Source organism: Lytechinus variegatus, chromosome 2 (assembly GCF_018143015.1).
Source record: "Lytechinus variegatus isolate NC3 chromosome 2, Lvar_3.0, whole genome shotgun sequence".
Taxonomy (NCBI): Eukaryota; Metazoa; Echinodermata; class Echinoidea; order Temnopleuroida; family Toxopneustidae; genus Lytechinus; species Lytechinus variegatus.
The window spans coordinates 49,700,870-49,763,819 of record NC_054741.1 but is presented as its reverse complement, the minus strand read 5'-3'; the positions used below and the strand labels follow the sequence as shown (position 1 = coordinate 49,763,819).

General features: G+C 34.7%; 5 protein-coding genes across 7 annotated transcripts in view; 2 read left to right on the top strand and 3 right to left on the bottom strand.

Moving 5' to 3' along the window:
- Positions 1 to 3,439: 3,439 nt before the first annotated feature.
- On the bottom strand, positions 3,440 to 25,473 carry LOC121408266 (MTOR-associated protein MEAK7-like). The gene is made up of 9 exons (XM_041599670.1): positions 25,344 to 25,473; positions 22,680 to 22,908; positions 19,514 to 19,735; positions 16,239 to 16,371; positions 14,143 to 14,264; positions 6,604 to 6,952; positions 5,026 to 5,144; positions 4,284 to 4,466; positions 3,440 to 3,691 (listed from the first exon to the last, which is right to left on the bottom strand). Exons 2-9 carry the CDS (start codon positions 22,875 to 22,877, stop codon positions 3,515 to 3,517), a joined length of 1,503 nt encoding a protein of 500 aa, XP_041455604.1. The 5' UTR covers positions 22,878 to 22,908; positions 25,344 to 25,473; the 3' UTR covers positions 3,440 to 3,514.
- Positions 25,474 to 25,518: 45 nt separating this feature from the next.
- Positions 25,519 to 32,016, top strand: LOC121408265 (acyl-coenzyme A thioesterase 8-like). The gene is made up of 6 exons (XM_041599669.1): positions 25,519 to 25,737; positions 26,623 to 26,765; positions 28,160 to 28,385; positions 29,037 to 29,215; positions 29,703 to 29,894; positions 31,874 to 32,016. The coding sequence occupies exons 1-6, from the start codon at positions 25,526 to 25,528 to the stop codon at positions 31,969 to 31,971; spliced, it is 1,050 nt and encodes a 349-aa protein (XP_041455603.1). The 5' UTR covers positions 25,519 to 25,525; the 3' UTR covers positions 31,972 to 32,016.
- A 13,561-nt stretch (positions 32,017 to 45,577) lies between these two features.
- LOC121408264 (scavenger receptor cysteine-rich type 1 protein M160-like) lies at positions 45,578 to 48,736 on the bottom strand. The gene is made up of 3 exons (XM_041599668.1): positions 48,578 to 48,736; positions 47,037 to 47,184; positions 45,578 to 46,141 (listed from the first exon to the last, which is right to left on the bottom strand). Exons 1-3 carry the CDS (start codon positions 48,731 to 48,733, stop codon positions 45,582 to 45,584), a joined length of 864 nt encoding a protein of 287 aa, XP_041455602.1. The 5' UTR covers positions 48,734 to 48,736; the 3' UTR covers positions 45,578 to 45,581.
- Positions 48,737 to 50,325: 1,589 nt separating this feature from the next.
- Positions 50,326 to 51,780, top strand: LOC121408262 (acyl-coenzyme A diphosphatase FITM2-like). Of its 2 annotated transcripts, none has more exons than XM_041599666.1 (2): positions 50,326 to 51,247; positions 51,297 to 51,780. In XM_041599666.1, exon 1 carries the CDS (start codon positions 50,351 to 50,353, stop codon positions 51,230 to 51,232), a length of 882 nt encoding a protein of 293 aa, XP_041455600.1. In that variant the 5' UTR covers positions 50,326 to 50,350; the 3' UTR covers positions 51,233 to 51,247; positions 51,297 to 51,780. The 2 variants fall into 2 exon arrangements, with proteins under 2 accessions (XP_041455600.1, XP_041455601.1); XM_041599667.1 differs by having other exon boundaries at positions 50,326 to 51,251; positions 51,301 to 51,780.
- A 3,921-nt stretch (positions 51,781 to 55,701) lies between these two features.
- The window catches only part of LOC121408261 (cytochrome b5-like), a 12,691-nt gene continuing 5,442 nt past the window's right edge, over positions 55,702 to 62,950 (bottom strand). Inside the window, exons 3-7 of one of the 2 annotated variants that reach the window (XM_041599665.1) lie at positions 61,237 to 61,328; positions 60,036 to 60,062; positions 59,692 to 59,732; positions 58,730 to 58,800; positions 57,678 to 57,758 (exon numbers count right to left, since the gene is read on the bottom strand). In XM_041599665.1, coding sequence (XP_041455599.1) covers positions 58,767 to 58,800; positions 59,692 to 59,732; positions 60,036 to 60,062; positions 61,237 to 61,328 — 194 coding nt within the window. In that variant the 3' untranslated portion in view covers positions 57,678 to 57,758; positions 58,730 to 58,766. Of the gene's footprint in view, positions 57,759 to 58,729; positions 58,801 to 59,691; positions 59,733 to 60,035; positions 60,063 to 61,236; positions 61,329 to 62,950 lie in introns of both variants that reach the window. The other variant, XM_041599664.1, reaches the window with a different exon arrangement.

The following is a 62,950-nucleotide window of genomic DNA, read 5'->3' as shown; positions in this document are numbered from 1 at the left end:
CTGGAAGAACTCAATTGGTAAAATGTACCCACATTAGAAACTATCAAAGTTCTCTTTCTTTTGTCAAAATAAGGCCAGATGATCTATGTTTACGAGGAGCAATTAATTTTCTTGCAAAGGCACTGTTCATACTATGATATACAGTGTTGATCACGAGGTAGTGAACCCCACCAGAAAATGAACGTATATAAAGAATGCATGTTCTGCCAGGTTTTAGATATTGATATGTGAAGTCAGGTAAAAGTTTGCTTTTCTGGGCTCGCCAAACATTGAAGTGTTGTCTATATTTGACACTCAGCATGAAGTAGTGCATTTTGTGGTGGAGTTCATTAACTTAAGCCAGGGTGCTACATAAGCTCTTGCCTGATTGCTCGGGGCAAGTAAAAGTTAGAATTGGGCAAGTGTTATGAAGTAAAGACCAAAACCACTGGCCCGCATTGGGCAAGCAAAATTCTCACAGTAGAATGACCAAAATTAGGGTCGAAATGATATGATATTAACCCTAATTTTGGTCATGGCAATAACAAGGTAGAACAGTTAATGTCAAAAGAGAGAAAAAGGTCAATGGTTAATAAAACTGCAATACTTTCTTTTGAAGGGGTAAAACTTTTTTTCAATGATTTTTTTTCGGGTAAGTGAAATAGATTGTTGGGCAAGTATATTTGAACTATTTAAAAATTTACTTGCCTGACTGGGCAAGTGCTTTTAAAAAGTTATGTAGCACCCTGCTTGAGCACAACTTTATAGAATATTCACTATACCATCCTATTTGGCAAACCTAGAAAGCCTATAATATAGATATTTATCAACATTCATTTTAATTCAATCATCAAACAAACTTCAATAATCAGAAAAGATGAAAAAGGATTCAACTGATTGAAGAAGACCAAAAATCAGTAATAAAATATCTTACGAAATTCATGAGTTGATTCAATGTAACTAATGATAATGAGTACATCAAGTAGAAATACAGATAAAATACAATACACAGATAACATAACAATACCTTCAAACCCATGATTTAAAATGTAAAATAGTACATGGAGTAGACATAGGGCAACATTAACATCATCAACCCCCCGATAATCCAATTGAATGTATGTAGTAAACTATATATTTCTGAAGTAATAAATGATGTCTCTGAAAGTAAATCAACACAATATATACACAGTATATGCTGGTAAAGGTATACTACATCAATAGTATTGGAAACCAAAGAAAATTATAAAGTGAGAAGAAAACAGTAAAAACTGCAAAATTATAGAGGAATGTTTTAAAACACAAATAGAACCAATTAAAAATAGAGAAAAGAAAGATAAATTAAACTTGGAATATCACTAGACCGTCATTTAAGATCATAGTTTAAGATGCAATATTAAATAACTTCAGTTGGAAATACATGCCTAGAAATTAATATTATATCGAAATATATATGACTATCCTTTATATTTTGTGTGCATGTTGATATCTTTTATTAACCTTTTCTATGTCTATCATAGAAGTGCCTATATTATTTGGTTCAAGTGGTGTAATAATAGCAGTAGAGTAGTTTCATATTAAACTGAAGTTGCATCATGAGGTAAATCAAACATTATTGTTATCATAACAGTGATTACAACTTTTACAGACTCATATCTTTCATATTGTTTTTCCACTTAAGTTTATCCTGCACATCTGTTTATCTTGAGTTGGATTCCACTTCATATTATAAAGTAATACTAATAATAAAAGAAACAGATTAATGAACATTTTGTGATATCGTATGTGAGTCGCTCCCAACCGTGTAGCCAGGATGAGAAATTTGGAAGTGACGATGCAAAGTGTGCTTCCAAGCAAGGTGGAAACAGGGAGAGCTTTGATGTTACATGAATTTGTATTAAGCAAAGGAGCAACTCTAGTACCTTACTTGACTCTAATCAACATTGATTTTTCTGTGATTGGGAAATTTTATTAAGAGCTCTCTAGACATATAAACCACTATCAGGGGTGTGAGTGATCACAAATAAAAAGATCTGAAAAAAAGCTGAAGAGTATTGAAAAAGTCTGAAATAGAAAGAGCTCCCATACTTTTTGTACAGAGGAAAGCCAAATATAAACTGAAATTCAGCTGAAAATAAAAAAAAAAAAAATCTGAAATCAGATAAAAATCTGAACTCTCACACCTCTGCAGTATGAGCACACAGGAGAGGACTTCCCCTTCCAGCATGAAGGGAGGAAGCATTGACACTTCATCAAGAATCACAAAAAGGGATGACTTGCCACTTTCCCTGGCTCAAATAAAATCCTTTCTGTATGATTATACAAAATATTGAAATCTTTTCAGTACTCTTTGTTCAGCCTGAGTTGATACGATCCAACACCACTTCATCAAGACCTGCTGGGTGTTGCATAAAGCTGCTCGTTAAGTGTTACGCACAACTTTACGAACAACTGGAACATGTTCTTTGGTCCTAAATGGATGACATAGGGATGAATCATCTAGCACAAGAAGGGGTCACCAGTCGAGTATAAAGTCATTTGTATCTTACAAACAGCTTTATGAAACCCTCACCAGGTGGGTGTTTCATAAAACTGCTTGTAGGTTACGAGCAACTCTACACCAAGGACTGGTGATCTTTTCTTGCAGTCAATTTTGGGCACCAAATTTTCATTAGCGTTGATTTAGTGCTTAACCCTACTTCTCCCGGGGTATTTTGATTCTTGTCATTCCCGGGGGGGGGGGGGGCCATTATGGCCCCCCCTAAAGATCTCGGCCGCCGATTGCGCGAGCGACGCAAAAATTTGCACGCTTGTAGTGTGCGATGTCATCTACAAGGCTGTATGGTAAAATTTTCCAAAATAATGAGATTTTATTTTATATGAATTAATTATGCTAATTTATGCATAAATCATACATTTTGCTCTAATTCACTATATAAAGCTCCTAGAATGCTAATTTTTGGTAAAAATTTTCTTTGTAGCTTTCTTAACAATCGTAATTCAAAAAAACTTTGGTTTGGAAATAAATTTCTTATGTATTTTATTGTTTTATGAATTTCTTATGTATTTCTTTGTTTTTTTACTTTTTGTTTTTTATTGTTTTTTCAATGGAAATCGTTCCAGACATAATTCTGATCATAAACAAGGCAAAATTAATTAAGTTTAATCAGTAAAAGTAGAAATAATGATACATTTATGAATTTTGGCTAAATACGCAATTTGCATTGGATTTGTACATGAAATCACGTTTATGAGCAATTTTGGGTCTGACATGCACTTGCATAATGTTGCGTAATGTCGTAACCGCGTACCCGGGCGTCACAACTTTGGTCTCAAAATTTGCGCGAGACTTGAATGTAAAAAGTCAGTGAGCTGCGAGGTGAAAAAATTTTGCGCAGCAGATATATCGCGAAAATTGTTGAGGGGGGCCATTATGGCCCCCCCCCCGGGAGAATTAGGGTTAAGAAAGGATCACCAGTCATTCGTAACTTACAAACAGCTTTATGAAACACTCACCAGCATTATCATGGATCCTTCATGATATCGGGTGTGGTACATGAAGTTCATGAACCTCAGGTATGTCTGCCGTAGCATCCTCATCGACCTCTCGTAATCCTTCGCTCTTTCTTGATTTCCCAACCAGCTCAAGGAGTGCAGTGGCCTCTGGATCTTTGTCGAGGATACTCTTACGACCTTCATCATCCTCATCATCCTACAAAAAAAACCCACATAGAATGTCATCCAACGAAGTCACGAGGGAATGAACTCTACTCGAAATCAATAACATGTAATTTCCCTTGTGTAGCTACTTCGATTATAAAAAAATGGTTTATTGGGTCAATGCAAACATGATAACACAGAAATTTTGATTCCACTGGCGAGTTTCAAAACATTCTTCAGAACGTAAACAAGAAGATTAAATACTAGAAGCCACTAATATAACTCAAACATCAAATAGAAATAGCAACATGGTGAAAAAGCACACAGGAGGAAATTGATTTTCCAATTGCAAAGGGCCTCCCATCCCCAGTGAAGTAAAAAATATTGCAAAAAATGAAGAAAAAAAAAATATAGCCTGTGATTGTCATATAAAACTGCTACATAATTATTGGGCCCTCCATAACATCTCATTATCATTACCCTCCTCCATTTTTTGTGTTGAATACCCGGTACCTAGCTAGAAGGCAGAATGTCCTATTTTGACAACACTTTGGTATGAAATGGCTAAGATTCAAACCTTTTACACATTGAGTTAAACACTAAACAAGGCCAATAATGAAAAGACCTATAAAAATTGGTCTTACCTCTGGCTTCTTCTTTGGTAGTGGTCCAACTGCCCAGACTTCTATACAATCAATGACGAAGTTCTCTGAACCAGACAGTTGGGGACTGTCGTAGGTAGTACACTTAGGTTTGGCCTTACTGTGGCCTTTGCCATAATCCTGGTCTATCCATAATCCAAAGTACTCAAACTGCCCTCCCATGCCCTGGAAAAAAAATACCAAAATGATACATCAATAATGATCAAATATAAAAAACGTTTACAAAATAGAATCAGTAATTTGATGTTTGAGCTGATTTAACTATTCTTAGCTGATTTTAAGACTCTCATGCTCCACAAATGAGACACAAATTTGAGGAACATCAACAAAATGACTACATGTACTTTGCTATTGAAATATGACTATGCATAAATTCAGCTTATAAAGATTATAGTCACCAGAAACAGGAATCCAATGAATTCACATTAGTTAACATGAGAGCATTTGAGTCATGTATACAGTTTCTATTAAAGTGATTATAGCTCATCACATATGGTGCATAATGCCAAAATGGCAATGAATTATAAGAAAATTGAAATTAGATTGAAAATGAAGGAGAAAAACAATGATGACAGAGTTCTATATTTATGTTGCATCTAAAAGTCTGTTAGATATACATTCTTTATTTCATTTGTTTTCAAATTATTGTCTAGTAATTCATTTGGAAATACAAAAATATGATAAATGGAGTCAGTAGTTAAACTGTTTGTCTATAGCAACTTACCAGACCATTAGGCATAGTCTGCTGATCAATGTTAAGATACATGTAATGATCATTGTGTCCTGTTGTCTCATACACACCAAGGTCAGAGGTCAAACTGAACAGGAAGCAGTGGGTATTTCCTAGGGTCAAAAGGAGCAAAGGGGATGTGTTGATTTCATTAAAGAGAAGTATGGATGGAAATGGAAAGAGATAATGGGTCAGATCCATAAAAAAGAAGCTATTGCTAGAGAGTAATTGCTTCAAGCACAAGCAGTTGCTAGCTTAGCAAAAGATCATGCCTTAGCGATTGCTTTATTTTGTATGCAAAACCATTTGCTTGTGCCTAAAACCTTTTCATAACTTCTGACAGCAATTGCTAGCAGTGCAAAATACCGCTTCTATGTAACATATTTTTCTTGGACGTGGTGTCCAACTATTTCTTGAACTTGTTTCTCATTAATAAATCTATATAGTTTGCATTCGGCTTACACTTACTAAGAAGAAAACATGTTCATGTAGGCTACTGTACACCTTGGAGTTCTCTCACAGGTGCACTGATTATAAATTGATTATAAAACGTGAACGCCCTGATGAAGTAAACCCTCAAGCTGCTCTGATGGAGCTTGAAAAAAAAATCAAGCAAATGCTTAAACGCACAAGCAAATGCTTAGACGCACAAGGAAAATGTTCGCTCTATGCATACGCTTTTTAGCAGTGGCTTTATCGTCAAGCAAAAGCCTAGCAAAAGCAATTGCTACTTTTCATGCACCTAACCCAATAACACATTGAAAATTGCTTTAAGATATTTCAAATTGGAAGAACTGATCAAAGGGAAACAACTTCATAAAATGAGCAGGTAGGTGTTTCATAAAGATGTTTGTAAAGTTTAAGTGCTAAGTCAACTATATCATTCTGTACAAGTAAGGATCACTGGTCTTGCTTAGAGCCATTTGTAACTTACACTGTACAGACAGCTTTTATGACACACCCATCATATCATTTTCATATGGCAAATTCACACATATACCAATCAAACAAAAAAATAAAATCAGTTTGCATAATGTTTTACCATCTAAGTTACTTGTACAGATCATTCATACACAATTATGCAAATTCAAATTCAACAAATGACGATAATTAATAATCAATTAATTTCTATAGCGCTTTCATAAACTTATTGTTGTTTTGATGTGGTTTATGTTGTTGCCATAGATAAACAGTAGAAGGCGAAATGAAAAAAAAATGTCAGTGTAATTGATTCATTGTTTTATCCATTAAACCCAATGACTGTGGTAATCTGTAAAATATTTCAAAACATTATTCCCATATAATCTATCAAGCTAGATATTTTTATTATTGCCATAGATAAACAGTAGAAGGCGAAAAAAAATGTCATTGTAATTGATTCATTATGGTGGTTTTATCCATTATTTCCAATTACTGTTATAATCAGTAAAGTATTTCAAAACATTATTCCCATATACATATAATATATTAAGCTAGATATTTTTATTTATTATGATTATTGTCGTTAAAGGAAGAAACATTTGTTTGAGAACTCCAAGAATGGGAAAGACCTATGATCATGTAAGAAGGTACCTATGAAATTTGGTCCAATCTGCCAGCTTTCTGACCCAAATCCACCAAAGACCCTGCCATCGGTATCCCTAACAATTATAACCGAAGGTCCTTTGTTCTGGATGTGAGCGAGGAATGTTGAGAAGCTCGATCCATGGATAGATGACGAATAGAGGAACCTCCATTCCCGTCTTAACTCATGGGGTAGGTGATAGTTGATGGTTAATAGACTGGGAAGGTCAAGTAAGGTCCTGAACTTTGACCACGGTGCATCCTTGCACAGAGGCAGCGTTGGTACGTGGTGGATGATGTCATCGGTGATGGTTTCAGCCTCGTCTACGTAAGCTGCAGCCGAAGACATGCTATCTTCCTATGGAACATTTGAAGAATGCACTTATATAAAATGACAGTAACATACAAACTCTTGGCACATACATAATTTTATTGAAAAAAAGATATTGGACAGATTTCTTTAATAGTAAATTCAATAAAACTTTTCCTGTACACCTTGGTAATAACTTAACAATTGATAGGAAATGACTTTGTTCATTTATTCATTTATTTACTTACCACAATCAAGTAAAATTACAAGTAATGTACAATCAAGATAAAAAATAATCATAATAGAAAAATATAAAGAAACTATACAAGATAAAAAATATAGAAAGTAAAGCATATAGTCAGGCAGCATATGTCATCTACTTCGACAAATTGGCTAAGTCTGATTTTTCACTTTTATGTGATTGGTGACATCACAAGGAACAACTTTCAACTTGGTGACAAATTTCTAATGGTCATCTTGACCATGTGAGGGGTCAAAATGTGGTCAAATGGGGTCAATTTTTGAAATTGCCCCGATCGTGTCGAGTCATACATCAAATTGTTTGTTTTGTTATACTGAACAAAAAAGTGTACATAGATATGTACTCTTGACCTCCTGTTAAAAAGTTATGACCGGAAAGGTCGAAAGGTCAACGAACTTTCGGTAAATGGCAAATTACACTGAAATTAATAAGAAAGCTCCTTTTCCGTGTTTTTATGCATGTGTGTACTTTTTTTTATTTTCGATTTGATAAGTCCATCGTCAAAGGTCCTTATCCGGAAGATATGAATGGTCAAGACAAGGTCAGGGAAAAGTCAAAAGGTCAACAAACTTTCATTGGTAGCCAAAATACACTAAAAGCGGTTAGAATCTAAGAAGTAATTGGTTCTTTATTTTGAAAAGACTCTCTATCTAAGAAGACATCCATTAGAAAAAGGGGTCAAATGTGCTCACTTGAGAACAAAATAGAGATAGACGTTGCATACATTCAGTAGTATTGCAGGAATACTTTGAAATGACTTGGGCCTAATGCCCTTAAAATCGTATCTTCTTCATGATGTTATAAGTGCATCCAGCTCTTTCAGAGTTTCTTGATTTAGGAATTCAATTCAAGTTCAATTCATTTTCCATTTACTAGTCTTTGATATGGATAGAAACATTTCATCCATTTGCTTTGTACAGAATATTTTAATCAGTATTGTAATGTATTGGGGTATAAATATGTAATACTATGTTAAAAGAATAAACACATCGATTGATCAGTGCTTCTAGCTCCTAAAAAAGATGCCTAATATCTTATTTGGATTAACTTGCGAATAAGATAATGAGGTTAGGATTGAGGATGATATGATAGGTAGGGCTCCAATTGCTCCTTAATTAATTACAATGTGTGACGTTATTTCTGACAATTAAGAGGCAACTTCGTACAGGCATGCACATTGTGATCAGTCATGTGTGTCCATCATGCTAATGTGATATATTCTGACCATTACTCGATCTCTGGAGCCAAGAAGGACTACACATTTCTGATTTTGTGCTGCCATTGTGACTGCTTGTTCTATTTTTCCCCGGATTTGATCAAGTGTGTTTTTTCCCAGAGCATACAACATGAGACTAAACTTAATACCAGTTCTCACAGCTGCCCCAGAAATTGTGAAGACTTGAATTTTTACTGAAAAATAAATATAAATTGACCAAAAGTATGCACGAAATCCTTAAATTCCACGTTGCAAAATGCAAAAGGGCCCCCAATGATAAGCTCAGAACAGCACATGCACCAGAAATGTATAGCCCTTCTTGGCTTCAGAGATCGAGTAATGGTCAGGATATCACATCCGCATATAAATGGACACCCATGACTACAATGAGCATACCTGCACGATCGATGTTACCTCTTTGCCAGAAATAATATAACCGTCACACATTAGAACTAATTGAGGAGCAATTGGAACCCAACTTATCATCCTCAATCCTAACCTCATTATCTTATTCGCAAGTTAATGAAAATGAAATGTTAGGCATCTTTCTTAGGAGCTGGGAGCACTGATCAATCGATTTTTTTTGTGTGTGTTAACATAGTATTTATACCCCAATACATTACAATAATTTAAGGTAATTAAGATATTCTGTACAAAGCAAATGAAGAAAATACTTCTTTACATATAAGACTATTGAAAATGAATTTAACTTGAATTGAATTCCTAAATAAATAAATTTTTAAAAAATCAGAAAGAGCTGGTTGCACTTATTACACCATGATGATGATAAGATTTTAAGGGCATAATGGTGTCAAGTCGTTTCAGAGTATTAATGCAATACCATGATACCACACTGAATGTATTCAACGTCTATCTCTGTTTATCTGTTTTTTCCCCAAACAACCACATTTGACCCCTTTATATATAATGTCTTCTTAGATAGAGACTTTTCAAAACAAAGCACCCACGAAAAATAAGACTTCTAAAATTCTAACCACTTTTAGTGTATTTTGACTTCTAATGAAAGTTTGTTGACCTTTTGACCTTTCCCTGACCTTGTCTTGACCCTTTATATCTTCTGGATAAGAACCTCTGACGATGGACTTATCAAACTCGAAAATAAAAAAAGTACACACATGCATAAGAACACGGAAAGGAGCTTTCTTAACAATTTCAGTGTAATTTGCCATTGCCGAAAGTTCGTTGACCTTTTGACCTTTCCGGTCATAACTTTTTAACGGAAGGTCAAGAGTATATGGTTGTGTACACTTTATTGTTTAGTATAACAAGACAAACAATTTGATGTATGACTCGACACAATCGGGGCAATTTCAAAAATTTACCCCTATTGACCACATTTTGACCCCTCACATGGTCAAGATGACCATTAGAAATTTGTCACCAAGTTGAAAGTTGTTCCTTGTGATGTCACCAATCACATAAAAGTGAAAAATCAGACTTAGCCAAATTTTCGAAGTAGCCGGCAAATCATGACATATGCTGCCTGACTAATACAAAATATGGATGAGATACCTTAAGTAACAAATATTTATCCACGTTACCCCTTCAAATTCAAAATATAATTATACACCATATAACATGCTAAAATTAAGTATAAATTCCTAATGAAACGAATTCGTTTTAAAAAAATCTAAAGCTGGAATAGTAAAGGATTATTCTTTCTCAAGATGAATAATTGCAATCTGTGGCATAGACACATATTTATCTAAATTGTCCTGCTCGTGAAGAAAAAGGGCACCCTGTAGGATGGTTCCTATACTGTTGTATTTTGACAAAAGGAAGCAAGTTACAAAAGCATCAATTTTTTTAAATGAGCAATGTCTGTTCGTCATTAAAATAGTTGTCAATGCAATTTAACAGCATATTATTTTCAATATCTTTTCATAGAACAATTATTTCTTCCCCAAATTTTGCCTGAACATGCAACATACAAAGGGCTTTCAGAAACAATAATTCAAATTTGACTGATGTGTCACTTGCTTCCTTTTGCTTCAGTTGGGCAGTATACTGACCACTGGAATCAAAGCTGGGCTAACAATACTCACTGATATTTAGAAGTGCAAAGAAATCTAAATATATATACACTATATAACAACAGTTCTTTAATATAACTTCCTATAAGGAATCTAATAGTGGCTTACATACTCTTAAAGGGATGGTCCGGGCTGAAAATATTTGAATCTTAATACATAGAGTAGAATTCACTGAGCAAAATGCCGAAAATTTCATCAAAATCGGATAACAAATAAAATAAAATTTCATCAAAAATCGGATAACAAATAATAAAGTTATTGAAGTTTAAAGTTTAGCAATATTTTGTGAAAACAGTCGTCATTAGGTTGGCTGATGATGTCACATCTCCACTTTCCGTTTTCTTATGTTATTTACATAAAATCATAATTTTTTCATTATTTCATACTTGGGTGAATGATATGTCTCCCTAATAATGAAATAGGTTGCAGCAATAAATATCTAATGCACTAAATCAGTTGTCAATCCGATATGTCTAGTTCTTGGAGGAAAAAAATTTAATAAACCTAAATTCATATAAGTGGGGATGTGACATCATCAGCACACTTAATGAATATGCATGATGACTGTTTTCACAAAATATTGCTTAACTTTAACATTCAATGATGTAGGATGTTACATCAGTGAGAAATTTAATTACATGAGAAGAATGGATCTGGAAACCAAAGAACTTGAGGTTATGTGGCTGGAGATTAAAAGAAAAAATAGCAGTTCGATTTTTGTTGGTATTTTATACAGGAGGCCTTCCTCACCAAGTACCTATTTTACCACCCTTGAAGCAAATGTTGAAAAAGTAATTTCATTATCAAATAATATCATTTTGATGGGTGATTTCAATTGCAACATGAGTAATAATAATGCGTTGTCTAAAATAATTAAGGATATTTGTCATACTTATCAGCTTAACCAGTTAATTAATGACCCCACAAGAGTTACACCTCACAGTAGCACAATCATCGACTTAATACTTACCTCAAATTCAATTGAAAGTGTAAAGTCGGGTGTAATCTCTATTGGTTTTAGTGACCACTGTTTGACTTTTGTAGTAGTGAAAGGCAAGCACACAATGTTTCATTCTAAAATAAGTAAATTTAGGTCTTTTCGCAACTTTGATGAAAATAGATTTCGAGATGACTTGAAAAATCAAAACTGGAATGATTTCAATAACGAAAACGTTCAAGTTGACGAAATGTGGTCTCATTTCAAATTTTTGTTTACTACTTTAAGTGATAAACATGCACCTTTTATTTCTGTCAGAAGAAAAAGAAATGGAATACCTTGGATTACAAATGAATACATAAATTTGGCACGTGACCGTGATTTCTTTAAGAAAAAGTTCCATAAAACGAAAAGTGATTACTATTGGAAAAAGTTTAAGTACTATCGAAACAGAGCAAATAATTTGAACAAATTTCTTAAAAAAGAATATTACCTGAATAAGTTTTCAGAATGTGGAAATGATTTGAATAAAAATTGGAAAGTTCTCAAAGGGCTTTTACCATCAAAGAAACAGGAAATAAACAACACAATCCTGATTGATGAAGAAATGATATCTGACAAAGTAAAGGTGGCAGGTTTATTGAATGAAGCTTTTAATAAAGTAGGCTCAAACCTACAAACAAGTTCCAGTTCCAACACAGTAGACGGTGCTTTTAACGATTTACAAACGTTAACTCAAACTAATTATTCTTTTGAATTTCAAGATTTAAATCTCAATTTGTCAAAAACGAACTACGCAATATTGATTGTAAAAAGGCTGTAGGAATGGACGGTCTACATCCTAAGTTACTAAAAGTATCTGCTGATATAATTGCGGAACCACTTTCTAAATTGTTTAACTTATCACTAAAAACTTCTCAATTTCCATCTGATTTCAAAGTCGCAAAAATCACGCCAATTCACAAGGGTGGCTCGCTCAGTGTTGACAATTTCAGGCCCATTTCAATACTGCCCTCTATGTCAAAAATCCTTGAAAAAGCAGTACACAAACAATTGTATTCGTATCTTAACCAAAATAATTTATTGTCGGAACGTCAATCTGGATTCAGACCACTCCATTCCACAGCCACGTGCCTTACAGAAATTACTGACTACCTGTTTGAAAATATGAATCATGGTCAGATTACGGGAGCTATATTTTATGATCTAAAAAAAGCATTTGACGTAATTCCACACGAAATAATACTTGATAAACTAATTTTCTATGGTATGAATAATAAGGTACGTGAATGGTTTAAATCGTACTTGGTCGGAAGACAACAATGTGTTAATATAGATGATTATTGTAGTGAGTTTTTAACTGTGAAATCAGGGGTGCCCCAGGGGTCAATCCTTGGCCCCTTGATCTTTTGTCTATATATTAACGATATTAACAACTTAAGAATTCATAAAAATTCCAAAATTTCACTCTATGCAGATGATACCGTTATTTTTAACAATTCTCATAACTTTTCTGAAGTTCAATTGAATTTACAAAATGACTTTGATTTAATATGCAAGTGGTTTGATATTAATAAGATGTATATTCATCCACAGAAAACCATGGTCATGCCTTTTGGCACTAAAAGAAAGCTAGATAATCACCAATTCAAGATCAAATTGTACGATAACCACTTGCAATGTGTTGATAAAATGAAATATCTTGGTATTATACTTGACTCGCAACTGACCTGGTCTGACCATGTAAGATATATATGTAATAAAATATCACGTACAATTGGATGTATTCGCCGCATAAAGCAATTAATACCCTATAAAATTCTTGTAACCTTATATTTTGCTTTAATTTTACCACATATTGATTATTGTTGCACTGCATGGGGAAGTTGTTCAAAAACAAATCTTTCCAAACTACAAAAATTACAAAATAGATATGCCAGATTAATATTAAATAAGGATTATAATACACCGCAGTGTACACTTCTTACAACCCTAAATTGGCAATCCGTTGAACAAAGACTAAAATATCACTACTGTTTATTAGTATTTAAAATAATTAATGTAAACGCCCCTAACTATTTAAAATCGCTTATTACTTATCGCACCTTTAAATATTGTACCCGCTATGCACTAAATTCTCTCCTCGACATTCCATTCCCCAAAACTGAATTCAAAAGAAAGTCATTCTCTTATAAAGCAAGCTCCCTATTTAATAAACTCCCATTTTCAGTTCAATCCACCAATTCTATAAATTCTTTTAAACGAGGTTACCTATTGGCCAAACATTTATTATAACAAAGTATCTTCTAGTATTCTTTCTTTTTTGTTTATTTGTTTTCTTTTTGTTTATTTCATAGATTATAACTTTTTATGTTAATTTTCACTTGTATTTATTTATATATATTATCATGTTTATGTTCTATTTTATGTTTGTAAAGGCGGAGGGCTTCGTTGTAAAGCAGTTTTATAACTGAACCGAACTACCCTCCACCTCATTTTATCATTTGTTATAAATAAAACATGAATAAATAAATAAATAAATAAATAAATAAATAACTTTGTTATTTGTTATCAGATTTTGATGAAATTTTTCAGCATTTTGCTCAGTGAATTCTACTCTATTTATTTACCTATAAATACTTTCAGTCCGGACCATCCCTTTAAGCGAAAGAACAAATTAAGAGCGATAACGATAATGATAGAAGAGAGAGAGGGGGGGGGGAGGTTTAGCAATAGAGCATTGGAGGGATAAAGAGAAAATCATCTTACCCTTAGCATCGTGTTTCCAGGATGAAAACAGACTTGGAAGACATCAGTGAAGAGGGAATAAAACACTCTAGTCTTTTCTAACCATGACTGTACCTGATCAACACTCAAGTAGCCTCCCTCAGCTGTGAGAAACGATTATGTAGGTTTGCATTGTGCAGGGTGCTACATAAGCACTTGCCCGGGGCAAGTAAAAGTTAGAGTCGGGCAAGTGTTTTGAAGTAAAGACCGAAACTACTTACCCGAATTAGAAGGTAAAATTCTCACAGCAAAATGACAAAAATTACGGTCTTATATGATATATGGACCCTAATTTTTTTAAAAAAGAAATGCAATAACAAGGTAGATCAGTTCATGTCAAAAGAGAAAAATAGGTCTATGGTTTATAAAACCACAGTACATGTACTTTCATTTGAAGAGGTAAAACTTTTTTTCAAGATATTTTAGGGCAAGCGAATTAGATTTTAAAAATCAACTTGCCCAACTGGGCAAGTGCTTCTAAAAAGTTATGTAGCACCCTGCATGGTTGAATTTGTAACATGGAGAAGGTTTACGGTTCACCGTGAATGATTTTAAGAAGGGAAGGAAATACAGGCAGAAAGATTGAAATGGAAAGATGAGATAGGATGAAAAGAGAAAATTAGAGGTATTCTTTTCTTGTGAGTGAGTGAAGTCCTGAACAGGACTGCAAACAAGATGAAATGAGCTGAATATGGCTTGAATAGCGATGGTCTCTTCACTTCATCCTGCTACTACTCAAACCATCACTACTCAAGCCATATTCAGCTCATCTCATCTGGTTAACAGTCCTTTTTAGGACTTCACTCACTTTGCGAGAAAAGAATACTTCTAATTTCCTCTTTTCATCCTATCTTGTCTTCCATTTCAATCTTTCTGCCTGTATTTCCTACACTTATTCATATTACACATGGTGAACCGTAACCCTTCTCCACGTTAAAATTGATACTGTTGTGGTCAAAAGATAGTGAACCCCATCACAAAATGCACTCCTTCATGCCGAGTGTTGAATGTAGACAACAGCACCACAGAGAAACAAACTTTATTGAATTTGAATGCAATATTTTATCAATCCTCTTCACAATTAAATATCTAAAATGTGGCAGATCATGAACACTTTAAGTATGTTCAATTTCTGATAGGGTTCACTATTAGACATTTGAGCGCCACTGTAGGCCGACACTTCTAATAAAATAAAATATCTCACTCGCTCAGCAACAGAGAAACTGATACATTCACTATTTCTTCGCGATTATTTTGGTGATGGCCTCCTATACAACATACCATGGGGAGCATTTCATCAACAATTTTGTCTGACAAAATTTGTTAGATCTGACAACTTTCCTTGACTTTTATTAGCTGAGAGGCACTGCACTGTCGGTTGAAACAGGACTTGCAAAAAAAAACGTCCAACTAGTCCTCTCATCAAACGCTCCCCAGATTCTAGAATTGGGAAGCTGAAGATGTTATAAAATGCAGCTGCGTGCACTGTAACTTTATCCAGCAAGCAGTCGCATCACTCCTTTCTTGTAAAGGCTAATCTGGTTGCATCCGAGACTTCTATTACATGATACAAAGGGCCATTCCATACATGCCGTACAGGATATTGATAACAATTTAAAGTCTTTTAGTTGAATGCTTTCAGAGCAATAAAACTTTCTTTTTCATCAATGATAAAGTTAAAGCAGGTAGTGATGGGAAAAACTGATAACCAACACAAAATGTTTGAGTACGGGTGAATCAAAGGTAAAAATCTTGTGTGTCGTACAAGACTCAGAAATGTCCCATACGACACGCAACATTTTCACCCCTAATTCATCATTGTTAGTTATCATCTTTTTACATGACTACCCAGTAGTACTTTAATATTACCACAAAACAAATTGAAGTTCCTTGTTTGTTTGGACAGCAGGTTGAAAAGTCTTGTGAAAATGGCTGATTGTTCTAGCATGGAATCACCCATAACAGATTCTAAACAAGTCATTAAATTAATTAGTTAAACAAAATAAATGAGAATGATTGGTGTTTGAAGTTGCATGTATTTTCACAAATGATATATTTAATTTTGCAGATCCCCTTACCTTCATCCATGCCCTGTAAAGTAAACTGCACAAATCTTTGTTTGGAGTCAGCATCAGCCTCAATCTTCCAACCTCCCATCTTATCCGCTGCCTTCAGTGCTTTCTCATAAGATGATAAGATATCTGTGATGAACTGAAATAAAAAAGAAAAATACAAAATACAAAATATTCTCTTTGGAACAGGTTTTAATCATTCAATAAAAGTCTTTTTCTTCTTTGCCATTTATTGAATTAACCATTAAAGATTTCAACTAATTCTGAAGATACTGGTATTGCAATTTGTGATAAAGTCTTATATTTTTATTAATATGCAACTACAAACAGTAGGACAACAATCATCTGCTTAAATGGGTACTCCAGGCTGAAAATATTTATATCTAAATAAAAAGAGTAAATTTACAGAGCAAAGAGCTGAAAATTACATAAAAATCTGATAATAAATTCATGACAAAGTTATTGAATTTCAAAGTCTAGCAATATTTTGTGAAAACAGATTTATGCATGCTGTCATGAATATTCATTAGGTTGGCTGATGATGTCACACCCCCACTTTCCCTTTTCTTTTGTTATTACATGAAATCACAATTGTTTCATTTTGTGTAAATGATATGTCTCCCTTAAAATGAAATAGGTTGCAGCAATGAATATCCAATGCACTAAGTCAGTTGTCAATCCATTTTTTTTTGGTTCTTGGCAGAACAAAATTGAAAAGACGAATTTCATATAATAAAATACAAAAGAACAAGTGGGAATATGACATCAGCTTGCTCATTGAATATTCATGAAGACATGCCTAGAACTGTTTCACTGGAATCATGCAAATCTGTAGAATGCCTTAGCTTTGTATTTCTTGTCCAATTTTGATCAAATTTTCAGTATATTGTTTGTCTGATTTTTCTTTATCTGTTCAAATCATATTATTTTCAGCCTTAAGTACCCCTTTAATATGAAATTCATCTCTCCAATCATCTGACTTTATGGGCTGCATTTTTTTTTTGGTCTCCTTTATGTTTTCACATAATCAAAGGCATTCTCTATCTTTCCATGGATATGGACAAGCCTACAAACCATCGCTACTCAAGCCATATTCAACTCATCTCATCTGGTTTACAGTCCTTTTCAGGACTTCACTCACTTTCAAGAAAAGAATACCTCTAATTTCCTCTTTTCACCCTTTCTCGTCTTTCTGCCTGCATTCCCTTTTCCTTCTTCATATTACACATGGTGAATCTTAAACCTTCTCCATGTTATAAATTCCACCATGCAAACCCACAAAGATCAAGCCTACATAGTTTTCCTTTGTTGTCTACCTCGATGAAAAGCTTCAAAATGTAATCATGGATCCCCCCCAAAAAAATGAATAAATAAATACAACAAAAATAATAATGAAAATAAAAGATTATCATCAGGGTGTGCATTTTGTGACAGAAAAAATGTATTTATTTAGAACTAAATAAATTGCAAAGTGCTCTAACAAAAATTATTAGACAGATAAAATTAGGTTAAAGGAAAAGTAAAAACAAGGAAACTGAAAACAAGAACAATACAATACACACTCAATAATTCATAATACATGCATTATAGTAAGATGTGTTCTCTGAACAGATTTGAAAGATTCAAGAGATATTAAGGAAAGGTTATTCCTAAGAGTAGAGCGTTGACAATAATAGCAAAGTGATTATGGCAAGTAAAAATACAGATAAAGATAACCTGAACATTGCATTGAATTGGAACTGTATACAAAGTTTGCTGATCACCATAATCCGGCCTATACAATACCGGCTGGGGCAGCAAATCAGGATGCATTGAGGAGTAAAATTTGAAGAGGCACAAGCTTTGGATACTGTGCATATTACTTTGGAAATAAATCAATTTTCAAATAGGGATTATATTGGGAATATATTTTCCATATGATCAGATAGGCAGATGCAAAGGAAATTTGATGAAAATAATGTTGATTATATATATAGAGATCCATACACGTGTAGAAATCTGAGATTGCGAGACATTATTGGAAACAATATTCTGACAAGGGCAAGACAATATCTGATTATTAAAGTGACAAGAATCAATAAAAACTGTAACAAAACACACATATAAATCATATATTACAGGTACAAACAAAAAATTTGTGAAAAATGGACAAAACAAATCACTTGAATATACAGTGCGTATCAAAAAAAAGTTTACACTTAGAAAAAATCCTGTTAAATTATACATTTATAATATCCTGAGGATTTTTCCACATTTTAGCATTGGTACTGATCCATTTAAGCAAATGACGATGTAACTGTCAAAAAATATTTCCGCTTGAGTGAGCACCACTTACTTTTGAAAAGTTAGTGAAAAATGATTTGCGCAGAACTTTGAAATAGTTATGCAAATAAAAGTAGACCTTAATCATAAAGAACACGTTGAATTAAGCTAGTAATATTTATTTGAAGATATCTTTTAGGTTTTTAACTTGTTTCCTTGCCCAAAACACTTTGAAGGGTGCATTGCGCCCCATCCCACTCCCCCACACACGAAGGCCATCTTGACGATATTTGCTTTACACTGAGCTGTGAAATGGTTTAGGCTTTATTTTCATTTTGTTAATCATTGTCAGGCTTGGAAAAAGTGTGGAGAAACAAGTATTAAATGAAAAATGAAATGTAAACCCACTTTAAATGATAAAATCTTAGTGAAAAATGCTGGAGATGTCTGATATAAAATTTTGTTCAGATTTAGATACAGTAAATGTCCTCTGATCCAGCTGGCACAAAAAGGGATAATGTTGTGCTTACTAAGTGTTGAAATTTCAATTTGGGTGGCAAAATTGTTACAAAATGCTTGAATGTATCATTTTATTTTAATTGACTAAAAGTGCAAGGAAAATGTATGAGAAATGTTTGACAGGGTAAGTTTGACTTCGCCCTTCTCCCTTGACACAGCATGAAAACGAGCATTTCTGCGCAAACAGATTTCTGCGAGCTTTACAAAAATAGACAGTGCTCACTCAAGTGTAACATTCTGTCAAAACTTTTAATTTCATTGGACAGATGAGGCCCAAACCCAGGATTATATGTGAAAAAATTACCCACATGTTGTATATTTTTTAATTTCCAGGTTTTTTTCAAAGTGTAAACTTTTTTTTGATACGCACTGTATAAGAAAGGGAACCATTCCCAAACATAATTAAAATACACACATCTGGACTTTGGTAATCATAAATCCATAAAGAGCAAAATTTAATATGACCTGAGGTCAAAACAAATACTGTAATATTTACTGACCTTTGAGAGATGTTCTTTTGTTATCCTGTCAGCCGTATTGGCTGCTAGTCTGCACACCATCAGACTTGTTTCTTCCATAGTTCCCTTAAGTAGCTTGGCGAGGGCGATCACGAAAGCTTCTTGAGAGATGGATTTTATTGAAGAGATGACCCCTTGGACTTGAAGCATCTCATTGTATAGACGCTCAGTAGTCGACTCGGATAGGATCTCACCTAAACAACTCTAGTGAAGAAAACAAGTCACCATTAAAAAGCAATCAAACCAGAAAGTGTTAAAAAGCAAAACAGTATTTCATAGACCATTGACATTAATTTCCATACAACTGATTACTTGGATTATGATTTACAATAAATCAAATTTCTTATTAAAAAATCTGTTAAATTATTCTGATTCATTAATTAAAAAATTTAAAAGCATACGTTTAAACGACAGGTCTACAAAAATTCATCAATTTTTCCTCTCATTCACATTCTTTTGATAGCATCTACCTTTCACAGCAATATACCCCAAGGACTACATCTGTACCATGATTTTTATTCAATCTTTTATCAATTTTACTTCATTTTTCATCCAAAAATAATTCTTGTCAGTTACAATTGGTCATTTTCAAACGTGAGTGACACGACAATCGGAGAGGTTTAAGGGCTCATATCTTCAAACTTTAAGGTTATGAATCAATCATGACTACTATATTATATACAATGTAGGACTGGCATGGGCCACTACGAGTTTGATTTGAATTCAACAATTCGTTTAGCAGATATGATTAAAAAATGGTGCGTGAGTGACACGACAAATTTTGGACATGGGTTTCTGACCACTAACACATATGGTTGGATTCGTGCCCAAGTAGTTGTCATGGAGTACTGTGAGTACCAGTAAATGGACATAAATAGTGTACCTATCTAACACATATGGTCGAAATCAATCAAGCCTTCTCTATGGAAAATGGTACCCTCCTATATACCGTGAGTGACACGACATCCAAAACGTGAGTGACACGACAAGTGCAAAAATACAACATTTATCTCAACATTGAAAGTATTTTTTGCATGATGTAGAAGAGTAAAATACCATTAACCAAAAAACAAGCTTAATTACATAATAACTGCTTTCTTTTAAGTTCATAATATGTCATCCTGATGTTTTATTCTTGGTTTATGGTCATATTTGCCCATCAACTCACATTCCCTATACCATACCACATTGTCACACTAGGGCTTCTACCACTCTCCTCTTTAGAGGAGGAGGGGGCACTTGAAGGAGGTGTTATGAGGTCTTGGCATTGACATCAACTCAAACATTCTTTTTGTGGCCTGATATCATTCAAAACTTTAACTCTTTCTCCCTATCTGTATATGAAAGTTTACAGGTTTATACAATTCAGCATCCACAACGGATGGAATAATTTTTCCTTGTAAGAAAGGTATTCTCAATAGTCACTCACATCATCTTGCATGGTCTGGTAGCCAATGATATCATGTATGACTCCCTTTTCTTGAAATATTGGATTACAATATTATCCTCCTTTAATATTTTTATAGGCATTGTCCAAATAGGACATGGCAGTTTAAATGTCTTTTTTGGTACAAACCCACAATCACGTTGCTGCACACTTCAGATGGACTATCAGCAAATCGCCTTGAGAAAATTGGAAATTCAACTCAACAAGCATAGGTTTTCTCCTGAACACTGCTTGTATGTGGACCCTCCCAAGGCAGTACATGTAGGCACTGTACCAAAATTCAGAGCTATGCTTTTTGCTGGAATTTGTAAGCGCCTTTTCATTGCTAATTATTTGATCATATATTCTCACCTGAAATGTTTGTTTTCTTGCAAATTTGTTTATTTCATGTCCTGGAATACAAGCTTTATGGCAAATGAAAAGGTTGATTTAATCAATCAGAAGGAAAAGAAAAATATTTTCTTTTCTGAATTTGAAAAAATGTTTGGTGTTCATGGTGATCTCTTATATCTCATGTACACTACTTTACCACTAAAATTTCTGCAAATTTCAAAAAAGGATCCGTGACTTTTCTAGCTGAGTATAACAAAGAAATAACTTTACTCAAAAGAAAGGTGAACTTTCTGCTTATTTCTGTAAATGGAGACAGAGAATGTTCGAGTAATACCTACGTGTAGGTATGACTTGAACCATCACCCTCACCAACCCTTTATGCATTGTAAATATGTCCATTGCTTAAGTATAGTGGTTTTCTCTTGATACATTCATAATTTTGGGTTGATTGATTATGTTGTTATATTCTTAATCACAGTACATTAACCAAAATATGAATTAGGATCCGAGTCTTCACACCAATGGAAAATTGTCAGGATTTTTTAAACCAAGGCAACCAAGGAGAGGAGAGAAAATAGATGAACTCAATGTCAAATTCAATATTTCCATAAAAAGGAGTAAAATTAGGAAGATGGAGGAAATTATTAGCCTGAAATAGGCCTAAATGATGTCAGGAACAACATTTTGACTGTATCCCTGGTAAAACGCTTCAAAAATTACTGGATGTCCTTTTTTATACACAATATAATACGTGAGTGACACGACATTTTGTGAGTGACACGACATTGTGAGTGACACGACACAACTTTGACAGTTAATTTTAGCTTTACCTTAACACATTGGACAAAGTTACTTCATATACAATAAGGTACAGATAAACTGTATTTGCTCCAGTACTGGGATAAATTAATTTTCAGAATACACAGCTCTAGAAAACTTTTTGCATTTAAAACGTGAGTGACACGACAACCAGTTTTGAAAACTTTGAAACCCAATTTTTTTCAGAAAAACACTTCACAGAATTTTTTTTTTGCTTTTTAGGAGTTAGATACAATACACAGCTTGTATCTTGCCAACAAATGTGCTTCTAATACAAATTTTATATTGTGATAGGCAATATGTGAATTTTAATGCAAAAATCAACATTTTGTAACATTTAATTTCCCTTGCATAAAATTCATTGTATCTCAAGACATAATTAATAATTTTATGTAAATGAAATGGAAAAATATACTTTAAGATGTCTAGTTTCAAAAAGCATTGAAGCCTAATGATTTCTAGCAAGTTTTAATTTTCATCCCCATGTCCACTTTTGTTTGAAAATGACCAATTGTAGTGCTGATGTCGATGAAAAAGGTATGTTATTACCATGAACTGTTCTTTGGAGAATGTTGCTTGACTCTGCCCATCAGTTTGCTGTGGGTTGCTCTGACATATTCTCTCAAACACAGTTTGCAGTTCTTCTTGCTCATCAGGTGAGAAGAGAGATCGATAGGTCTGGTATTCCGCTCTCATTCCAGTTTCCTGTGAACTCCTGGACTTATCAGCACTCTCAGACTGTCCCATCTTTAAAAATCTTTTGACCCCCCCTGTGGCCCTGTCAAATGGAAAAAAAGAAACAATATTGTCAAGATTGCACAGCAGATTAACATCTGGGCCCTATCTTACAAAGAGTTATGATTGATCGGATCAATCTCTTAAAGTTTATGGAAATCCATCAATGTAAAAAAAATTTCTTTAGGATATTTGCACTATGTCCTTAGTAAACAAAGAGAAGCATACTGGATTGTCAAGAAAACTGAATGTATGAATAATATTTCTTGAAAATATTTTGAACAAATACATAATTTCAGATGTTGATGTTTCTGGCTTTCCATAGTTGCGGTCGATCAGATCAATTGTAACTCTTTGTAAGACAGGGCCAAGAAGAAACATGATAATAATAACAAAATGCTTATATAGCGCATAACACTACCAAGTACTCTTATAAAGATCACTACAATTACATAAAGATACCTACGTAGATCTCTCACAAACTGCCTGTGATTCTGTGAATGGTAGACTATTCAGTATACTTATACACCAATTTTGTTTGGTTCATTATGCCTTGTGCACATAAGTAGTGTCTTGTTACTCATATCAAGGCTTCTTTATATCCCACAGGTAGATACTTAACAAGGTTACTTGATGGATATATGGGTACCACTTTATGCATGTATCCAACATGCTTAAAATGGAGAAAGATACCTGCAAGTTCAAGGGCTAAAACTGAACAGGGGAATAATATTTAAAGGAGAAGTTCACTCTGTCAATTTTTTTTTACATTAAGCAAGATACAAAAATGCAAATTCTTTGAAAAAAGCAACATTTTGAAAATGAAATTAAATAAAGGATAATGATGAGCGTTAGTATGAATAGACCAAAAGCTTCAGTCTCTGTACATTGGTTGTCCACTGAATTACGTTGGCTCCATTCAACAATTCACAGACTGAAATGTTGGAGGCCCTTAAGTAGAGACAACGTATTATTTATGTTAGATCTAATCCTGCAGCAACCTGATATTTGGATTGGGTTTGTTTTTACATGTCACTTTTTTGTTTAAAAATTTACATCCAATTTGACAAGAAAATGTACAAAATTAAGAAACATTGTACCCGAGACCGCAGCTAGTGCAAATTCCTTTCAAATGAAGATCAAATCCTCTAGTTATCCTCGGTCCTTTCATAAGAACCATCAATTACCATCTAGAATGATGTCATCATCCTATACGTCTTTACCAGTAGCAATGTATCACGATTTTTACAATACTCTATGACTTGTCTTTGTATCGCTAATTGTCTTTGTGAATTTGTCACTCGCACTGATTGGCGTGGACATCAAAAATTCTAATTGGAAAGCCTTGATAAAAGCCTTACTATAAACAACAAACTCAGCTAGCAGTTTTTCATCTCCAGAGAATAAGTTTAAAAACCAAGAAACAACATATCAGTAACACGTATTTTTCAGTATTTGATCCAATATTTAGTAATATCACAAGAAAGAATATTTATAATCTAAGAAAAAAATGTGGGCCATCGTTGAAAATATTCCATTAATAGACCTATTAAAATGCTAAAAATCAAGAATACCCTAGAATGATTTTTTTTTCACCAAATTGGTGAAAGGTTATACCCATGGGGCTCATACTGACGGTTTACCGTAAGTGAATGTGGATGACAGTAAAATGTCAGAAATTGTTGAATGAATCCCAAGAAACGACGGTTATTCCTGTCTATAGTGCGAACTTGGTACTATAGATTATCATCATCACCATTATTGTTTTCATCAATATCGTTTTTTTTTATTGTTCCTCTTTCTCCTCTCCTTCCTGAGGTTATTCTCCTACATCATTACCATTATAATTAATCATCATCACCATAAATTATCATCATTATCATCACCATAATCATCATATGCCATCATCATCATTATCATCATCATCATCATCATCATCATCATCATCATCATCATCATCATCAACATAATCATCATCACCATCATCATCACCATCACCATATCATCATCATCATCATCAACATACCGTAATCATCATCATCACCTTTATTAGGCTTATCCCTGCATCAAGTAATATTAGCATTATCATGTGCATGCCCCCTGCCTATAAATGATAAAAATTACCCATTCACTCCACAATCACAGTTCATCTCATCATCGGTCAAATTGTAGGCTCAGATCAAGTGCATAATTCGCATTCAAACCGCCTCTTGTCGTCTGGTGTAGGGTCTTACCTCTACACCCAGGAGGCCATTACGGTTATTAGCATGTGCAATTAATTATGCACACACGTGTACGGTGAATCTCACGAATCCGTGATATACTAACTCAAATTGCACAGGAGCCAAATCCCACGTAACATCTAATCAGCTGCGCATACCGTACCGACACCCGTTCAATCGTAATCATACATGAGAGTGTCGACATACACTCATGCATGTACCTCACAATATCAAGAAATTTGAAGTTCAAAATTACCGAGGGATGCTGGTAAAACAGTAGTCTAATTAGCCTTCGAGAGAAAAGGGTAAATTTGTACAAATGTTTTGTGATGCCTCGTCTCTGATTCCAGACACCCGCCGAGTCCCGCTGGCTAGCGCTTGTTGTTTTCCGGGATAGAGATTGCGTAATCAGCTGAGGTGTATAATCGGTCAATCAAAATGTTCAGAAACGTGAGACGGTTACTATCTCATTTCTCAAGCTTTTCACATTGCGATAAGATCGTGAACAAGCCAAATTTACTGCCAGTCACTATCTCCAGTAGAATGGCTGCTTCAGCAACGACAACAGATGATCAGTCTGAGAATGATTTAAGGAGTGTTCTCGTCAGCACCGTTCTCGATTTGGAGACTTTGGACCCATATCTGTTCAGGTGATTTTGCAGGTCCCATATAATGTAATCGTTGTTAGCATTTTCTGTTTATGACTGTCTCAGTTGAAATTTGAATGGAACAGCTACAAGTTCAACCAAGTACAGGTTACGTCAAACTCCATCTATTGTTAGGTTAACATAATATAACCTATGTCTCCAAATATACCGTATTTATAGCCAGCTTCACCAGCAAACGTTGGCCTTTTTTATTGTGAAATGTACGGTAATTTGTTCACTAAATTCAAAATCAAAATTGGATTTGTTTTTGAATTGTAGTGTGGATTATTTATGCCAGTCACTGCTGCAATGATAATGATATTAATGATTGGATTGATGATGATTATTCATGATGATGATGATGGCAGATGATGATTGAGGAGGAGGAGGAGGAGGATGATGATTGATGATGATGATGATTATGATGATGGCAGATGATGGTTGAGGATGATGATGAATTGATGAAGGAGAAGAGGATGAGACCTAATAATGATGATGATGATGATGATGAAAGTTTAGTTTTCTTAGAAATGATAAGTTGTATAATTTTTAAGACGGAATTAATTAATAGTTTCTACCATGTTAATATTTGTTTTTAATTGAAAGGTCAATAACTGTTCACAGATCTTTTTAATGTCTGATGTGAAGCTTGATAACAGTTATTCCTCAAATACAATACCATTGTAATTGGAATAAACTTGATAATCACTTTATCCAGAGCTTTAAATGGGATGCAATGGATTAAGCGAGTTAAGAGATCAAAATCACTCAGATTATAGTATTCTTTGGTTTCAATATTTTCTTTTCACTGTATTGAAATTCTTTGTGACCATGATATATTTTAACACTAAAGTATTTAAAAAAATGAAAATGAATTTCTTAAAATAGAGCCAAAAACATGTGGCATGCATATGGACCAGGGAAGAGACTATTTGGTGGTCAGATCATTGGTCAAGCGATGGTAGCTGCTGGGAGGACAGTGAACCCTGAACTATCTATTCATTCACTTCATTCTTATTTCATCAAAGCAGGTAATTACTGTACAATGACAACAAATTTATATTGTGTTTTTTCTCACTCTAAACAGGGTTGAGAGCTTAAGATAGAAATAAGATTTTAAACATTATTGGAAAAGTATGGTCAGTTCCCCCATGTCTGCACGGTCTCCCAAGTCTGCGCACCCGCGTATCTGTGTGATTCTAGTAAAAGAAGATATGCAACAAGCACAAACTTTACACATGCAATGCATAGACAGGTATTCTTAAACAAATCCGACTCAAAATGGTGGAAAAATAATTAATTCAGGGCAATTCATGTGACAGCCTCAAAATGCAGCCTTTGTCATCAAAATCCCTGAATCGTGTGCAAAGTGAATGGGTGCGCAGATATGGGGTACCATTTTCTTTTCAATCTGAAAGTGACTGCCCGTGGTTTTTTCCAAGAAAGTCATATATTTCTTTCAAATTTTCATGAGATATTTGGCACACTAACTCATTATGATGTAAGGAACATTATCAACTGAAAGATTTTGTGAAATAAGAAGAAATTCGTGTTAAATCTTAACTCAAATTGATAGGTGCGCAGACTTGGGGCCCATCATCATAAATGTTGTGACAGCACCATCAACCGAAGCCTTTCGTCTGCAACTGACTAAAGGCAACAACAGCTAGATCCATACCTGTTGTTACTTGCACCATGTATATATTTGGCTCATGCACTTTACCCTTATGACACACTTCACCGAGTTCTGCAAGATTCTTCAGGATTGAAGGAAGCAGACTACACAGAAGAAGAAGAAGAAAAATCTAAGCAATCATTACAAAAAAATCTTGTTGCAGTATTGGCTATTCAGTTAATTTGTATATTTCTATATCTATCAATTACCATGATTTCAGTTATATAGTGTTAACCTATAACATCTAGAGCAGTTTGTTCAAAATGTAATTTCATTCCTGATTGGAGTGGGTGAATCAAGAAAGCTACCAACAAGAATTGATGAAATATTAATTGGTTTAACCCGAGTGTCCATCTCATTCTTTGTGACTTCTCCAATATTATACTCATCAAAGAAGGCCTATAATATATTATGAAAAATCTATTAAAACTAAATTAATTGATTATCATCTGTTCATAAGTAGACCTACAATGTAGTGATGATTTGATAATTTAATTGAGTCAAGGCTGGGAGTATTATGAGGCCAACTAGGTAAAACTTTTCCTCCACAGACTTTGTACACCTCACTTGCCACCTGGCTAAGGCTACAACTGGTTAGATTTGGCCTGGAGGCTGACTTTGAGTCTATCCCTGGTAATTTTTAATAAATATGAAAAACGTCTTATAGTAACTGCGGGTCTCTGAAGAAATTAGAAAATTCTGTCATCTAAAGGTTAGGCCATCTTGATTTTTTTTCTTGTAATATCTCAGGAGACTCAACCTTACCCGTTCTTTATCGGGTGGAGAACCAGCGTGATGGACACAGCTTCTGCACACGCTCAGTTGAAGCCATTCAGAACGGCCGAATCATTCTCACAATGATGGCATCTTATCACAGGTTTGAGGATTCTCCGTTTCATCATCAGTACACCATGCCTGATGTACCCGATCCTGATACCATGACAACAGATATTGAGGAACTCAAGCAGTTTGTACAGTAAGTTTTTCTGTAGTTAAGATCCTTCACTCTTTTGAACACTCTATGCGCATACACATAGTTTCATTCTGGAGAGCTAATGGTAAATAGTTACTGGATTAGAGGACAAGTTGTCCAAATCCCCCTCTTTGACGAGCTTCAAATGATCATCAAAAAAGAAATTTAAAAAAAGAAGGGAAGAGAGAAGATGCCCCCCATCCCATCCTCCAATTATTTATTAATTAAATATTTTTCTGTTTGTTATTGAATCATGAAGGTCTTAAGGTTCATGAAGAAGTTAATGACAACCATGAAAACACAATTTTTCAAATTAAAATTAATGTTTCTATGATGATGAAGTTAAGTACATTTCAAATTGAATTAATTAGCACTTTTATGCTTTCATCATGCAATATTTCTATTGAGTATTTATCACATGATTGTCACATGCTATTCACTGCATCTAAAGACTCTCAACTACCATTCTTCTGACATATATAAAATGAAAATTATGCCTAATGCATGTAATATATTACACAAAAGAAAACACATTCAAGCCTGCCTGCCCTGAAATATCTTCAAAGATTGTAATGATTTGAATGTAAATGATTATCAGCCTTTTAATAATCTGCTACAACATATACAAATTTTCCATTGTTTTTTTTTTAATAGGAATCCAGATATTCCTGAGAGGCTGCGTAAATGGGCTCAGAAACAGCTTGCTCAAGAAATCACATTCGAAACCAAGCGAGTAGACAGAGAAAACTTCTTTAGCATGTCCTTTGATCAACCTACTGAACCCAAACTCTTGATTTGGGTTAAAGTTAAAGGAAACATAGGAGAAAATACAGGTAGGTAGCACTTTTAGATGCCTATGGACATCATATTCACTATAGTTTTGTTAAAAGTTTTACATATGATTACAATTTATTAAGAAAACATCTAGGATGACAAAATAATAAGCAATTCAATTTGAATTGATCTATAATGCAAGTAGAATTTCAAATCAATCTATTGTTGTATTATATTAGTAGGCATATTTTGAGCATTCCTAAACTTATTGACTCACATCCATTTAGAAATTCAATTGGTCTGGCAAATCAGGAAGAATGAAGACTGCTAGAAGTGAAAATATCACATTAAAAAGTAAAAATTGTTATTTTTCGATGTGTTATTTTGTGGATTATGGTGCAAACGTTTGACATTCAGTTTATAACTCGTCTGAATCTTATCACCTTATTGACAATTCATTGGGATCTTTTTTTGCTTCCATTATGCACTTAAGAGATTTTGCTTCAACATTTTGACAATCATATATTGTGACTTGCCATTGTGCAGGTGAAGGTGGTATGGATCTTCAGCATTGTTGCTTAGCCTACATCTCAGACCTGTTTCTTGCCGGTATGACGTATCTTCCCAACCGAGATAAACCCCTTGGTATGATGTGTTCATTGGATCATTCTATATGGTTTCATGCTCCTTGCCGGATCGACGAATGGATGCTATATGAATGTGAAAGCCCTCAATCGGGTAAGTGGACTAGTGTCTTGAACCTTTTTTCTTTTATGTCCATTCCTAGAATCAGACTAATGGATGCTTTATGAATGTAAAAGCCCTCAGTTGGGTAAGTCCAAGAGGGTCCTGATGCACAAACCTTAGCGATTGATATGATGATTGATTGTATGGATGCCATTCATGGTTGAATGTGCATTATGGTCACTGCATGCTTTTTGTTCTATGATCATTGCTAAGATTTGTGTCCTGGATTTGGAAATCTAATCTTGTTTCCTCATTCTAAAAAAAAATCAGGGTCCCGTCTTACAAAGAGTTGTGATTGATTCATTCAACCGCAACTATAGAAAGCCAGCAACATAAACCAGGGTTGGGCTCAATTACTTTCTTCAATTACTATTATAATTACATTATTGAAGAAATGTTCAATTACAATTACTTTGCAATTAAATTACATTTTTTTCAATTACAATTACCAATTACTTTTGTCAGTTACAATTACAATTTTAATTACTTTCTATATAAGAAATGAAATAAATTTGTATTCTGTATGTACTAACACCACCTATTTCCACATAATTCTAAGTTACAAAGAAACTAAAGATGAAGGTTAATGTTAAAGAGCACAGATTCTGCCTATTACACTCTGATACGGCTTTTGAAATGAGAAAGGTCAGGAAATTAAGTAAGTTTGTTGTAAAGTAATTGAATGTAATTTAAATTAATTGAAGTCAATTACATTTTATTAAAGTTACAATACAATTACTTTTCCTTTCATAATTTCAAATACAATCACAATTACTCAAAAAATTGTAATTAATTACGTAATTGATCAATTACCTTGTAATTGATCAAATACTTCGTAATTGAGCCCAACCCTGACGTCAACATCTAAAATGCATTTTTGTCCAAAATATTTTCTAGATATGATGACTATTCATACATTCATCTTTTTTGAAAATTCAGCATGCTTCTATTTGCTTAGAAAAGACATAATGCAAATTTCCTTTAGAAAAAAATGACATGGATGAATTTCCATACAGTTGAGGTTGATTGGACCAATCATAACTCTTTGTAAGAGGGGGGGTGGGGGGGGGGGGGGCGGGCTCAGATTATCCAATCTTGACATCTTGATCCAGCTGTTGTAAGTTACAAGCTATGGGGGGAGATGTCTTGTGCCTATTCCATTGAGTTCATACATCCAATCTGATTTTTTATCATCCTTAACCCATATCATCCAACCTGAAGAATAACTAAGGACCATGTCACTAATTATTCATTTTTGAACGGTGAATAAACAACTGATTTTTTTTACTGAGCACTGAGCAGGCTATTTAGTAATCAAGAAACAAGCTTTAAAAAGATGAAGGAATATCTGAGCCACCTAAATGTTAAATTTACAAACATGTTGCAAGCAATGAGATGATGAAATGCCAGGTTGAAAGGTGTTAAGTGTCATAAGACATTACTGAAAGAAAGTGACATAAGCAGGGTAGGAAATTATTTTTAATTTTCTAGGGGCTATCAGGTATCTTTTTTTTCCACATTAGGTTGATTGCAGAATTTCAGGGGCTATTCTTTCATTTTAAGGGCTACTTTTTATGGTCAATAAGCAAATGTACTGTAAATGCAAATATTATTCCACAGTTAGAATATTGATTTTCTAATTGATCTTGAATTGTTTTGTGACAGATCGGCGGGGGGGGGAGGCTCTAGAATTAAATGGTCGCACCAAAGCATGTATTTTGAGGGCTATTTGGGCTGTTATGAGGGTGACATTGCCCGTTGCCCCTTGTATTTCCTACGTTGGACACAAGACTATTAATGTATATCTTTCACTTTACCCTCATTGTATGTGTCTCAAGACCACAAAGTATTCACAAATAAAGGTCTGAAATTAGTAAACCTTCTTGGAGGCACTGCTTTTTAAAGTATATATTAAAGCAGCATACTTTGTCTTTGACAGTGCGAACCCTTGTCTGATTGCTTTGTAATAGGTCATGGTCGTGGGATGACTTTAGGTCGATTCTGGAGGCGTGACGGTGTCCTTGCAGTGACGGTGGCCCAAGAAGCTCTTCTGAGACCAAAGCTATGATGAATATGATCATTCTTGCCTCCAAACTTCTCAAAGGGGAAAACTCACTGTCGCAAAAACCAATCCATATAGCGATTCAATCACAGCCAATCTGTATCCACAACACTATCATTTTTTTTTTGATAAACTTTGAATCAAAGACAATTCTGCTATTGATTGTGTGACTCTTGTGTCATCATGCCATTGTATTACTGTATTCGATTATTTCTTATATTTGCATGCGACATCTGTATAGAAAGATCTCACATATTGATATCACATACTCAGTAAGATGAGTGATATACAGTAGAGGCCAGAAGTTTACATATACCCTGGAAATTCAGAGAAAAGTTGATACTTGCCAAACATCAAATTTACTGTATCTTATAAAATGTTTGTGCTATCATGATGAATTTGAAATCAAACAAATGAGTATGTCTGCATCTTTATCACATTGCTTTGTCATCAGGAGCTGAAAAATATTTAGGTGGCATTTTCATTAAAAAAAATCTTCATACTTTAGACAAATTAAAAATAAAAACTTGACTAAAACATTTGTGCTAGTTATTTCTCAACACAAACATTTCAGATTACACTTTTTTGTTCAGTGGTGACGTATAATGATAAAGAATCTAATATAAATCACAGATTTGACATTTCTATGAGACAATAATTGAAAATATACATAACAAACAATAGAATAAATTTGGCACAAATTTTACTTTTTTTTCTTAAAGATTCCACCTGAAACATACTTTAATTCCAACAGCATCCCAATCATGTGAAAGAGCTTAATACGCCATTTCATTTGATACCAAATTTGTCATGGTAGTATTTATTTTTGTGAAGATTTAGTAAATTTGACAATGTTTGGCAAGTGAACGAATTTCACTGAATTCCATGGGTGTATGTAAACTTTTGGCCTCAAGTGTATGCGCCCTGCAACATAGATTGCTATATAACAATCCTAAATCTTCTAGGGAATGGTTTCACATAAATTTATTATTGGAACCAATCAAAAGATTGGATATATCTTTATGCAACAGGGTAATAGTAACTTTGACAAACCTGATATGCATTATTATTTATTTGGGGGATCTTGAACTAAAAATATATTGTCAGAACTGCCAATCAACTAATAACAGACAATCTCAATATTAACAGAGGTAAAGTATTATTCCTCACCTCTCTTGTCTTCTGATTGAATATGGTGTTTTGTGAAATCTTGGAGTAATATGAGGCTAAATAAGAAATTTCATTTCAAGTTTCACAATTATATAATTATTATATTTGCATTCTCAGGAATAAATCATTGTTACAGGATACATAAGCCTCAATTAGTTTAAAAGTTAGATTTGATTCATGTTATGTTAATTAAGCTTTAATATCTCATTAAAATTGCCATATTGTATTTATATATAAGAAAGAAGATTAGAACATCCATTATTAAAGGTCAGTATCAAATTCTTTTTTATTGAAGTTAAGTTTAATGTTTGTGATTTTGACAAATTTATAATTGTTTCTGTTTTATGTGTATAAAGTGTTTTTTATATCATGACAGAATGTCCATTCAACTGAAATATCACTTGAACTCATGTAGTTTAATCATCTTGAAATGCGCCTGTTTTCTGGTTAGATACATACTTATAATTTGTAATCTGGGGGCCGTTTCATAAAGCTGTTCGTAAGTTAAGAGCGACTTTAAGAACGGCTAGTGACCCTTTCTTACGTGCTAAACTCTTAAAGTGATTGGTTAACATTGGCTTGACTTTTAAAAAATCTGAGCTAGAAGATCACACTTGTCACCTGTGTCTGTGATGTGTTCCAAAAATGAAGCCCAGAAAAAATTGCATTCGAAAATGATTATTTAGTGCTTCAAAAATTGAAATATAAAGTGACCGGAAACACCATCTTAATTTCATCATATACACCTATGTGTACTATTTAGGTGTCTATAAGACGCCTATTTACAAAATCGGGGTCTGCCTTGTAGTTTTAGCTTTTTATTCTCAATAATGGTTGTTTTCAGGGTTTATTAGTTCTAATACATGCACTTGTACACTTGTTTCATCTTGGTTTGAGAATTTTTAAAATCTGCTGCTCACAAAGTTAAACAATACCTTTAACTTACGAACAGCTTTATGAAACACCCACCAGATGTCATAAATCTGGATGATGCATGTTACTTTCAAGTTGTGAATAGTAAAGGTTCAGTATTCTGAAACATTACGTAAACCTTGATGTATTTGAATGCAAAAATTGGAAATGTGTTTGTTAATCTGAACTTTTGTGGCATTATTCCATAGATGCCACAAGTTTATTAATCTGAATAGAAACTAGGGTTTGTTATTACAAAGTTTTCTTGTTCTGAAGGTTCAATAGTCTGAAAATAAAATAATGTTTTGTTAGCACAAAAATAATCAACATGACTCTAAAGGGATATGCATAAATGTAGTACACGTAATCTAATAAAGTCTCTAAATTTAATAGATGCAATATACATTACTCTATTTTTCCATATGATAACCTACTTATATGAATCATCATCATAAAAGACAGTAACTTTTTCCAGGACAGGAATTAGAAATCTCTAGTTCAGTTGGTAATTTCAGTCATAATTGCAATCTTTTTTGGTCAGACGGGAACGACCAATGGTTTAGCGGGTCAGAGGTCAGACATCTATCAAGATAAGGGTATCATCATACCATTAAGAATTTCTCTATGGTAGCTCTTAGATACATACATGTATGCTGCATATTTCCAATACTACCAAATTCCAAACACTGTTAACAATCAGTGCTTTCATTATTTCAAGAACTGCAACACTTGACGTTGAAATAGGGAATGATCCAGAGCTGACAAGTGGTACTGAAAAGTGAGAAAAATACTGATAGTTTAATGTAAAATACTAATCTCCAAAGTTTCAGCTTTATGTGTTATCGTATGGTATTTTTTGAAAATACTGATTTCCTCACCGAAATACGGATTTTCAACTTAAAGAATACTGAAATGTTCTTTTTCAGGTTGGCAACTGTGGGAATCACTTCTTAAAGTTCTCTGTATGTGATCCAGAAATTATTGCTTCATGAAAGTATGAAACACGTTCTATAACTATATGGCATGTGCATACATCTAGTAAATTAAACTGTAGGTATGTTTTCTTATTGTATGATGTGAGTGCAAGACACTCTGAGAATAGTCTGTGCCATACCCTTAGCACGAATCTGCTCAGTGTCTTAAATGTTTTATCTAGATAGAGAAAGAGAAGTAAGAAGACACTGAATATGATTCCTATTATTGGCTTGATGTTATGAATTCAGCTGCATTATTGTGAAATAAAATCTTATACCAAAAAAAATCAATGCAGCTTATTAGTACAATACAGAATCTGCTGCATTGCTAGCTAGTGTTTTTACAGAATTGTTTGCAACACGATTTGATAGAATATATATCAAATATATATAATCATATATAATTATATAATCATAAATATATATAAATATATAATAAATATAAATATATATATATATATATGAATATATTTATATATTTATATAATATATTTATATAATATATTTATATAATTTATATATATAAATACATATATATAAATTTATATATATTTATATATATTTATATATAAATTTATATATAAATTTATATATAAATATATAATCATATATAATTATATATATCAAATATATATAATCATATATTCTTTGCTCTGTATGAATGCCGTGTAGTTAAATCAGAGGATGTTTTATGAAAATTTCAGCCCTGAGTACATTGTCGGCTCTTACAATATCAGTAAAAATGCTTGGTTTTGATTGGATGAGAGGCATTGGCCTCTGACTGTTACTATGGTTACAGTCAGAGAATGAAGACTGCTCTGTGCTGACAAGCCACATGGAACGGTGCTTGAGATGTTTGTGTTTGTTCATGGTTTACACATAATAAATTGTTCAGTATCTTGTGATTTAATATGATGTTACATAAAAATTATATTGAATAAATTCAAATTATTGTATAATGTAATGGTGGAATGATTACTGGATCTTAACTAATCAAGGAAGATGCACAGTATTATTTTATTATAGTTTACAGACTGGCAAGAGAGTACAAGAGAGACATAATAACTTGAAGTGTCAATGTGGGGGGGCTGAGGTAAACATAAAAAAGGGAATGAGAGAGGTTGGGGTGAGGGTGAGAGAGAAAGAGAAAGGAGAGAAAGAAAGGGGGAGAGGGGAGGATAATGAGAACAGGAAAGAACACAGGTACCACTACAAAAATGGGGGTGGACTTCATACAAGTTTTATGTTTTAAAATACAATGTTAAGATAATCTTATTCTAATTTATATGATAAAAATAAAACAATTCTCAGAAACCATACATGGGTTGAGAGAGTATAGTTGTGTAATTTCTCACTAGTTATGCATTAATGTATTGAAAAGTTCGAGTATAATTATGAACAAGTACAGTACTCCATGTCTCTGCTTCAAGGAACACTGATAATTTAAATGTCTGAGAACATTATTTCAACTTAATTAATCCGTGGTGTACTCATCCAGATTACCAGGAAACAAAATAATTTTTTAAATAAGGAAACTGGGTTATTTTTCTTGTTTTCTTAGGTGTCGATTTGTGTCTAAGGTTGGGGGGATGACCATGGTCATAAGCAGATTTTTTTCCAGGGGGGGGGGGAGACACGTGAACATTTTCAATGAAACTCGGAAAGCAAGGGAGTAAAGTGACCAAGCTTGCCAAAAGTGAAATTGAAGGATTTTGTGCACACTTATGTTCAATTTTGTGAATATTTATAGTTTTCAATTTCTTTTTTTTAGGGGGAGGAGGTAACTGCCCCCACCGCTGTATACATCCTTGGGATGACTAGCCCAACCTTTGTTGTGTGTGAGGGATTTTTCTTTAGTTTGAGGGGGGGGGGCAATTGCATAATGAGTCTAAAATTTTTCGAGGGCCAGACATGATGTGATAGCTAGGCCAGCTTTATTAAAACAAAAAACTGTGAGCAAGCAAAGCGAGCGAGCAAAACTTTTGATGTTTTAATGCAAATATCTAATTTTGTAACAGAGTTTGACATAATATCTATAAAAATATATATATCAAATTCATTATTTTTCTTCCATGATCCCTATGCCCCACATCTGCACGCCAGCGGGGGTAGTCCTTAAAACTACAGTTTTATTTCTACAACGAGACTAAGTACTACGTACATGTACGAGATCAATACGAGCGCGAAGCGCGAGCTATTTTTTTTTAATTATGCAATATTTATGATACAGTGAATAGCATTGCTGTTTACTATTTTTCCATTGTGACATTTGTAATTCACTCTAGAGTAAAAATTTGATTTTTTCGATGGTAAATTCCTTGAGCACATAAAGATTCTTTTTGGGGAACCCTTTTTTCCTCGAGGGTTCCAAAATATAAGAAACAAGAGGATTAAAATTCGCAGCTTTTTTCTGTGTTCATGTTTAAAGTAGTAAATTGCCACCAAATTATAAACAACTCGATTCTGCCGGGTTTTTTTTTTCAAATAAAAATACGTGTAACGAGAATGATACCGATATTGTTTTGTGTAAACGGGTCATAGTCGTGGGATGACTTAAGGCCGTTCATGGAGGCATGATGGAGTGCTCGCAGTGTCTTAGACCAACTTGAAAGAAGTGATGGCTGCATTTATTGATTCTTCCATCATTTCTTCAAGCACGTCCATTTCTAAATAAATCAGGGGCGGGCACCGCGGAAGACGGTGGGTGGGGGAGGGAAGTCGCCCCTATGATCACCCCATGATCTCCAAGTAGTGGGAGACAAAAAAAAAACAATGAGAAAGGAGATGAAATAAGGGAAGATCTAGCCGGTGTAACTCTTTGAGGTATAAATAAAGTTAGAAAAAATATCCAAGCGCTGCCCCTAAATATTAATGATTTATTCTAAATTTGGTACCAAGGAAAAGTTGAAACTAATATTTTCTGGCTTATCCACTTTTTAAATTATAAATAAGGAAGTTATTGATCGTTTCGCTACCTACATGCATGTAGCTGCTCCCTCTTCCGTTGGAATAGAATGTCCTCTACAGAGAATTGATTTTAATTTTTAGTTTGTTTGTGTTTTTTTGTCAGACCCAGGGGTGCCGAAATGATGTACGAACTAGGGGCGCCGAATTATGTTCGACATAGGGGGAGGGCGCCGATTTTATGTCCGACCTAGGGGCTCCTAAATGATGTTCGACTTAGGGGCGCCGAAATGAAGTTCGACATAATGGCGCCGAATTGATCTTCGACATAGGGACGCCAGATTGATGTCCTACCTAGGGGTGCCGAATTGGAGTTTGATATAGGAGGCGCCAAATTTATGTTCGAAATAGAGGGGCGTGGAATTGATGTTCGACTTTAGAGGCGCCGAAATGATGTTCGAATTAGGGGGGGGGGGCGGAATAGATGTTCGACTTGGGGGCGCCGAATTGATGTTCTACATAGGAGGGCCGAATAGGTGCACCAATTCGATGTTTGTCCTGAGGGGCCAAATGCATGTCTAACCTAGGGAATGGGGGCCAAATTTATATTCAACCTTTCGGGCGCCAATTAGATGTTTGTCCTGGTTCGCAAACTTCATGTTCAATCTGGGGAGGGGGCGCCAAATTCATATGCGACCTTTTTGGGCGCCAATTTGATGTTTGAAGGGGGTGCCAAATTCATGTTTCGCATAAGATTATTTGTTAGATACCCATTCTGTTCATGATCACCAATGGTGCTTAGAAAGTCCGAATTTTAGGTCAGAATATCAATTTATTTTATCTCGCTCTTCGCGTTTCCATCAATGACTGTTTAGCAAGGTGACGATTGATCCTGTTCATGGTTAGATAAGTGTTTAGAATGTCCAACTTTGGGTCAAATTATCAACAACAAAAATTAGCTCGCGCTTCGCGCTGTCATAATATGTTTTGTTAGATTCCCATATCCTTTCACGATAACCAATAGTGCTTAGAATGTAAAAAAAAAATTAGGTCAGAATATCAAAACTGTTCATTTTGAGCTTCACGCTGGTTTCAAAACGTATAGAATGTCCATTTTGGATTCAGAAATTCAGCTCGCGCTTTGCGCTTGCATAAACTATTGAGATAGCTAGATACCCATTTAGTTCTTGATTATCAAAAATGCTTCTATACTTTCCAAATTTTAGGTAACAAATATTCAGCTCGCATTTCGCACTCGCATCAATTGTTTAGATATAGCGCGTATACCCATCAAGTTCACGGTTACAAAAAGTGCTTAGAATATCCGATCGGGAAATATATATAGATGAAAATATTTTTCCACCCCCTCTGTTAGAGAAAGTTGGATCCGCCCCTGGTAAAGAAATGTCAGCTCCCGCTCACATAACTTCAGTAAAGCCTACTCTGATGAGAAGTTAGAGCGAAAGAAAGGTTCACCAGTCGTTCTTAAAGTCGCTCTTAACTTACGAACAGCTATATGAAACACCTTCCACCTGGGTCCTGTCCCCCGGGGGGGGGGGGGGCAGTCAAATATTTTGCTGTACACACGCGTGACCAAAAAAAACGCGTTTAAGGGGTGTTTTTTAGTTTTGGACGCGGTCCGCGCGTGGACTCGTTAAGGGTATCAAAAACACCGATTTTCAAGAAAAAGGGTGGTTATGAAAGACTGGTAAATGGTCAATCGCGGTGTCCAACGTATTTAGGGTATGTTTTTTCTCGAAAGCTTTCTTTAAAAAGACTAGCCAAACGTGTTCAGGGTATGTTTTCCCCCCGAGGTAATATTTTCCCCCCGAGGTAATATTTTGGGGACAACTTGTTTAGGGGTCAAAATGTGTAAATATAAAGCCCGCGAAAAACTTGTTTAGGGGGATATTTTACACACAGAAAAAACTCGTCAAGGGGGTGGAAATTCCTAGGTCACGCGTGTGTACAGCAATATATTTGACTGCCCCCGGGGGTCCTGTAACACAAAGGTTAGCGATTAATCGTTCGCTTGATTTTCACAATTGATTGTACATTGTAGTCTATAGAATCAATCGTAGAAAAATGTTCTACGACCATTGCTAAGCTTTGTGTTATGGGCCCCATGTCACATTTATTCTTGTTAAAAAGTGCATGGTATGACAAGATATTCATGGATAATTATTATAACACATTAAGAAATGAGTGGTCTTTGATTGCCGTTTTCACGTGATTATGAAATAGGATAATTCAACATGCAATCTCTTTTAAAGGTACCTATGTTTGTCTGGCGTGAGGGGGGGGCAACATTTTCTGAAAGATCACAGGGGCGCCAAAATTAGGTCCCCCTCCCCCCTGGGTGCAAAATCCTGGATACGCGCCTGCTCTTGCATTTTGCTGGAGTCTCACAATATCTCCTTCACATCAAGTTTGGAGCCGACCGTAAAGTTTTGAAATTTGCCAGTGAAATTTCGCCATTAATTTTCTTCTATTTTGGTGATCTTCAGTTCAGCAAACTGTTAGACCGTGTCAATCTTTATTGATCTTTATTTAATCTTTATTTAAGAAATAGGATAATTCAACATGCAATCTTTTTTAAAGGTACCTATGTTTGTCTGGCGTGGGGGGGGGCAGCATTCTGAAAGATAACAAGGGCGCCAAAATTAGGTCGCCCTCCCAGGTGCAAAATCCTGGATACGCGTCTGCTCTTGCATTTTGCTGGAGTCTCACAATATATCTCCTTCACATCAAGTTTGGAGCCGACCTTAAAGTTTTGAAATTTGCCAGTGAAATTTCGCCGTTAATTTTCATTTTTTTGTGATCTTCAGTTATTCAGCAAACTGTTACACCGTGTCAAGATTTTAATATATTTAGTACTACAATCAGTATTCTCAGTGTAAAAGGCATAATTGTTTACGAGTTGGATTTTACCCCGATTTCCTCCATGTCCTAGAATTTTCAACTGAGGCTAGCCTCTGTTTATATTATGGCTAGGAGCCACGCCAGTGGCGTAGACAGGTCCTTAGACCTGGGGGGATGATCCCTAGCTGGGTCATACTTTATATATATATATAATTAATATATAAATATAAAGAATGAAGGAGATAACGTACTCGATAAAAACAAAATATCATGGGCCAAAGCAGACGAGTTAAAGATAACAAAATAACACGATCTGCCTCATGGATTATCTCGTGTGACCCTTGCGACATGCTTGGACAATTTCACGTCATTACATTGACCGAAATTCACAAGGTTGAATTGAATCTTGTCTAGAAATTAGTCAAATTTTTATCATTTTTATCGCGTAAATGCGCGAGATGATTATGTTTTTTGTCAAAGGTCCGACAATGAACACGCTGAGGGTCGAGTTAGGCTTGTTCTGTGATCTTAGACCATAAATTAATCTTATCCATGGATTGATTCAATCTGCCTTCGTGAATTAAGGCATGTCTATATATTGGATGATTCTACCTTCTTTGAAAAGCGCAAAGTACTCTGAAAAAATTAGTGAAATAGTTCACTCTTTAAGGAGTGAATATATGAAAGAGTGAATATTGAGTGAAAAAAACCTCGGATATCACTGAGGCCATCCAAAATTTGCACTTTCATTCCAAAATCATTCATTTACTAATTCGCTTCTTAGGGACTGAAAATTTTCACCTTTCCTTTGCAAAGTAGGGGTTGAGGACATGGCCAGCAGGGAAAAGGGTCAGTGTATGTGTATAGGTAATTTCTTATTAATTCGTTTGAACAGTGTTAATGTGTTATGCAAGCAGTTGCTCTGAAAGGGAGTGATTAAGGGACACTTTCTTAAATCTGTAATGAAATATTTTGAACTTATCTCCTTTGCAAATAAATAATTATTATAAGGAAATGGTGAAACTCTGAATAACGATCCTTAAATGTATATGACGACGCAAGACAGTTGTTATTACTTAAAACTTGCAAGTTGTAAATGCATATAAGATGATTGACTCTGAATAAAAGTCCAATTTTGATCATGTTTGTCATTGCTGTACGTTATGATTGTTACTGCTATTATTATTGATTGATTTTAACTAGCATTCATTGCTTTATTACTGTATAGTTTTGCTTCTTCCCCCACAGAAACCTGGGGGGATGATTGTACACACCATCCCCCCACCTAAAATTCTGGGGGGGGGTGCATCCCCCCCATCCCCCCCCCCCCCCCTATCTACGCCCCTGAGCCACGCTTGTAATGAGGTATTGGTCCTTCGCTTACGTAACTTCCTGGTAGCGGTAAGGACCGTAAGGACAGTATCTCCATCAAGTCTCTCAGTCGCGTGCGACCTCACCCAGCGATTAGAGATCTCTGTCGCGTGCGACCTCGCTTGACCTCAAGTTGAGGACAGATCTGTTTGGCGCATAGAGATGGTTTGGCGTCTGCCCTTATAATACATAACATCAAAGATTGACGCTCAGTCGCGTGCGGCCAGCGCTGGCTGAACGCAGTGTCTTTTACCATGATGATTGTAAGACGAGGGGGAAAAACAGGGGCGGATCCAGCTTTCGCCAATAGGGGGGGGGGGCCGAAAAATATTTTCATCAACATTTTTCTCGATTGGCCGCTATAATCTGATTTTTTTTTTTTTTGGGGGGGGGGGTTCAGGGGGTAATCCTTACTAAAGACTGAAGTTTTAAGTATACATGTTAGTTTTTATTGTTATAAACAAGATAAGGTATCTCATGTGGTCTTAATATATAATGCGAACGGCGAGCTAAAATCCTTTGATATTTTATGTCCTTAGAACGGAAGATTCTGAGCAATTTTTATAATCATGAACAAAGATAAGTATCCAACTAAACAATGCGAGCGCGAAGCGCGAGCCGAAATTTTATTATAGTAACGTGAAAAGGGACTCAATTAGGACTTTTTTGTGATTAATGAAGAGGATACAAGTATCACCAATTAAATAATGATAGTGCGAAGCGCGAGCTCAATATTTTTGATATTCCGACCTGAAAACTGGACAGTCTAAGCGCGTTTTTATTCAAATAAACAACAAGCTGTGTGTCTCAAACAATTAAATGCGAGCGCGAAGCACGAGCTTAATTTTTTTATACTGACATAATAAAAAAGCATTTTGACAAATTTTGGCAAGAATTTCCAAACAGGATAGGTATCTCACAAATCAAACAATGCGAGCGCGCAGCGCGAGCTGAAAATTTTGATATAACAATTTGTGTAAATCAAACAAAATAATGAAAGCTTGATGTGCGAGCTAAAATATTGTGTGCAAATTGATTTCAGAACTGGATATATGAAGTGTCATTTAATCCTCTTAAATGGGATTCATTACACAGGCAATGCGAGCGCGAAGCACGAGCGAAAATTTTTATTTAAAGTCTATTTTTCAATTCTTTCCCTCATCTTTTTCTTGTTTCCTTTCGGGGTCGGGCCGGCCGTTAACGAGGCTGTAAATTGCACATCATTGGTATAATACCTCTTTCTTACTTTTCTTTTGTTTTTCTACTTTTTTCTGCAGGTTGTCAAAAAATAGGGGGCCGGGGCCGGCTCGGCCCCCTCCTGGATCCGCGCCTGAAAAAGGTTGTTCTTTGGGAGAAGGTAGAAACTAGAAACTAATAACCGTCTTTTCTGGGGATTTCTGACATTTTATCATCCCCGGACTCAGCTGAACAACCAATAATTGTACAGAGACCGAAGCTTTTGGTCTTATTCCTAAGGTTGAAACTTCCTCTACTCAATTGCAGAGTATGAATGAATCTGGTACTAGTAATTCGAATATGAGAGAGGGGTTTTCATGGTTTTGGGATTAAGTAGTTCTATTTTGCTGGATTGTTTTTTTTTTTGTTCTTCGAATGTCTAATTAACAAAACATCGGAAAGGACATGCTTAACTGAAAAACTCAATCTTTATTTAATCTCTGCCGCCATTTTACACGTGAGAGAACGTAGAAACATGCAGAGGTAATCGCTGAATATGCCTACCTTGGTCACATTTGCTCTACGGCGGCCGTATACGGCGAGTCGAAAACAGCCGTTTTAACATTTTTTTGTCCAACTACATATACATGTAGGTAGTTTGAATTAAAATTAATAAAACGGATGTTGTCGACTCGCCGTACGGCCGCCGTAGAACAAATGTGACCAAGGTATTACATGCACGTGCAAGGTCATGGAACCTTTGGTCTGAGAGACAGCAGACAAAAACTTTGAGATTTTTTGTATAGCAGAGCTAATGAGAGGTGACGAGAGGGGGACACGACATTTGCTCCAGCGACAATTTCTCCGGGCTTAATTTTTTTTAAGATCTAGGGTAAGGGTTGCAATATAGGGTTTTATGTTAGGTTGAGGGTATGATATAGTTAAACCAAGGGGGTTTTTTTGTTTTAAATCATATTTTATTTCTTCCTCATATCACATGTCAAAATAAATATAACATGACATCATTAACGTAATTGTTTCAAGTTTACGCATGAACCTTTTAACATGGTAAGAAAAGGAATATATATGAATTTCAAATGTAAACTTAGAATCAATCTGCTCACATTTCTTTAACAACAGAAGGGATTAATACAGACAACAACAACAACAGCAAAAATCTCTATTAGCTGAATAACGGAAATACACTTATAATCTGTATATAAAACTCGAGTTATACAAGATTCTTTTTTTCCTCCCTCATTTACCATACTCTTCAATCACACTGATTAATGAGGAAGTTATATTAAGGGTTGAATTTGGTCATTCGATATGTGTGTGGAATTTAGAGCGAAACAATTGTTGCCGTAGCAAATGTCATGGAAAGGACGAGAGCACATTTGAGTTTTGATAGCAATAACATTGCATACATTGAAATCAAACTATCCTTTCAGGCTCCCTCTCGTGTCCCTGGTGGAACATATTATCATATAAACATGTAGCAATAAAAACTAGCCACAAATAATGACTTTTCTGACTATCAAATTTTCATGAATCAGAGAGAAAAGTCGTATTTTGCAAAAAGTAGACTTCGAAAGTTGATGCTTCTTTAATGATATTGAAAGCATGTTGTCCATGGTTTAAAAGAAATACGTATATGCCGAATAGTTTGTGATTTCGTTTGTTTGTTTGAATATTAATCATTATTAGAAAATTAAATTCAACAAATTGAGATCATCGCATGGTTCCTTTTTATCCTGGCCCAAGAATTTATTGGAGGAGATAGATTTGAAAGGGAAGCACTAATATAGGGGTCGAGAGGGAGAGAGGGGGGGGGGGTAGTATAGGGGGAAGGAGAGGATGAAGTGGAGCACAGAAACTATATATCGAGTCTTTGAGATTTTTTAAATAAAGCTGAAAAGGATAAAAAAAAATATATGTTTGCAAAGGCCACTGTAAATAATGGGGTATTTAGTTCCATTATACTTCCCCATATTATAAACACCAATGCAATTGGATATCTGTTGTCAAATAATGATTATTTCACTTAAAATGTTAATAATACACAGCTTAACAATTTTCTGAATCAAATTGATTCAAATTCGTGAAAGCAATCAACGATTATAAAAGGAGCATGATCACAGCAATAATTTCTCACCCCTTTTCTTTGCATTGTTGAAATTAGCATCTTAAATATCGACAAAATTAAAGATTTTTCATCCCTGCATTTTCACTTTCTTAAAACATTTTTTATTGGTCCTGTCGCATTGCTTCCTCATATGAGGGAGGAGGGGGAGGTGCGTCTTGAAGAGCTGGGTCATGCTGTGAGGGGTAATACGAAGTCCCTTGAAGGGGTGACGAGTCCAATGTCTGCCGATAGGCATAGGAGGGTGCGTGGTCTGGTGGAGGAGCCGTAGGGGCCCCAGGTATATCCCAATCATGGCTATTCGGAAGGTTCCCAGGTAATCCAGTTAATATCAGAACGTTCTCTTCTTGTGCATCAGTCATCGGCCCTTGCGGGACATGCCGGGGTAGGGGTGTAATGTAGGGAGCATTTTTCAAGTTCCCGCCAATGGATGTTGAATAATAATGAAGAACCTCGTGGTCTGCTTGGCTTTCTGATTGATGAGAAGGATCGTCATCCACGTCATCACCGTGATCACTAGATTCTTCAATACTGGTGGTGTTTGTCTGCGTAGCGGATCTCATGCGATGTTGATCCCTGACCTTCTTACAAACATAACCCATGAAACAGGCGAAGATCAGCATCGCAGTCGGCCAAATATAATCCGATTCAAACAAATCGCTCTCTGAAACGGAAACGTTAAACAGAAAATTTAATATGATTAAGATGGAGCATATTGATTTCCTAATGATTATTTTATTTGTTTGTTTTTGTTTACACCGTCATATTTCATCTAATTTATATGTATAATTTTTTAAACACTGCAAGTTCACTGAGAGTTGGCGGCTTTTCCACTCATCAGCTTTACAATATTGTTGGAATTCATTCCTTTCCGTTTCCTTACGGTGCCCTATTTTATTGAAAATATGTCCTTTTTGCAAATGGTCAGCGCGAGCTTAAAATTTTTAAAATATTCCGACCCAAAACCTGACATTCTAAGCACATTTTGTAACCATGAACAGGATGGGTATCTTTATATTTGATGCGAGCGTGAAAGGCGAGCTGAACATTTCTTTTTATATTCTGACCTAAAATTTTGACATTCTAAGCATCGGCATGTGCAGTCCGATGCCCAAGTGTGCATAGATTGTTGAATTGAATTAAACTAATATTGATTTGAATTGAGTTTATGTGCCCATTGACAACATTTGAATGAAACAGTATATCGTGTTAAAAAAGTTTGGTAAATGGATCTAAATTCTAAGAAAGGGGCGGATCCAGGATTTTTGGAAAGGACGGGGGCACATTTTCCCGAAGAAAAATTTGACAAAAAAAGGGTTTCAACCTGAAATTAAGGGGATTTCGTCCACAAAATAATTTGATAAGCAAAAAAAGTCTTAACTTTCAAGGGGGGGGCGCACTTCTCTTTTAACGGCATTTTTACATTACAAATTTTATTTGTGCCTCTCAAAGGGGGGGGGAAGGCCGGCTGTGCCCCCCCCCCTCTGGATCTGCCAGTGGATATAACACTACCTGTAGTATTAAGACAGGTGAGCATTGATTTGTTCCCATTTTCTTACCTGTGTGACACGTTACACCTGCAGCTCGCCCGCTGGTGCAGTAACCCCATCCCCCTCCCCTACACCATTTCAACTGTGACTCGTAGCCACCACATATAATCCCATCTATCCAATTCAACCCTCTGCTCACATTCAGCTCGATATAATCCTGGCAAAAGAAAGGAATCAAAAGAACATTATGCAATAAGAGAAGATATCACGAGGCGCAGAAAAGCGGTATGTTTATTATTTTCATAACCACCACCACCATCATCATCATCATCACCATCATCACTGTACGGAAGAAGAAGGCAAGCCCGACTTATAGATTAAATACATGCATGTTGCGTGGAGGGTTGACTGGAATTTTTAAGGGAAAATTGGATAAAGGCAAGACCTGTGTTTGTCCAGCCTGTGTTCGAAGTAACCATAGAGGGTGCTGAAACAACAGATTGAGGATGATTATTCCATAGGTCTAGCTACAACCCTCCGAGGTCTCTCTGACTAAAACTGTTCCTCCTTAAAGGACAAGTCCACCCCAACAAAATGTTGATTTGAATAAAAACAGAAAAAACTAACAAGCATAACATTAAAAATGTCATCAAAATCGGATGTAAAATAGGAAAGTTATGACATCTTAAAGTTTCACTTGTTAGATGCACATCCGGGTCGGTATGCAAATGAGGAGACTGATGACGTCATCCACTCACTATTTCTTTTATATTTTATTATATGTAATATGATAATATTCTCATTTTCTCCTCATTGTCGAGTAAAACAATGATTAATTCCTCCCTGAGCATGTGGAATTAGCATTGTTTAATACTATATGATTCGGTCAAGTTGGTCCTCATTGTCAAATTTGTAATAAATGAAATATTGTACAATTCAAACAATAAAAAATACAAAAGAAATAATGAGTGATGGACATCATCGACTGACTCATTTGCATGTCACTGAGTTGTGCATATCATTGTTTTTTGAAAAAAGCAAAACTTAAAAATGTTATAACTTTCTTATTTTACATCCGATTTTGATGAAAATTTCAGAATCATGCTTGTTGGATTTTCTCTTTTTATTCAAATCAACCTTTTATTGGGGTAGACTTGTCCTTTAAGAGTAGTATTAGACCTCATATGAAGTCGTCATGAGGCGGTGGAGTATGCTCATCTTCTCCCTAACCAGTAGAGCACGAGAGTGAGTGGGTGCATGAGAGATGGAGAATTGAGAGGATAGAGGGGGGGGGGGGCGTTTGTTATCATGCTAAACGAATTGATAGGCCTATTGCCATAATCGTATTGACGATATTTGGGAACATCTCGAGTTTTAGTTAAAATAGTTTTAAATTCTTTATTCATGTTGCTGGTCGTTTTTTTTTTATTGAAATAGATCATTATCATTCGTTTATTATTGTTTGTTTCAGATTGTAAAATATTGCATTACTACTGTAAGGAATATAATACAGAAAACGAAATTGATAATATTTGACAAATACAATAACTAACAAATCAAAATTTGCAAATAACATTAAAAAAAGGTATTTTGTAAGCTATTGAACTTACTGGAAGTAGACTTGATTCTGCATAAGGCTCTGGATAGCCCATTTGTCTGCAAGCAACCTCGGCTTCATTGATCGTCCAATCCTCGGCACAGATTGGCCACCATCGGTCATCCTTGAACATGAACACTGCCCCTTCTGATGTTGTCATGCCATACATCAAGCGAATCTCCATAACTGTAGTCATCCATTAGTACAAAATTGGAGGGAAAGTAATTTTTAATGTAAGATCTAGTCCACATTTCTTTGTTTTCTGATTGGGGAAAAAAAATCGATTGTGATAATCAACTCGACCATCATCAAACACCACCACCACCACCACCACCACCATCATCATCATCATCATCATCACCAACATCATCATCATCATCATCATCATCATCATCATCATCATCATCATCATTATCATCGTCATCAATCAACCTTTATCATGCATACTCACATTTCTGTGACCGGACGCTGACCACTAAAATTAAAGATGCCATTGTGAGAATGGATGACAGGAACAGAGTATCCATTTCCAATCTTGATCCAACAGACGCTTGAAATCTAAGAGTTCTCTAATAACTTTGAAAAACAAGGATACAACGCGGTCGACACACGTTAAAACGTTTTGCATGAATATTCAATCTTGAACTGAGGCAAGCATGGTCAGGAGAAGAAGAAGATTGAATGGAAGAAAAAATTCACTGCTGAAAAAGCAGTGCAGGTACCTGTCACGCCGACATATTGAAGAAATGTTTTCTTTCTTTTCAATGAACGCGCCATCAGTTATCGACGCAGGGTTGCGCAGTGCTGGTGCCCCTCCCACAGCCACCAGCGCATCTCATAGATCGGGAAAAGCGGGAAATCCCCTTTCATCAAAAGCGCACACACTGCTGCATCTCTCATTATCATTTTTTTTCAATCTCTCATTATCAGTGGTATGAAATAAATAAATAGGATGTATATTTACAGTTGGTTGTTGCTTACAGGGTCCAGGATATCGTGAGATAGAAGATGACTTTCATAATAGGGATATATCTTTTGGTTTAATTTAAATCAAACATTACTTATATTCTTATTACAAAATGAAACAAACCTCATTATAACGATATATGTTTATTTCATTTGAATACTCATTTGAGAATGTATTCTTATACGGTCGAGGAACTTTCTTCGTGTTTTTATATGAGAGAGCGATTAAAACATGAGCAAGTCACAATTTAGTAATTATTCAAGGAGGTCGGTGTTTCATTATTCGCACCAGTTCTTCTTTTTTCTTCTTTTCTGCTCCTTCTTTTTCTTCTGCTTCTTCTTCTTCTACTTCTTCTTCTCTTCCTCCTCTTTCTTTTTCTTCTTCCTCTTCTTGTTCTTCTTCTTCGCAGCATCATCATAATTATCATCCTCATTCTCATTATTTATTATTTTTTTTTTATTTATGATGATTATCGATCATTAGAATTTATTATTAATATCATTATTATTATCATTACAGTATTATAATGATGATGATTGTTATAATTAGCACATATTGCTAGGCCTGTCATCATTATTATTAACGGGGAATGACCTTTCAACTCGCACAATGCGTAGGTGCCTGACTACGCGATAATCAGCAGGCGTTGTGTATTTTTGACGATTTCGTCACCTTTGTTCGGCAATTTAATGGCATGCGTCATTTGCCTCGCCGAGATGTTTGCATATCGCGAGTGGAATGACACGTCAGTTTTGCATGTCGCCATCTCGTGGCATAATTTGGTTGCAAAATTTGATTCGTTGAATATCACAACACAACATGGCTACACGTGCAGACGATGAAATGGATACGAGCAACGTAAGCAGACGAAAAAATGTTATCAAATCAAATAATCAGTCTAGTGAAAGGACTGAAAACTTGGAGGAAAAGGACAGAAAAGGGGAAAGCTCCATGGACGTTCAAACAGCTGCCTTTGCTTTATCAATAATGATCGTCGCGGGCTCGATCCTTCGAGAAAACGAAATGGTTCCAGATTCATTTTTCGCCGACAAACACAATCCGTTAAACCAGAAGTTCGTCAAGTGGAGTTGGGGATGGACTCTTTGTTTTATGACACCATTCTTGTTGTTGCTATCTTGGGCAAGACATCCAGGACAATATTTGCCAGCATTTCGAGGGATCATTCGTCTTGTAGCACTTACTGCAGCCTGGTATTTCTGGGTAAACATCGTGATGGATACTGTGCATGAATACTCCGGAAAATGCAGCATCGAGGCGCACTCCAGCGGAGGCTCAAGAGCTTGTCGCCGGGGAGGTGGGCGGTGGGACGGCTTCGACATCTCTGGTCATTCATTCCTGCTGGTGCTCATTGTCCTTACAACTCTTGAAGAAATGGCGCCATTTTGGCATCTTTATGAATCCTCTGGAGTGCAGATTACATTTCAATGCAGTACTGAGAGTCAACAAGGGACAAAGAGAATTCCTTTATTCAGCTTCCTTCTTGAAATTCTCCTCTACGTTCTTGCAATAATAATTTCTTTGATGCAATCACTGAGTGTTCTAATGGTCTTAGCAACCAGTTTATATTTTCACACAATAAGTCATAAAGTCATTGGGACAGCCTTAGCTATTATTACTTGGTATATCACATACAGATTATGGTTTAAATCAAGTAGAACTTTTAGTTTACCACTGTTTTGAAGACAAATCACAGAGAAAAGGTACGATAATACGCCAGTGGCGGACCAGCCTGGAAGAAGAAGAAAAAAAAAGGTTGCTTTGAAGATTTGGATCTGCACATAAAATAAGACCTTTGAAATTAAAAAATATCTCCTGTAATAAGGTGGCAGATGAAATGTTTTTTTCTTCTTGTCGAAAAATATAATTGATAGGTTGTTGATACCCCCATGTTTAAATGACAAGCAGAATGCTTGTTTAATGATTAAAAAAAAAGTTGTCAAATATCACTACTGATTTTCTTACAGCTTGATACTGGTAGTAGTAGATAAAATAAGATTTAGAAATTAGAATAATGGAATTTCTTTCATTATCTTGTTTGGAAGACCTTGAATCCATAGCAAGTCAACTATAATTTTTTATTTTGTAGATTTATTTTAAGAGTTATTCTTGATTATTTTATAGTAGATTCTCTTGGTGGTATTTTGTAAATTTTGCATTTTATTTCAATTTGTCATTGGATGAGAAGAAAATGATAATTTCTATTACATGTAAAATGCCCTGATCATCATGAAACAAGAGCAATAGGTAGTATCACTGTTGATCTCATCAATAATGTTATAATCGAGGGAGTAGAGACAGTCTTAGAGTGAATTCATTCATTTGTGTGTTTACGTGTGAGAATAGGCTTTAAACACTTCGTGGTATAGGCATCTGTACTGAAACGGCTTTCCATCAGCACTCTTCAAACTTAGTAGCATCACTCAGATTGAGAAATATGGAAGAATTTATGATGGAAATTTCCTACTTTATTATGAGTCGAGTAGAGCTTTGGAAATTTAAGAAGGGATCTATAACTTCTATTGCAGCCTTAGGGTAAAAGAAAGTAATTGCAGGGATCAATTATTACATGAGAAAGCTTTTAAAATCAAGGTATTACCACAATGATAGATCTAGATCTGGTACATAGAAATCAACTCATCTTGTGAAATAATACCGAGAATTATGATGATAACTATTAACTAACACAAACAGGCATATGTGGGACAGATTATTAACATAGATTGGAAAAATACTAGACATTTTATGGAATTCCGTGGTTATTTTGTTAACTTCTCAGCAATTACACTTTTTTTCCAGAGCCAATTGTGTGATCATTTCATTGGATTCCGTTTGAACTCATTTTCAGGTCGTTGACATTACCACAACAGCCCAACTCTTATTTATCTTTCAGAATATCTAATCAGAGTTCACTTTTTTTTCTTTTATTCAGCAGAGTAGGCTATATGACCACATATAGTGTAAGATTAATCTGCACGGAGGTAATGTAAGCCTAAGTATATGTTTGATAATTTACTTTGTCAATGCCATACATGTTTTATACTTGTAATCAATTTCTTCTTAAATTTCTTATTTCTTGAACTTAAGGTATTGATCTATAGGGTTATGGATTTTCACTCCCAGTGTATTTGATCTATGCAATTTTTTTTAGTTGACCTTATGATTCACTTTGAAATTGAACAATTTGTTTGAGAGATACATGTAGTTTCAGAAATTGTTTACTGCTTGGCATTACTTAATTGATTGTACATAAGCAATTTGACCTCTGGCCTTGCAATTAAAAGAAAAGTCAGTATTTTGGTGTGTGAACTGTGAGCCACATTATTACCTCTGTCATAATTTATAGTCTGTGACCTATCTGGATTATTATGATCTCAATTAAAGAGTTTGCCAACATATTCTCATTCTAAATTTACATGTAGTTGTTTTTGTATGTTTTTAATGGGGGGGGGGGGAATGCCTGTATTTATTACGTTATTAGAGTTGTTATTGACATATCAGAAAAAATAAAAATGAAACTTCAATATTAGGTTGAAGAGATCAACTCTATAATACTTTAAGGGTTTGATATGTTGGCCAATTATCTGCCTTGAAATGCTGTAAAGCCAAGGCATCCCCTTTGGCTTTTACCCAACTACATTGCCAAGGTCATCAAGAAAAGGTTGTAAAATGTCTTCTCCAAGAATTTTTTTCTCCACATTAAAAAGAAAAATCTTTTTAGCCTCCTGGAAAAGTAGTACTAGTATGGGAACCTTGCAGAATATTAACAATAATCCATGGTGGATGATAACACCAGTTTTACATCTGATGATAATGCAAAATTATGCAGCCCTAGTGAGTATTAACGTGCACAAGGTGCACCAAGGTTGTGTATTTTTATGAGTTGATGAATACATGTGTAGAAAAAAATACTGGTAATGCAGGTAACTTTGCACAAGTCCAATCTTTCAGGAAGATTTTGAACTTGGAGGGGGGAAAGAGCAATTTTCAAGCAAGTTTCAACTGTCCCACTGTTTTCAATCACCATGTATGAAAGTAAAATGATTGTTGTGATCTTATGTGTGATCTCCCCCCTTCATTTTCAAGGATCAGTGCACCCAAGGAAAAAGTTGATTTTTAATAAAAAGAGAAAAATCCAACAAGCATAACACTGAAAATTTCATCAAAATCAGATGTAAAAGAAGAAAGTTATGACCATTTCAAAAATTTCGCTTAATTTCCCATCAAGTTATATGCACATCCTGTACAGTATGCAAATGAGACCAAGGTCATCCACTCACTTTTCCTTTTGTATTTCATTATATTAGATATTCTAATTTTTCCTGATTTGTTACGTGAAATAAAGATTAATTCCTCCCTGAACTGTGGAATTAGCATTGGTTTATATGGTTCAGTCAAGTTGATCCAATTATCAAATATGTAAAGAAATGAAATATTGTATAATTCAAACAATAAAAAACAAAAGAAATAGTGAGGGACATCAACTGTCTCATTTGCATGTCACTGAGCTTTTTGTTGGGGTGGACTTGTCCTTTAAATATCTTTTCAACGCTCCTGCTGTATCAACACTGACTTGCTCACTTCCTCTCACTTTTCTCATTTTCAACTCATCTGAGTAATAAATTTTACCATGAGATCAATATCTACATACAAATACAGGCCTATCAGGGGCTATCTCCAAAGATTGTCTTTATCGACTCAAAACTGTCGTTATACACTTACAAAGTACATGTAGCATGGAGAAACAAACACACATATCTCCATGCACACAGGTAACTCTGCATAAGTCAACCTACAATTCAAATGGCCCAAGTTGGAGCAAATTTGAGACCAGGTTATTATAATACTCATTAAGTTGTACAAAATCCTGTGGTCATAAGAGATTAACTTTGCTATAATAAAGCAGATTTGCCTGTATGCTCAGTGGAGACTTAGTGTACGAGTCACACAGTCATAGCAGAAATCTTGTTACATCTTCTTCAGGGGAGCGTTTCATGAAAGGACTTGTCGGACGTTTTATCCGACAAGTCCCATTTTATCCGACAGTTACTATAGTAACAGTACCTTTCAGCCAATCAACATCAGAGAAAGATGTCAGATCTGACTACTTGTCGGATGAAAATGTTGATGAAACACTCCCCAGGGCAATGTTTTTTTTTTCAGGTTGACATTGGGATTGAGATCAAGTCTTGTGTAGCAACTCGCTTTAAAAAAATACTCAAAGTTTACGCAAAGTTTCCACTGGTTCCGGTAAGCAAATGGTTATCATACAAAGAAATTGGCAGCAAATGTACAGGTATTATTATATAAATTTCATTTATTGTCAATAACAAATAGAGGTTTATAGAGAATGTAGGTATAAAATCATACAAGCAAGCATAGATGGAAAAAAAAGATTAGCAAGAAATACTAATGTGTCACTGGTGTGTGATAAAGTTTGTTGGCTCAGTCATTCCTCATCAATCATTTAAAACCTTTTTTTTCAAATCAAATAGATAATTCAAGTTGATAATTTTGCATTTCTCTGTAAATATATATCCACTCTCCTTGTTGGGTTCCTAGTAAAAAAAGTCTTTACTAACACTAAAAATAAAATTTTCAAGTACCTGAAACAGCATTAAATACCTAGCAGTGACCAAATGTCGCGAATTAGTGCAATGAAGCAAGAAAGGACAAAAATTACCTTAGCTGTGCCTGTGAGAATACTACATATATATGATGCAGGGTCTGATAAACAGATATAATTTGCAGCACATACTGTATATTTAATGTCAGGTGTAATGTACTATCATCACTGAAACACTGAACAGTGTTTAATGTGAAACAGATATATCTTCAGACTGCGATATGAAAAGAGTAGGTTAGTGGGATATACATGTATAGCAAGGAGCTTCAACCATACACTGAGTAGGTCAGTCTAGTGGGTTACCAATACAAAGAGCTTCAACCATGAACTGAGTAGGTTGGTGGGGCCCCAATAGAGCCCAATAACCATGGCTAAGAATGATACTTGAATGCAGGATAAAATGTTTCTCGTGTAGCACGGTCAATTTGATGTTGACTTCATGTGCAGTCAATCTTGCTGAAGTTGACCTCCCTTGTGCCATGACAAATAATCTATATTGAATCCCCATTTTTTTTTTCTAAACCAGAAACCAGAGGCCTACCCTGCTGTACATGTTAATGAGGTTGTAATGAAAAACTTCATTTCAGCAAAACAGATGCATATGGTACCTTTAAGACTAGACAGGAATAACCGTTGTTTCTGGGGATTTATTTAACAATTTCTGACATATTACTATCATCCCCATTCACCCCATGTACTGGTGAGTGGAGCCAGCGCAGTTCAGCGGAACAACCAAAATACAGAGACTGAAGCTTTTGGTCTACTTTAAGACCTGATTTTAAACCAACCTCCCAAGGTGCATTTAAATGCAACGTTCAGTGATTGACACAGATAATGCAAAATGTTATTTCCTTCTTCTACGTCAAATTATCCCCCATTTACATACAGCTTGATCTATAATTGTTAGACCAGACCCTATGGGAGCTTGATTATATAGTAAAGAGGTCTAATAATAATTCCTCCCCAAACTTTACATGTCTCTGGTCCAAAGAGATTCTACTTAAGCAAAGTTACCTGTATTAAATTGATTTAAAAAAATAGGTAAATTGAATATTTGAATTTAAATTCTGAACAAATTTATTGTTACATCTTGTAAATAGATGACAGAACAATGTGGATTTAGCCAATTAGACCAGTAGAAAACTCAGATTTAGGATTGCTTTTCTCAATGGTATGAAGATAAGAGTTGACAATAAAAGTGAGGAATATCCCTTGATTGTTTTGATTTGGTGAAAAGTTTTGTGACGAGGGGGAACCAATATTGAAATGCAACTTATCATTGGTAACAAAGGGAATTACAATTTAGACCTGACCATTTACTTTTGAGATCAGGAAACTGATCATTGATGAACACCAACAGTCTAGTAGATGATATATTACTAGTAGTACTTGTGAGGATAACATGAAATTAATAATTATATGACCTACACTGTATGCACCCTCCATTGAACTTATGTACAAAATCAGAAAGTCACAAAATTTGTAATTATATATTCCAATATTTTCAAACCTTCAAGTTTTATTAAATGGCAATTCACATGATTCTTATTCAATTTGCACATTTTGATTTAATTAATCATCATTCATAATATTACATATATTTCTGTACATACTGAATACATGTACATTTGTATAGTTCTAATGATATAAGAGATATTATGTTGTAACAAAGAAACGATGCAAATTGCCAACCGCTATGTACACCATGCAGTTAAAAAATTACCAGAAATACGTTTGATTTTGTTGTCACGCTTACATGATAATCAACAAATGGTGTTTTCTTTTCGCAAAAAAATATATATTGAGAAGTAAAATTAAGTCATTTAAAGTCCTTCACATAATGGAATGAACATGTAAATGCAAAATATGTTTTCAAATGTGTGCAAATTCCTGCTCTATGATTCCATGTTGCTTGAATGGAATGAAATTCATTATCACACAATCAATGCCTTGTTTGTGGATAACATATGAGACAAAGATCTGATAAAAATGCTACTAATGAATGTTATAATGCAAACATGGTACATGTACCTTATCACTTTAGACTGCATCTAAATCACAACTCTGAAGATCATCAAAGTAGGTTATCAGATATACAGACGTATTAAAGATTAAATATAAAAATTTGCAGGTACTAGCATAAGATGGTAACAATTTACAAAACACATTTGGCCATTTCAGAATTTACAATGTGCATAACCAGATTTCAAGCAAACTTACCAGAGAACATCATGCACATTGACTAAAATCGTATTAAATTACTGGTATAATTCAAAGAATATCGGGGACAAGAATTGCTTCCACCCAACAAATTGGATTGTACTGATCAAGTCTGAAGAAATGAATATCAAATCATTTTGGCAAAATTAGCCCACCGGCATACTCGAGGAAGAACATCAAAGTCACTGATCAGAATGACTCGCCGTGCGATTGGTTTTGAGAGCGATGATTGGATGAATGGGGTCTTGTTGGTCCCAGGTGTACGGATCGATGTGATTTTAATTACTGCCAGAGAAGAAGACACGGTAGATAACGGCCACACCAATACCAACAGCAGCAGGCAATATCCAGTTCAGAAAGAAACTGTACGAATGAAATACAGAGATATTGATAGTAAAGAAAGAGAGAGAGAGTGTTGAAGATGAAGAGAGCGAAAAAATAGAGATAGAACAAAAGAAAAACAAATAAAAACAAACATGTTGATAAATAAAAGGGTCATAACTTAATAATGTATCAGTATCACAGAAAGCAAATATGGAATGTTGGTTTCACATCCCGAGGACAGAATTATGAATTTTTAAAAGGGAGTAAACTGACCAACATAGTATTTTCTCCCAATGACTGTGTGTTATAAATAGCTAGTCTTATATTATACATTTTGAAATAACTTTTATTAATACATGGAATAAATAAGCCTATATAACTTCATTTGCTAAGAGAAAGTAATATATTTTTTGAGAGGAAAGTACTTAATTTACTACCAGATAGTAAAACAGCAGTGAATCAAAATCAAGGCTCATACATGTATGGCAGTTACTGCAATGGCAAAGAACACACAATTGGTAGTATTTTTGTAAATGTACTGTATGAAATAGACCCCTGAAATCATCCTTAATCATGGATAATTCTTATTTACCTCTAACGAGCATTCCTGTCAAGCCATATTTTGATTTGTGTGTCAAATTGTAATTAACATGTGATGTTTTACACACTAAATTATAGAATGACAGGATTTTAGAACACATAAATCTAGTCTACACTGCTAAGACAAGAAGGAAGTGTACTTTAATACATGGACATGTACATCAGAGCACCTGAAGATACAAAAACACACCTGTAAGCACCTACATGTAAGACTATTACACAGAATACATGTACATACAATATGAAAACTTTATACTACTGCCTGGCCTCAAGGAAATAGGAAGTGAAAACAGCAAATAAATAAATAAATTTAAAAAAACAAGAGATGATAGAAGTATGGAAGCAAAGCCTATATACATGTACAAATGTATCTCTATAGCAACTTGCATCAAATGAATTGGTATGCATACCAATATAGGAGTATGCTTTCCAGAGAGAACCAGTTGTCTAAAATATGGTGCACACACTGGTATTATCTTTGCTGTGTTACACATGAAATGAAAATATGAAAATGGTATGGTGTTGGTGAAAAGGTAAGAGAATAATATTTGAAAAAAGGGAAAAAATAATGAGTATATGTAGTTCTCTATAAAAGCTTCTTGTTGCAATTCATAAAGAATGAAGTTAAAATATGTTTTCACTCCTTGGAATGGTAAAATTAACATTAAAATCTGTTATGAAGTATATATCTCCGGTGAATGATTTCATAGAATATGAATAATGTAAAAATTTATATCCACAAGCAAGCAAATACTGATATTTTCTAATGTGATTGTATTGCTTTGCACGTATGCTCTTGCCCTCTCCTTTAAAACCATGAACCTACATGTAAGTATTGATTAGTGAGTTACAAGCTTGGAATAAAAAAGCATATAAAGCAAATGACATATCTGAGAATTAATAAGGACAGCATATCTATGAAAGCTAGTCAATATAGGTAGATGAATTTTGGTTTAAAAACATGTAGTTTCTGGCAAACATTTAACACATTAGGACAAGAACTGTTCTGTTTTCTTTGTTTTAAAAAAGTACTGGTATAGAATTTTAGAATATTTTTTTTGGGGATTAAGGTTTAAATCAATTGTGCGGTTATAAAAAGTATGCATTTAGTCCATAATAAAGACAATATAGAACTTAGAAGTCATTAATCTCACTTTGACATGAATATGCTTTTTATGAACAGCATCATTTCTTTGTTACCTTGCAAAGCTAAATTTCCCAATTTCCAGGCCAAAGCAATGAAGAAATGAGGGTTACTATGCTGAATAATCATGAAATTTGAGCTTTATACAGAAACATAATTAATAATGGTTTTTCATGGAGTTAAACTTATTGCAATTGTGATGAATCTTATCATATAATTTCAATTTACCTTCCTCCAGACTCTGATGGGTTACCAAATCCTGATGACGTCTGTAAAAAAAATTATACCGAAGAAGCTTATTTCATTAGAAATTCTAAAGGTCCACAAAAATATGTTTGTGATTACCACATTCACCAGTATATTTACATTACTAAATCTTTACACATTAACTTTATGTACATAAAGTACTATAAGCAGACATATTAATTCTCAATATAAGTTTGGGAAAGATATATACTAACACACCGACTACTAAATTATCTAATTCCCATAGCATCGTACAATGACCACCAGGTTCCAGTAAGCTACAGGTTAAAACTAATTTTCAACAAACAAAAGAGTATCAAACTTACCCTTGTTGATGTATTAAATTTGTCCTCCTGATAATAAAGAGAAATTACAAGTCATGAGTTAATCAGACAACATACAATTATCAAGCTCTATCTATAGATAATGAAGATTTCTTTATTAGTTTATTATTTCTGCTTAACATGTATGCATGCATACAAAACAACACCAGTGCTATCCTATCTATTTATTTAGAGGCACAGGTTTGCTATACACAAAACTTTACAGGAAAAAAATGCTGAATCATTTGTCATCATACATAGTGTAGACTCATGCTCTTAGCCTGAAAACTATTAAGGTTCAGGACAGAAATGAAAGAAAATGTATGCTACTTGTACGTGTAGATATTGAATCTAGTGGCATGATAATAAGCAAACAACTTTAAACATTTTTATTAAACAATTTGCTTTGGTGATCTTGAGTTTGATGCCCTCATATGAACAAGATTAATACAAGGTAAATCCATTAAGTTTTGTGAATTCAATATTGCTCAGAAAACATATTGTTTGCACAATAGGAAAGGAGCTTGACAAATTTTTGCAATATCACTTGATGTTTTATCACAATCAAAGTTCACATGTCTACTCAAGACTTAAACTCTTATGGAGCAAACAGACTATGTCTATATTTATCTGCACATACATGTATAGGCAACTGCGAACTTCCACTCAAACATTAAACTGAATTTACAAAGAGCAGTCAGACTAATGATTGCATTAGTACACTTAAAGAATACCAGGTAATCTTTACAGAGTATTGAAAGTAATAATATGAAAACATATCAAAATGATCAATAATGATTAAAAGTAACAATAAGTTATGTTTAGGATCAGAGCACAGTTATGCACATAAGTTACTTCCCTCTATGTGCTTTACAACATCTCTAAATATGAAAACACACACACACTAATATATGATCACAGCCTTTTGGGTGCGGACAAATCTATTATATTTTACATTAAAACAGACTCAGTCTCATATATTTAAACACTTTTCCATCATAATTTCAAACCAACTTGTAATTGTAAATGCAACAATATCAACATATTTTCACCTTAATTTTCATTTACATGTACATGTAATATTCCACTATAAAATACTGGTACTACAAATAAAAGTACACAAGATTAAGCCCTTCTGGTTTTCTACACAAATTCTAACGAAATTTCATTTTTTTTTAATCAGAAGTGATTTGGGTTTACTTACCTCAGCTAATTCTCCTATATAGTAGTCTTTCATTAATTCCCTTGCATCAGATGAATGGCCAACGTCTTCAAATGACTCAGATCCATCACCACCTATACATGTAATATAATAAAACTAAATTGTTGGTGCTATTCCGCCTATCATCATCTCAGAGTTTTTGACTTACTGTCAATTTCTTCAGTCAAACCCTCTGATAGTACTCGTAACCCCTGAGGGCAGGCCCACAAGTTGTGTTGCTCCTTGCGCATCTAGCTACTGGTTGTGCTTTGCTGTGCTACTGCTGCTTGGTTACATGCAGCCATTGGTGCGCTGGCCTTGGTGGATCAATTGCCCAGGCAAGCAACAGCAGCAGAGTTAGCATCTCGTTTGAATTACAAAGTAATTGAGTATATCAAATTAGGCTTACACTAGTGGTCCTAAATTTAAACTTTTGGGTCGAGAGTTTATGTGATTAGCAATGAGGTATATTAAACAAATATGACTGCTCTGTATTCAGATGATAGTGAAAATCATCACTCCCTCGGAGCTTTTCATACCGGCCCGTCTATCACCCCTTGGCCACGGCCTCAGGGTGATAGTAGGGCTGGTATGAAAAGCACGTTGGGAATGATAATTTACACAGTCATCTTTATGCGCATTCAGTTCATATAATATCCAATTATCTAGCATAGCATTTCAACAATAATAATAGTTGATTAGTAATATTGAAATAAAATATTGTGCTTTAACACCAAACTAATAAAAGAATATTTATTTCGAAAGTGTGACAAAGTATGTACTTTGCCAAATATTCTGACAGATAACACCTCAAAATTAGCACCCCCCAAAAAAAAGAGGAAATCTTGCAGGAATTTTGCCAAGGTAACAGAAAAATTTACATTGTGAAAGCAAAGTAAAAGAGCTTTTGATGTGAGATGACAAGGAAAGTTTTTCAACTCATAATTGAGAGTAAATTCATCTGCTTTAGAAAGAGGAAAAATAATTATCAGTTATTTTGAGGACTGAAAAGTTCTTGTATGTTTTGGGTAGTTTTGTAATTGACTGGTATAAAATGACCCAAGTATTGAGATATGAATGGTGTACAAGGTACTCCTTGGCTTAAAATAAGAAAGACAAAACAAACTCACTCTTGATCCTCTTCCTGCTACATGAGCTAACCCCAATTTCCCCCTTTTTAGAAACATATTCTCATAATATGAATTCCAATAAATCTTCTTAAATTTTAAAATTCACATGCTAGTTAAAAATAATAACTTTAATCTACAAAGATTGGATTTTAACTGTTGTTATATGAATCAAAATGAATGAGAATTTCAATTACATGTAGCACCCTCAAAAGGGTCACCAGTTATGTTTTAATTGATTCAAATATTCTAACCAGCTTTGTGAAACATCATCAAGCATCCATCCCAATAACTACAAAGTTCTGGTTTGGATAGTGACTTAGTGAATTAAGTGAAAGAGCATGTTTATGAGAATTATAGGGTAAGAAGGGTCTCCATACATGTACATGTATAACAGAACACATTTGGGTGAAATACTGTAAAATATTCTAAGTGTTCACATCCAATGCACATTAAGTTTCCTCAACTTAATTTACCTCAACTGCCTACTCTGACTCAGTATTAAGGCTTATCAGTTTGTTAGGGAGTATAGTCAGTATACTGGTACTGTACATTCCTGCACTATGTCACCTACACAAAATCAACCAGCA

What these genes read in the sequence shown, in the direction of transcription:
- LOC121408266 (XM_041599670.1), bottom strand. Translation starts at nt 22,877, where the DNA reads ATGGGACAGTCTGAGAGTGCTGATAAGTCCAGGAGTTCACAGGAAACT. An exon ending in CAAAAGAACATCTCTCAAAG is followed by an intron (nt 16,372 to 19,513) that starts GTCAGTAAATAT and finishes TTTTTATTTCAG; the next exon opens with TTCATCACAGATATCTTATC. An exon ending in TTTACAGGGCATGGATGAAG is followed by an intron (nt 14,265 to 16,238) that starts GTAAGGGGATCT and finishes CGTTTCTCACAG; the next exon opens with CTGAGGGAGGCTACTTGAGT.
- LOC121408262 (XM_041599666.1), top strand. Translation starts at nt 50,351, where the DNA reads ATGGCTACACGTGCAGACGATGAAATGGATACGAGCAACGTAAGCAGA.
- LOC121408265 (XM_041599669.1), top strand. Translation starts at nt 25,526, where the DNA reads ATGTTCAGAAACGTGAGACGGTTACTATCTCATTTCTCAAGCTTTTCA. An exon ending in TTCTTATTTCATCAAAGCAG is followed by an intron (nt 26,766 to 28,159) that starts GTAATTACTGTA and finishes GTAATATCTCAG; the next exon opens with GAGACTCAACCTTACCCGTT. An exon ending in GAACTCAAGCAGTTTGTACA is followed by an intron (nt 28,386 to 29,036) that starts GTAAGTTTTTCT and finishes TTTTTTTAATAG; the next exon opens with GAATCCAGATATTCCTGAGA.
- LOC121408264 (XM_041599668.1), bottom strand. Translation starts at nt 48,733, where the DNA reads ATGTATGGCATGACAACATCAGAAGGGGCAGTGTTCATGTTCAAGGAT. An exon ending in CAGAATCAAGTCTACTTCCA is followed by an intron (nt 47,185 to 48,577) that starts GTAAGTTCAATA and finishes TTCTTTTGCCAG; the next exon opens with GATTATATCGAGCTGAATGT. An exon ending in AGGTGTAACGTGTCACACAG is followed by an intron (nt 46,142 to 47,036) that starts GTAAGAAAATGG and finishes TTTCCGTTTCAG; the next exon opens with AGAGCGATTTGTTTGAATCG.